The sequence below is a fragment of the Spinacia oleracea genome, chromosome 3, assembly GCF_020520425.1.
Source record: "Spinacia oleracea cultivar Varoflay chromosome 3, BTI_SOV_V1, whole genome shotgun sequence".
Lineage (NCBI taxonomy): Eukaryota > Viridiplantae > Streptophyta > Magnoliopsida > Caryophyllales > Amaranthaceae > Spinacia > Spinacia oleracea.
Genome location: NC_079489.1, coordinates 27,384,972 through 27,457,060, shown reverse-complemented (window position 1 = coordinate 27,457,060; position 72,089 = coordinate 27,384,972). Strand labels below are relative to the sequence as shown.

At 35.7% G+C, this 72,089-nt stretch overlaps 3 protein-coding genes across 5 annotated transcripts; 2 read left to right on the top strand and 1 right to left on the bottom strand.

Moving 5' to 3' along the window:
* Positions 1–32,371: 32,371 nt before the first annotated feature.
* LOC110796929 (imidazoleglycerol-phosphate dehydratase, chloroplastic) lies at positions 32,372–40,217 on the top strand. 2 transcript variants are annotated; one of them, XM_022002018.2, is made up of 8 exons: positions 32,372–32,642; positions 32,808–32,929; positions 33,029–33,133; positions 35,360–35,452; positions 37,530–37,604; positions 38,470–38,532; positions 39,018–39,127; positions 39,824–40,217. In XM_022002018.2, exons 1-8 carry the CDS (start codon positions 32,432–32,434, stop codon positions 39,849–39,851), a joined length of 807 nt encoding a protein of 268 aa, XP_021857710.1. In that variant the 5' UTR covers positions 32,372–32,431; the 3' UTR covers positions 39,852–40,217. The 2 variants fall into 2 exon arrangements, with proteins under 2 accessions (XP_021857710.1, XP_021857709.1); XM_022002017.2 differs by having other exon boundaries at positions 32,376–32,642; positions 32,805–32,929.
* A 5,367-nt stretch (positions 40,218–45,584) lies between these two features.
* Positions 45,585–47,183, top strand: LOC110796935 (glyoxylase I 4). Its single transcript, XM_022002024.2, has 4 exons — positions 45,585–45,819; positions 45,938–46,156; positions 46,700–46,775; positions 46,912–47,183. The coding sequence occupies exons 1-4, from the start codon at positions 45,736–45,738 to the stop codon at positions 46,938–46,940; spliced, it is 408 nt and encodes a 135-aa protein (XP_021857716.1). The 5' UTR covers positions 45,585–45,735; the 3' UTR covers positions 46,941–47,183.
* Positions 47,184–47,462: 279 nt separating this feature from the next.
* LOC110796928 (uncharacterized) lies at positions 47,463–65,322 on the bottom strand. Of its 2 annotated transcripts, none has more exons than XM_022002015.2 (8): positions 62,663–65,322; positions 61,641–61,773; positions 61,423–61,505; positions 59,507–59,745; positions 55,158–55,244; positions 52,689–52,788; positions 50,252–50,456; positions 47,463–50,180 (listed from the first exon to the last, which is right to left on the bottom strand). In XM_022002015.2, the coding sequence occupies exons 1-8, from the start codon at positions 64,820–64,822 to the stop codon at positions 47,959–47,961; spliced, it is 5,229 nt and encodes a 1,742-aa protein (XP_021857707.1). In that variant the 5' UTR covers positions 64,823–65,322; the 3' UTR covers positions 47,463–47,958. The 2 variants fall into 2 exon arrangements, with proteins under 2 accessions (XP_021857707.1, XP_021857708.1); XM_022002016.2 differs by having other exon boundaries at positions 47,463–50,174.
* Positions 65,323–72,089: the final 6,767 nt, after the last annotated feature.

Genomic DNA, 72,089 nt, shown 5'->3' with positions numbered 1-72,089 from the left:
CATCATTTTTTATGGTTTTGAGTTAGTCCTTACGGCTCAATTTTGCCACTACCTGGGTCCTTGATTAGGGGACTATGTATAGGTATCAACGGCGACCTTTGTCTTGAGGTCGTAAACCGGTTTATTTTTTATTTTTTGAGACATCCAAACACGGGACTTCGTATAGCGTAGTCTGGGAATATTGTTTTTAACTTTGTATACTTTTTTTTTTCTTTCGAGCCCCCAAGAATTCGTGCTTGGCGGTCATTTCTTGTTGAAGAGGTTCCTTGGGGATACGCATTTCGTAATGTCCTTGATTATGTTTGGGATTGCGCTCGTAAGTGCGAGCGATCTTTGTAGTGGCGTGCTACTTTTAACAAAGCCGTGAGGTGCGACTTTCGGCAATTTTAAAGTCGAATGAATATGGCAGGGCCCTATAGAAGTCAGAGCTGTTTTTTTTTGGGTCTGTGATCATTTTCGGCGCCCATGCCTGGGCGTTAAAGATTTCGGCGCCCAGCGCTGGGCACTGAAAATAATTTCTGGCGAGGTTTTTTTTTATGACAGTTGACCTCTTGTTCGTTCGTTTTCTTTCACTTGGAAGTTCTATGTATCCTCTTCTCTTGTGTTTTTTCTTTATTTTTAGAACGTGATGATTTTCTCGAGAAGACGTAGCCGATTGGTGGACTACGGTGCTTGTCGTTTTGGGGCGATTATTTTAAGGAACTGTTGCTCTTAAGGCGTACAGTTATTGCAATAGTTGGGCGAGTCTATTTGGCCCGAGGAACATACCTTGAGGTGTAAGACTCTGATCTCTCTTATATTTTTTGAACGTGTTCGTGAATGATGATATGTATGTGCGAACGAGCGTTCATAGAATGGCCGTTGTGTGCGGTCCATTAATCAGTTTGCTTGAATCATTTTTTTTTTTTTTTTTGAGCAATGACTGATTTTGAATAGTTTGCTTAGAAGCTTGATAGGGGTCAGGTCCATTCATGAAGTGGGCTCAAACATCGTGCCCTTTCGATTGTTCAAACATTTGCTTCGAGATTTTTTATTTTGTTATGGTTGTTTCGTAGCTTGGAGCTTCCAAGTATGCATGTTGGGATGCTTCCTTTTGGCGTACGATTTTTGTAGGTTCTTTCGAGAAAGATGCCTTGGAGTTCCGCTCGTGTAGGTGCGAGCTATCCCTTCCGTGGTAGGTAATATTTTGCTACCTTTAATCCTTAATGTAGAAGTCGTGTGGCTTGCATTTTGAATTTGGGCGATAAGTAGTCTTGGCCTCTTTTACACGTGCTCTTGGTCGTGCCTACATTAGTGCAACATGCCTTACTCTTCTTTTAGACTTGTACTGTGGGACGGTTGAACTTATGGTGCCACGTAGGCTTGTGTGGCCTAACGGCGTGTCTTAGAACATTCTTCCAGGTGTTGGGATATCATTTGCATTGGAGTATTTCATCATGCCTTGTTCAAGTGCTCGAATAAGTGTAGCACCTTCTGCGTGGGTTTGCACGGCTTATTACTTCGTTCGATTCGAGGATTCATAGGTGTTTCTTTCTTGTTTTTTATATCAGGGCAAGATTTAGCAAGCAGAGATATTCAGCGCCCAGGCTGGGGCGTTAAAGATATTGGCACCCAGCTCTGGGCGTTTAAAATGATTTCTGGGCAGAACTTTGACATTTTTTTTGATTTTTTTTTTCTTTCGCTTTTTCTTTGGAACGATGTAGACTGTGTAACGGACGCTTTATAGGGCGAGCGTTATGCGCAGTGGTTTGATCGGAGTTTTGGTGACTCGCGATTTTCAGTTACCCTTGTTAGTGGGGTGACTTTATATATTCTAAGTAGTTCTTTAGAATTTGGGAGGGGTTGTAGCCATTCTAAGGTTCGTTTTGCACGATTAAAGCTTAGGATTGAGCCCCTATGACATATGTATAGCATTAGCGTCGAGAATTTGCGATAAAATCGTCATTTCGAGCATTTTTAGAGTGTTCTTCTCAAGCCCCCAATTGTAGCTACGGGATTGGCTTGGTGCTATAATGCTTTGCATACGTTTTTATGCATTCATGGTGACACGGATCATGAATAGTTTGAACCAGACTCATTTAGTGCGAGGTATGTTCGAGTAGTGATTTTGCTACTGCTCTTGTAAATGTCGTATTGTGCGACATTGCCATGGTCAAGGTAGTCACATGTTGAAGTGTGCCTTGACCAAAAGCTAGGTGCCTTTCTTTACCCATAATCGTATTTAGAAATCTTTTGACTCACTTGCAACATTGAGATAAACGCATACTTAGCTTAAACCAATGACACTTTATTATGTTCGAAGAAGTCTTTGAAAATTATTTGAAATCCGAGTCCTACTATGTACAATCCGAGGTGTCCTAAGTAAGTTTGACTTATAGAAGGGTTCGTACAAGATTACATGAGTGAATCAAAATACTGTTACGATTTTTGGAATGCTGTCTAAGGATTTGCTGGAAGCCAGGGTGCAGGCGTCAAGACATACTTGTGCCCGTTTGGCATATGCTTTAGGCTTTTAGGGCCATCTTTTCCAAAATTGCGGGAATATAAACCGTTTTCAAATTGACTTAGATTTACTTGGTGTATGTCTGTATAAAAGGTCGAGGTATACTTAGTTCCTTCCCTATCTCTTTCATTTCAATTTTTAGCCCCCAGTTGCTGTTATGTCTTCCCATTAATGATGCTTTCAGATTTCGATTTTAGATGCCCGTGTCGTATTCCTGAGTAGGGTGAGCCTTGGTTAAGTGCCAAGTCCTATTGACAATGTCTGATTTTTTTTCCAAAGGGGATTCGCAAGCATTTGAATTACCATGAACGGGTGCCCTGAGTTCGAAGGAACGATGGGGCGATGCCGTAGAACAATCCTCTTTATTGCAAGCTTACTGCCCTTACTACTTGTTGGCGATCATGACTGTGTCTAGTGGTGAAAGAAGGTCTTTAAGCGAACGACTATGTCTAGTGGTGAAAGAAAGTCTTTAAGTGAGTTAGTTTGCTTTTAGGGAGGGTCAAGTTAAGTACTTTAGAGGTCATGGACTCTTGCGCTAGCCCCCATTCAATTGAGGCAAAGCGATCTTTTGAGTCTTGGCTAAGTGCCTAGGAGTGTGAGTGCTCCTTCTGGCAAGGGTACGTGCCCTTATTATTTTTCGATGTGTGCTCATTAATTTTGGCATCTTTATGACTTGTATTCTTCTTTTGACTTAAATCTTTCTTTCGACTTGGGTTGCAAGTAATTAAATTTCAATAAGGGACTCTATTTCTTATTCTTGTTATTTTATAGGCTTTAATATTTTTGCAAATTGGTTGGACCGAATCATGGATTGCCTACGTATCCGCCTTAAATAGATTTAATTTGGAATCAGGTCTTGCGTAGTTCTTAGCCTAGAAAATGGTTTCTTAGAATGCCGATTTTAAACAAGTACGTTCTGAGGTGGAAACATATTATTTGAAACAGTAGAATAAGTGAAGTTTATTATTATGTCCCTCTGCTGCTTTGCCGTAGGCCAAAATTTTGTTTATTTGTTTTATTTTTTGAGTACATGTATATTTTTTTGGTGGTACGTATATCTGAATACATGTTGTACCCCTCCAAGTGTTCGTTATTTTTCCGTGCATGTGCGGATAAAATGACGAGCACTTCTGGACAAAATTTAGCAAGCAGGGAGATTCAGCGCCCAGGCTGGGGCGCTAAAGATTTCGGCGCCCAGCGGTGGGCGCTGAAAATGTTTTCTGGGCGGATCTTTTTTGGTGCGCTAAATGCTTCTTTTTCTTTTTAGACTAACTTTAGAGGCGCTTTGCAAAGTTTGCTTTTTTATTATTTATTATTTTTTTTGTACTTTTCATTTGTCTTCCTTTTTTACTCGTGACTCAAGACGGTTTGAAAGATGGGTTTAATGAGATAAGATAATTTGTATAGGCATTGGTCAAGCATGAGGATTATATCTGCTAGGACTCACAATTTGTAACCTCAAGATAGTGTCACGAGTTTACATCAATCAAGGCCAATGAGTAGTATGGGGACGGCTCAAGGGTATATCAACAGGATGTATCCACACAAGTTATATGGTCATTATGCTAATGGTGGTATAAGAGCATGTTTTGGAAATAAGGGGTATGACGCACGTGTCAATGGCCGTGCGTGGTTTGCGGTTGACAACGAGTTCAAGAACAAGAGTTGAGGTAATGGTTTCTTGGGTCATGGCAATGAGAACATGGATAGGTTAAAATGAGCTGAACACGGACCCCAGAGCGAAGGCGTCTAAGAGCATAAGGATTGGAAAGGGTAGACATCGTAGAATTTTATGATTTGGATTTGTTGACTCAATTCTTTTCCTTCGTTTACTTGGGTAAATGTTGCACTACGGGATAAGTATTCCCTGGCTTGCTCTTTTCGCTCTCCCTTTTCTCTTTCTATTTTTTCTTTCTTTTTTCTTGGGATTCCTCCCCAACATAAATTCTTCAATTTTTAATTTGGGCTAAAAGGTAGATGTTTGTGGTCTTTGAGTCACGAGGCGAGACTGAGTGAGCCTCGTTTGGTAGGCCTATAGTGGACCTTTAACTTTAGTAGGCCTAGGGTGGACCTTTAATTTTGTCTTACTTTGCAAGCGTATTTAGTCGTTTCTTAAAATGTGTAAATAGCGTAGATTCAAAATGTTGTTTTTACCTTATTGAAATTTAACGAGAGAATTACATCGAAAATAATTTTTTTTTGTTTCTTTTCAGACTCCAGTTTCTGGGATTTAATTGGAAGTTGCAATTTAGACTCGAACTTTCATTAATCTTTCTGATTATAACCCGTGTATGAATACAAGGAGGTGGCCTAGACTCAAAATAATGACGTGGCGTAAGCCTATAATACTTGACCAAGCAACTCTCAGACTTAGGCTAATTGGACCATAACTTTCGTTGGTTGACACTTTAGATTTTAACCCTTGGGTGTTCATTTGTCATGCGCCATTTTGCTTAATGTTGGCAAGGTAGTTAGTTAGGGAGATCGAATTTTTATTTTTGCAAGACTAGAATCATTAGTGCGGCTTCTCTCTTAGTGTGTATTGCTTTACCCCAATGGTAGCCTTATGGTATGCCGATTTGAGTATTTTCATGGTTGGTCATGTTGCATTCATGGAAAATCTTTTAATCCGTACTTAGTAGTATTTCAAGGAGCGAGTGACTCGAGAGGACTATGATAGTCGTGACCCAATGTGATCATAAGCCTTGAGGCCCTTAATTTTTTGCCAATGGTATTGATACCTTAGGTTCACTCTGGGGGTTGTGCGACTATGGGGAAATGGTTTCCAGAATGTGACTGTTTCCATTTTGCAAATACTATAATATATTCTTTTTATTGGTGAGAGGGAGTATTGAGGCCGTAAATTCTTAGTAAGGGATGACAATTACATATGGGTGCTTTATTGATTTAAATGTTAGAAAGGGAGACTCAATATGGTTTAACCTTTTAACTTGCAGAACGACACCAAGCATTAGGACCGATTCTACGGATAAGACAACTAAGGCTTAGGATTTGGATTGTACTTTGGCAAAGCCTAGTCTAGACTCGGATTTATTTGAACATTTATTTTTTCTTGAAGACTTTATTCAAACATTATTTTTTGAATACTTTGCCCATGTGACATTCAAGGTTTAATTAGCATGCTCGGCTTTGGTGCCGAACATCGTCGTCGTAGGGGGCCTAACAACGACACAAAGAGTTATTTATTTTTTACGCGTCGCTTTTGAAATCGAGTGCTTTTCTTATGCCCTCGTAGCAATTTTTTCGAAAAGTCCTTTTTTTTTGCTACGTACATATTTTTTATGCGCGGGCACCGAGGCTGCTGTGCCTGACCAAAAGGCCAGGCAGCAACTTCGACGCCCAGAAGTGGGCGTGAGAAATTTTGGCACCCAGCCAGGGGCGCTGAAAATGCGTCCCTGACTGGTACTCGTTTTCAGTTTTCGTCTACTTTTGTTTTTGCGACTTTAATTTTGTGTGCTTGCCTTATAACGTCCTTTACGCGTTGTGCAGCGTTTGTGGGATTCGTTACAGGCCATCCCGAGCGTCGCTTATTTTTGTGGCGATCGTTCGGGCTTGCGGAACACGTATGTTGGTATAACTCTTTGGCCAATTGGTTCATGAATATTTGGGCAACTTTTAAGGTCGTTGGTTTTCTAGCATTACTTGTCTAGCATTATTCGTACGCACAATCATAACATAGTCACATAGTTCGCTACACATAACTACATTACAAACATGGATTTGAAAATTAAATATGCCACGTAGTTTATGATAGGCTTCTATGGGTAGTTTATTTGCGCCTGGCTTGGTACCGCTTCTATCGTAGATCCAACACATGCCCCGGTCGAGGTAGTGTCTTCAACAGACGAATTTCGCTCAAGAGGCCAACCCGCAAGTGCAAGCCAAGGGGGCATGCAGGCGAGAGGGACCTAATGGGCGAGCGATTGGGTTCGGGATAGGTGTACTACCTGCACAAGTACCGAGTGGGAAACATGCGCGGCGTATGCACCCCCCTATTGGCGAAAAAAGGTATCCTTAGTCCCAACTCCCGAGGGAGCCGAGATTCGTTATGATGTTCTGCCCGTTCACATTAATATGCTGATTTTCAGGTCGTCCCAACTTGATGGGGAAATAAGGGCGGGGTAGGATCGTTTCACCCTTCGGCTATTTTGATTACCTACAAGCACGATTATTTCCTTCACTATCCCTAGTGGAGTCGCCACTGTGAGGGGGTCGAAAAAGCGCGAGGCTAATGCGTGACCTTGTCCCTCGTGGGTGTGACGATTCTTTTTATTCAATCAAGTGTAATTGGATTTCCTGTGAGTATACACCCAATTGACTAGTAATATAGGAGTCGTCATTCAGTTTTTAACGACAATGAGAAAAACTGACAAAACCCGGTTATCGTGACATAAAGGGAGTGCAATTATGTTTGACCACGACGGTCGTAGGTTCCCTTGTGATCCTTGGTGTGGGGATCTCTCAATATACACCCGCAAGGTAGAGATTGAGGGTTCGGGGGACTGTAACTACCGAGAGGAGTAATTCGCTCGTCGATAACTCCAAAGGCATGATATCCTTACTAGCTCAGCATAAATAATTGAAGGGACATGCGTTAACTATTAAACTAATCTGAGTTGATTTTAGTAATATGCAACATATAATATTAATTCGATCGTGATTATCTGATTTAAATAGCATTAAGGGACCTAGCATGATAATCCGATTTCCCAAAAATATTATATTTGTTAGGCGTGATAGAACAATCAGATTAGGTTAGTTTAACAGTTCATAAAAAGGGCGAGGAAAGCAGTTAAATCATCGAAAAGGGACACATTACGACGCACCCTTGAGAGGTGCGTCACGGTTCTCAGAAAACTAACCACTTTGACTTTGCTATTTCTCCTTTTTATTTAACGAATCTCAATCATGGGACAGGATACGTTATGTTCGATTTATGGATCGATTGCGACAGAACGCGTGAACAATTTCGCAGCGAGAGGCTTAGGCTAAGGGTTGGAGTCAATACTCAGAATATAATTATGTGTTGTTGTGTGTTTTCACGTCGAATTTAGGGGCCTATTTATAGGGAAGAGTTCGTGGAAAGATAAAATTGCAGAGTTCTAATCCACAAAGAATTAGGAAAAAACACGTACCCAGGTATTTTCAGCGCCCAGGCCTGGGCGCCGAGGATTTCGGCGCCGAGAGCCAGGCGTTGAAAATAGGGTCTAGGCTGTTTTCTTTAGTCAGATTCGGATTCCTGAAATCCGTAGAGTTTGAGATTAATTCGAGTCTTTTAGCGCATATCAATTTTTTGACGGAATGCATCCGGGCCCGTTACGAACTCTAGGCTCGTTAGGATTTTAATTAATACGTAACTCTTATTTCCGAATCATATTAGGAATAGGATTCTCGCAGTTTTCTATCTCATTTAGGATTTATGTTGGAGCGCAACACCTAATTCTGACAGGTTTCTATCTTTTATGACTTGCCACTTTTAACAACTACCCATTACGGCAGTTACTATTTTTAGCAGGTTTCCATAAATAGCAGGTTTCGGGTGAAATGAAAAGGGGAATTGAGATTTGTTTATTTCATAGGAGATGCGTTGTCAAGTGGAGATTTTACGTCTTCATCATCGAACCTTTCCCTTTCGGGAATGGGGACAAAAGTAGGTGTCTACAATGGGTTATCGTTGGAGATTAAAGCACGGGGATGTGTTCGGGAAGATTGAATTCAGATCAAAGCGATTGATGGTGATTGTGAAATGAGATTCTTGGAGGTTAGGTGTGACAATTGAAGGTACACATTGTCCATCCACTTTTATAAAATTTATGACTTGTGTTTCCTAAATTTTAAGAATTATGTGAATTATATGATTTACATTTAAGAATAAGACTTTTGAATTAATTCCAAGTGTTATGTTATTATGATTTGAAAATTGTGATTTCGTAAAAATATGTGTGATTTTTATATTATTAGCATTTCAATGAACTCAATGATTTGTGTTTTGAATCGAAATATTTTTATTGATTTGAACATGAGACTTGTGACCATGCGGTTGTGAGATTTGTGAGTTTGATGGTGAGACTTGTGAAAGTTGGCCGTGTGTTTGGATATACGATTGATGTTAGATTTTGCTAAAAATAGTTATCCTTACTGGAAAAGGGATATAGGTTGTAGCAATTTCAGACTCTTACAACTTGGGAAAGTTTGTGCTAGTGTAATTATATTCGTTGGTATGTTTTGAGAAATAGTGTTACGGAATTTTCTAAGTATTCAAGCTATAGGTATGGCTTTTTGAAATAAGTTTTATGAATTGGGTAACCATAAAATTAAACTAATTAATCTTCTAAAAATCAAGTTTCGAGCAACTCAATATTTAATTTATTTTGATTTTCCGAATTATGATTTATGGCCTATATTTACCAAGTTATCTTTTATCGAGTTGTGAAGCTCGTCGTTTATTAAATTATTTCATTTGAGATCTTTATATGGTTTTCTGTAAATAGTATGTTTGAATTTGAAGGACCAAGATTATTCTTTGAATAAGATGAAATAATATATTTATATTTCAACACAATTAAGTTGTGGACTTATATATATTCGCTTTATACTTTAACCCTAATGAGAATTAGTTATAAGATCTATGTGATAGAGTTTGTACGTTACCATGTGCGATTGAGCATGAAGTTAAGTTTGATTAGTATGGATTGAGCTATTAGCTTGTTTGGGTATAGTATTTTATTGAGAAGTCAGATTCATTTAGGATTACTTATACGTGATCAGATTATGAAAATTACGCATTAAAAGGGTATGAGATTATTATGCTATTGTGATTATAAACTAATGGTTTGGAGGTGTGATCTTTGTGTTATAAGCCAAATTGAATGTGCAATAGTGTAATTGAGATTAAGGATTTCGATGGATTAATAGTGAGTTGAAAATTTGAACTGGAGAGTATGATTTGTGATAAGTTTAAGAAATATGATTTACCTTAAAATATAATTTATATTCGAGGGTTGTTAAGAATATTGGACTTTATATATATACCAAGTTCATTTTTTTTTCTCAAGAATTACGTATAAGAAATTTGTGGAAAGTTTTGAGTAATTCATTATGATATTTAAGCGAATATTTTGGACAAATTTATCACTTTGTATAAGTATGGTTTGTGCCAAGATTTTCAATTGTGTTTAAGATTTCAGATGAGGTTTTGTTGTGAAACCAGAATTTGAGTAAGTGTGAGAATATATTTTCTCAATTTATTGGATAAGTTTTCAAATGTGTTTTTAGTGGGGAAGAAGCCGTTAACAACGGTCATGAACAACACTTGTGTATTTGTGTGTGATTTGTGTAAATGCACAATTGTGCATCTGTGTAAATGTACATCTGTACATCTGTGTGGGGACATGTCCTAAAGTCTTGCAAGCATGTGTGAAAAGGTGGGTGACGACCCCTAAAAGTTTGGAGACTATGGTTATTCAACCCGTCTCTATTCGTGTTCTCTTCCCCCGATTAGTATATATGTTTGAAAAAATATAATGTGTCTAATTTTGCTAGAAGTAGCAATTGTGAAGCTTGTCAATGTGTGTGCGATTTGAAATGTAAATAATTTGCTAGAAAAATCAAATATCTCTTAAATCATTGATTTTGTGCAAGCTTTGAATTCTAAAGGATTTCTAAGAAATACATGTTGATATTATTATTTGATATTATTTCCAAAATAAATTATAGAGAGCAATCCGTATTTGAGTTCATTTTTTTCAAAAGGACTATATCTGTGCAAGCCTCAACATGAGATTTTGTTCATGTTGTATTAGGGAATGGAGAATTGGTCTTAGTTGAGTTGTGTTAGTTGCTTAAGCTCGGGTAGACTCTGAGATACAAGTTTGAGAATATGTGATGCATTCATTCTCAAAACAGATGAGATTAGTTATGCTAAAAAAATGGATTTGAAGACTTCTGAAAATATAAATCGTGCGATCCTTGAAAAAAACACCTGGTGACTGAGTGCAAAAAATTTCTTGATTTATTTATCAATTATAAACACCAAAGTTATGTTCAATGTTTCATGTGCTTTAAATTATTGCAATTTGATTACTGAGCTTAATTTGAATATGATTTGATCCGTACTGAATCGGTTTTATCTTTGAAATAAATAACTCACGAAATTATGTTTTAAGCCACTAAAATGATCGAGTTTCAGGTTGGGAAATGTGTACTCAGTTTTCCTGACTTTGTTCTTTGAACCTGTCCTGGTGGGGGCAGATTCCTATTCGTGATTTTGCAGGTTTAGTTAATGCTCGAAGTTGAATAAGAGATCGCGAATGCGAAAAGGGATATGCTAGCTGAATTACATATATAAGGTTGTAATAGTTTTTGTATGATTATTCTTTAGTTAAATATGAAGAGTTATTGAAGATTATGGATTAATTCCTTGTGGGTTAAGAGCTAAGTTTGATCAATGCTAATAAGTAATTCTAGTTAACAGCTCGTTAAGAATGGGCTGTTATACCCGTTCCCGCAAACGTAGCTACAAATCAAGATGAAAAGCATAAGATCAACAAAGTGCTAACTAATCGCAAAAAATAATCAAAAAACCTAAAAAAACAAAATCGCAACCTTAATTAAAACTAATCGAAACACTAAAAATCGCAATATCTAAAGCAACAATATGCATAACATTCAAATCATCACAACTTTATCGCAAACAATAAGTGAAAAAACATACTAGAAAACGTAAATCAAAACTAAAATTTCTAAACCTAAATAGCAAAATATTAAAGTACGATTTTTTTTTTTGAGAAAAACACACCAAAAAGAAGAAAAATAACCTTCATTATGGAGTGAAATCAATCTTGCGAAGAACAATTGATGAGAAAATTGCAGAAGAAATTGAGAAAAATCACAGAAGAAATCGGTAGAGGAGAGAGAAAGAGGGAATGGAACATAATACACGCTTCCCCTGCGAAACCGGGAAAAAAAAATCAAATGGACTCACACGTGTGAGTCTATTAGACTTATCTAAAATGGGCTTGGTGTACAGTAAATTACTGTACACCCTTTGTAAACAAGGTTTTGTGTAATTACACTATGACCGGCAAATAAATTTAGGAGAGTGATTTGAATTGATTAAAATAAGAAGAAAATGGGCTAATGGGTGAATTATTTATTGTAGTAGAAAAATGATACTCCTTAGTGAGTAAGTGTGGGGATCACAAGAAGACGAGAAATATTAATATAGTTGAAAGTGGGGACAATGACATGCCAAAAAATAAAACTGCATTTTTTAATTAAATACGGCTGATTAGAAATTGTATCTTTTAATTAAACACGACCGATTATAGAAGGTGTATCTTTTGATTAAATACGGAGGGAGTACTTCGAACTACTTTCGTATGTTGCTTCACACCTTAAATTGTAAGAGTGCGTTCTATTCTACTTATCTGAATTTATTGAAACTGATCAAATCTTATTAGACCTTATTGGAACTTATTATTAATAATAATAATAAATAATAATAATAATATAATAAGAATTAATAATAATAAATAATAATAAATAATAATAAATAATAATAAATAATATAAATCTAAATAATAATAATAATAATAATAATAATAATAATAATAATAATAATAATAATAATAATAATAATAATAATAATAATAATAATAATAATACTCCTTGTGTTACTAAATAAGTGTTTAATGCGCAGGGAATAAGAAAATGAGAAGTGTGTAAGAAAAACAATGATTGAGAGTGTGTAAGGAAAACAATGATTAAGAAAAATGAAAACTGTGGAAAAATGCTCTGTTCCTAAATAAGTGTCCTACGGAGTATATTGCAATTATCATGTTCAATAATCATTATGTCATCTTGGTACCCACTAATTTATTTAGAAGTTCATGCACCCAAAATTAAGAAACACCAGCTGTAGAAATTAAAAAGAATAAATAAATTAAATAGTAATATCACATTTTAAACCGGTTACCAGCAATGACTATGAAAGTTCGGATTTATTATATAAAAAAAATCATATGCGGGGATAATAAAAGCGAAATGGCCTATGTTGGATTATTAGAATTAATTTAACCTTTTAATTTAACTTTTAGAAATTTGGGTTCTGATTTTCCTACATTTGGTTCAGAATTAGGTTTAATTTTGCTAATTTAGGTTGAAGTCAACCTATGTTAGAGACCTGAAAATTTTAGTTTCCCCCTTCCCTGTTCGAATTATTGTCATCTTCCCCTTCTTTTATTCTAAAACTCTTTTTTATTAATTTAAATACATTTGTAACATTAATGAGTTACTTTTGTTTTAAGCGTTGCAAAACGGTCAATTGTATGATGTGGTGATTTTTTTATTATTAATTTTATACTCACCTTATGCAACTTTACTATCCGCAAATGAAATAAGTCACATAGTTAGATTTGACATAACATGCTCATTGCCATTGGGTAATGTACTAAAGTTGTAGAGTTATGAATGAATGAATGGCATCAACAAGTTGGGTTATTATGTCCTTTGAACTTGGATGTTAGTAAAATTTAGGTTTGATTGGTGTCATGTAACATTTTAAATGGATAGTCTTATAAGGGGAGTTTGTAATATTGGGGTTCTGATGTGTTGGATTCTCGAAATGGGAGTGATTAGTTTGTATCATGAATGGAAAAGTAATTATACTATTAAAAATGATCATTGGTTCACCCAATACTATGAGTATAGGATTTTGTATGGATTAGGATTCTGCAAGGATTAGGATAAGAGAGACAGGTCTCTTGAGTCCATGTCTTTGCATTAGATAATATGAGACAATTATTGTTGTAAGTGAGCTTTGGGATGGGATTACTTAATTACCATCAGCAAATACTCAACACTACTAGAAAATGTGTATTTAACGACAAAGTCAATGTCCGGTCGTTAAATGCATTAGCGCGTTACTTGATAATGACGAAGAAACACGGTCGTCCTTACCAGGTGAAAAGCAAAAATTGAAAATAAATTAAAATAGAGTTGTCCGTCGTTGTTTCCATTTCCGTAGCCGGACTTCTAATTTTTGAAGGCCGCCTCAAGTTCACTCAACACCAACCTAAGACCCTCACTTGTTCAACTCAAGTTAATTCTTTTCTTTCCCTCTCTTTATTTCACCAAAGATGTTATAGGTTTAGGGGTTTGTTTATGCTTTTGGTTTAATTGATTAATGAAGTTTGGTTCAGATCCGACTGTCATATTCTTGAATCACAATAGTAAAATTCTGGTAAGTTACATATTTTTTCTTCGATTTAAACAATTTATTTCAAAGCATATGTGAACTGAATTGCTAGTTTGAATCCCATTTTTTATTTTTGTTATTGCGGCTTAAAATTCTGTAATTTATCAACACTCAAGGAGAAAAGGGTTCTGTGTGCAATTTGGTTTCCTCGTATCCTATTTTGTTAATTCGCAGGTAAATCGTCAAATTCATGTCTCAAACCCTTTAAATTCCCCCTTTAAGAATGATTTTTTTCATTTAGGTTTTTGGTATTTTACTCCCTGTAATGGATTTAAACAAATTGGTGTATCAATTTCAGCAAAACCTTAAAAGTTGGTGACTTATCTCAGAAAAACCCAAAAAGTAGGTGTTGTTACTTGTATTATTTTATCGAATTTGACAGTCTCATGTGTATTGTACAACACAATGCTTCGTTATTTCTGTTAGATATTATGAAACTCCATGAATTGGAGTGTATTCCATTGATCAAATATATAGGGATTACAATATGAGTCCTAATAGGATTAGGAACACTAATATGAATAGAAGTCTAATATACATCAAATATCATAAGAGATTAAATCCTAGTAGATTTCTATCACTATCACACCCCCGCAGTCGTAGCGGGAGGAGGTCGTACGTTAAGACTGGATATGAAATCCAAAAATAGTTGTCGAGGAAGGCCCTTAGTGAATTTTTTTTGAAAACTGATACCGCGAAGGAACATGCAACACCCGTACCTGACTCAGCGCCACTTTCTCGCGAACAAAACCATCTCCATATGTTTGGCGCGCTGATGTTGGGCGGGATTGTTGGATAAATAATAGCACTGACATTATCATAATAAACAATGGTGGCCTGACGTAAAAGACAATGTAACTCTAGAAGAAGGTTATGCAGCCAACACGCCTCTACAACGACATTTGTGACGCCTCTATATTCTGCCTCTGCACTTGATTTAGAAAGAGTAGGTTGACGCTTAGAAGACCAAGAAATAATATTGTCACATAAGAAACAACAATATCCTGAAGTTAAACTTCATGTTAACATATAACAAAGATGTGTCACTTTTTGCATTAACGAAATCATCTATAATAAAAAAAATGTGCAAATCGTTGGTACCATGCACGGGGAGCCTGTTTCAGGCATAAAGTGCCTTACGGAGCAAGCAGACATAATAAGGATCCTGTTTGTCAACAAAACTTGGTGGTTGATGCATATAAACTGTCTCTTGGAGATCACCATGTAAGAAATCATTTTTAACATCAAGTTAGTGAATATACCAACGCCTTACCATAGCAAGGCGCCCCAGAACGTTGCAAATAGTTGTCGGCTTGACCACCGGGATAAATGTTTCATCACAATCTACTACCTTTTCCTGTGACCTGCCATTACAAACAAGTCTAGGTTTGTGCCGTAGAAGGTCACCTTTATCATTTTCTTTATGAGAAAAAATCCACATGCAATTAAAAATATTCACCCCCGTAGGTTTAGGAACCAATATAAATATAAATTCTTTAGTTTTTCACCTTTTTATATTTTTCCTCTTACTATCGTCAAATAATTGAATCCCTCGAAAATAATCATCTCAATAATCATTTACACCAAGTTGTAATTTTTTTTCTTTTTTATTGTAAAACTCCTGATTATACTTAAAATTCAGAAAATATAGCGTGTTATACGAATTATAGAGTAATTTCCAAAGGTATATATATATATATATATATATATATATACAAAAAATCAATATAATAAGGTTTGAACATCAAACCTCGAGTTTGGAAACTAACTCTCATTACCATCTTGACCAACCACTAGTTGTTGTTTATTTATGCATATTAACTTATAAATACATGTTAACATGAAATTTAAAATAACTAAATGTTATGTTAACTTTTATTTTCTATGGACTATACTGGAATAAAAATAATAATTAAAGCATTGATATCATAAGTCTCATAAGCATCAATTGTAAAAATGGCCTGCATATATCTAACTAGATTTTAGCCCGCGCGATGCACGGATTCTATTAAATTGTTAAGTTAAAATAAAACTCCTATATATACCAATTCTATATTTTATATATTACGTAGTAGATTATATTAGTTTTTGATTTTGAATCGAATTTCATTTTAGATTTATTTTTTAATTATTTGAGTGTTTGATTTTTAGATGAAATTGTATATGCGTAATATTAATAATTAATTAACAAAAATATCTACGTGGCACCTAATTATTTATCTACGTGGCACTCGATTTTTTTTAATTCAAAAATAATTTTAAAATAGTATTTTTCATTGGCCGAAACCATTAGATTTCCTACGTGGCGATCTAATATTGGATTAATGTTTGATTTTGGTTTGAATTTTATTTTAGATTATATAGTGTTTGATTTTGGATGATTTTATTTTAGATTTAGTTTTTAATTATTAGAGTGTTTGATTGGATGAAGTTGTATATATTAGTAATTAATTAATTAAAATATCTACGTGGCACCTAATTAATTATCTACGTGGCACTCGATTTTTTGAATTCAAAAATAAATTAAATATCTTATTTTTCATTGGCCGAAACCATTAGTAATCCTACCCGGCGCTCTAATAGTTCAGCAAATATGTCTCCTTATATATGTATATATATATATATATATATATATATATATATATATATATATATATATATATATATATATATATATATATATATATATATATATATATATATATATATATATATATATATATATATATATATATATATATATATATATATATATATATATATATATATATATATATAGGGGAGGGATCCGGTGAGAAGTGGTGTTAAGGTGAGAAACGTGAGAAGATTTCACAACCGTCCGATCAATACATTTAACGATCAAATTTTCTTTCGTGTTATTACTAATTGTGTGATGCGGTCAGCTGTCCCAGCCACGTGACAAGTATTTGTAATCTAATTTTTTCATTCCCTTTGAATAGTCTAACCACCCAGTGTTGTAATACGGAGTATTTTTTTCACTCCATTCTCTTCTCTTTCCTTTTCCTTTAAGCTTCTGTGCTAATTAAATCTTAAACCATAAAAAATCACATAAAAAATTAGGTAATCTCTGCAAATACATCAACAAAGCTTTATAAGTACATCGACTAAGACCTACAGATACATCAACTAAGAACTACAGATACATCAAAACATGAACCTCAATGGAAATTAATGTCATGTATGGTGCTGCAACCTTCACCAAATAAAATAAGAATACTCCAAACCCTAAATGCCAAATCCCCTTTTCATCTCCTCACCTCCAGTACAGAAGACACACAAATACACCAACAATATATCATAGATACATTACAGTTACATGGTAAATACATATAAAATACATTTGAGATACATCAAATTAAATTCGTTCTTTCATTATTCATTCAATTCCCAAATTAGTGCTAACACCCTACAAAAAAATTCGAAGTGGGTGAAAAATTAATTAGCAATTTAGAACAATATATATGCAAATAACTAAGCCTATAGATGGAAATTTACTAGAAGGAAGCGATTGATATATGTAAGACTAATAATCTTTGTTGCCCAGAAAAAGCTTATGGGATTAATTTGAATTTAATGGAGGATGAATTAAACAGAGAAAAAGCTCGGTTGTTGCCCAAAAGTCCTTGATTTTGGGTAAGCTAAGAGGAGAGAGAAAGTGGGAGAGGAGGGGGGATTTAAGTTGGGTAGTCAATTTTTTTTAAAAACCCAGTTAGACGCCATTAACAAGCTCAATAGAGCTATAAGATAACAGGGACGACCAGGCGAGAGGTGGGGGAGAGAAGTGACGACACGTGGACTCTGATTTCCGAAATTACGATATTGCATTAATTAGGTCGAAAAATCAGCTTCGTTGATTAACTCGATCAAAGGGTCTTAAACACTTCTCACCCTTCTCACCTAAATTGTTCTTCTCACGTGAGCCTAAACATATATATATATATATATATATATATATATATATATATATATATATATATATATATATATATATATATATATATATGTGTGTGTGTGTGTGTGTGTGTGTGTATATATATATATAATATAATAGATTAGGTCCCGTGCACGCACTGATATTTGAAAATTTTTATTTGACTATTTTTTTTATAAAAATTTTAATTGACTTATTTATCCCTTAAATCTATTTCGTAATTAATAATCTCGAATGTACTCATTTTATCATATTTTAACTTACTACGTATTATATGTTTTATATGTTTAATATATTGATCTGACTAAAATATTTGATATATTTAATATGCTAATTTGGCCAAAATATTGAGTAAGAATATATTTTCTATTATTGATATGACAGTTTGACTAAAATCTAATATACATATATAAAGGAGGCATATTTGCTGAAAGATTAGAGCGCCACCTAGGATTATTAATGGTTTCGGCCAATGAAAAATAAGATTTCTAATTTCTTTTTGAATTAAAAAAATCAAGTGCCACATAGATAATTAATTAGGTGCCATGTAGATATTTTAATTAATTAATTATTAATATATACAACTCCATCAAAAATCAAACACTCTAATAATTAAAAAATATTCGATTGCCACGTAGATAATTAATTAGGTGCCACATAGATATTTTAATTAATTAATTAATTACTAATATATACAACTCCATCTAAAATCAAACACTCTAATAATTAAAAAATAAATCTAAAATAAAATTCATCCAAAATCAAACAATAATCTAAAATAAAATAAATAAAATTCAAGTTAAAGTCAAACATTAATCCAATATTAGAGCGCCACGTAGAAAAATCTAATAGCTTCGGCCAAGGAATATTTGCTGAAATATTAGAGCGCCACCTAGGATTACTAATGGCTTCGGCCAATGAAAAATAATATTTCTAATTTCTTTTTGAATTTTAAAAATCAAGTGACACGTACATAATTAATTAGGTGCCACGTAGATATTTTAATTAATTAATCTAATATATATATATATATATATATATATATATATATATATATATATATATATATATATATATATATATATATATAAAGGAGGCATATTTGCTGAAATATTAGAGCGCCACCTAGGATTACTAATGGTTTCGGCCAATGAAAAATAAGATTTCTAATTTATTTCTGAATTAAAAAAATCGATTACCACGTAGATAATTAGGTGCCACGTATATATTTTAATTAATTAATTGTTAATATATAAAACTCCATCTAAAATCAAACACTCTAAAAATTAAAAAAAAATCTAAAATAAAAGTCATCCAAAATCAAATACTAATCTAAAATAAAATAAATAAAATTTAATTTAAAATCAAACATTAATCCAATACTAGAGCGCCACGTAGGAAATATAATGGTTTCCGCCAATGAAAAATAAGAATTCAAAATTAATTTTGAATTAAAAAATTTCGAGTGCCACATAGATAAATAATTAATTGTCACGTAGAAATTTTTATCAATTAATTATTCATATTACGTATATACAATTTCATCCAAAAACAAACACTCTCATAATTAAAAATAATAATCTAAAATTAAATTCAATGAAAAATAAAAAAACTAATCTAATATAATATATAAATTGGTATATATATATATATAGGAGTTTTATTTAAACCTAACAATTTAATAGAATCCGTGCATCGCACGGGCTAAAATCTAGTATTACCAAAATTTTAATAATGGCGCATTCCATAATCCTATATTTTTTCCATATATAAACCTTTATACAAAAGGAGAGAAAATAAAAAAAAGAAAAAAGTAAATATATATTTTCAGGAAAGAGTTTTTGGCGGGAAATTTTTACTAGGAAATGACACGTGTCATCCCTGGTGTCTCTTTTAGTATATAGATAGATAGATAGATAGATAGATAGATAGATAGATAGATAGATAGATAGATAGATTAGGAATTGTAAGATAATCGAATTAAAAAATTACCTGACATGATAAATGACAGTGTACTTATATAGAACTCAATAAATCTTTTCACTTGAACTGCATGTATTTTTATTATTCGTAATAGAGACAATGCCCAAGCTACACACTAGTTAATAACGTACCAAACCTACGTTGTTGTTTACTCCCTCCGTTCCTTTAAGTTCTTCCCATTTGGGAATGGGTGTGGAAAATAAGAAAACTGGAATCTTTGAATGTTTGGGTATTTGTGTAATGATTGGGTGTAAGAGTAATAATTGGGTGTAAGTGATTGGAATATAGAAGGAGAGAGAAAACAATAAACAAATGATTTAAAGTAAAGATATTTATTTCTTTATTAATAAATCAGAAAAATCTGTTTGATGTGGGGACCAATACATGTGCAAGTGGGGACTTTTCCTCCAAACAAATTCAGTTTACACGTGAATTCCTCCAAAAAATTTCATTTCCCTCCAAACTTTCCCAAAACAAAAAGTTTGGAGTTGAATTTTTTTCCCTCCAACTTTTCCTCCAAACTGAAAAGCTAAAACAGGGGAGTTGAAACCCTTTATAAATAGGGTCACTTTCCCACAAATTTTGTCTCATAAATGCAACCCACCAAAATAACAAAAAATCTGTTGTATGTGAACACAATAAATTCAGCCTCAATTCACTAGAGTTTACTTAAAATTAGACCTGATCAAATGGCGGGCCGGGCCGGGTTCCGGCCAGGCTTGAGCGTAAAAATTCAGCCCGCTTTGTCAGGCCGGGCCGGGTCGGGCCAAGATTCGGGCCAAAATTTTGTGCCCAAATTCGTTATTTTCGGGCCGGGCCTACCGGGCTTTTCGGGTCGGGCCAAATTTATAACTAAAAAGTGTATTTTTGTGTTTCCCAAACCCGCCCAAAAAAATAAAATTTTCGGGCCGGGCCCGGAAACTGGGCCGGAAAATTCTGCCCAAACCCGCAAAAATTTCGGCCGGGCCGGGCTCATCTTGATCAGGTCTACTTAAAATAGGGGACATTAATGGCTTCAGAACAAGAAGAGGATGATTTCCTCGGTTATTTTGATGATGAAGGAGATGACGCAAATACGGATCCGACTCGGATGATGATGGACCCACTGCTGTTGATGAAAATGGGGATTTTGATGAAGGTCAGGGTGTACCAGACCTTAATGAGGCACCACAGCAAGTGCCAGAGCTTAATGAGGAACCACAGCAAGTGCCAAATGATGAGGATGTGGCAGAACAACAAACTGAAGCAGTAAGTTCATCACATCTACAAGTGGTCCCTTATTTATTTGATTTGAACATGCCATCACATGAAGAATCAACATCATCTCAACATCAATCAGACACAACAGCACAAGTTCATCATAAGCCTAGAACACCAAGAATAAGTAATGAATTGAGGCTGGAAATATTGTTGTTCTTGCTTTGCAGAAAGAATGTAGGGAAAGAAACCCTTATTCATGGGGCAGTTGATTTGGAAGTTAAGGAGTATGGTTACACAAGGAGAACCATAGGTGGGATATGGAACAAGGCAAAGAAACAAAAGGCAGCAATGAACTCATATGTTGTGCAAAACAAATATCACAATTGTGGCAGAAAGAGAATTCAAGTGACATATGAACAAGTTGCATCAATAGGCATGGGGGATAGAACATGCATTAGAGATCTTGCACAGATGCTCAATTTGGGACCAACAACAGTTTGGAGGATGGTTAAGAGGAAGCTGATTAAACCTCACTCAAGCCCCTTGCATCCAGGAATTTCAGATGATTGCAAGATGGCAAGGGTGAGGTGGGTACTTAGACTGATAATGGATATCTCTATACCACATGAACCAACATATTACAGCATGTTTGATTTCATTCACATAGATGAGAAGTGGTTTTATCTAACACAGAAAAATCAAAGAGTGTATCTTGCAAACAATGAACCATTTCCACACAGAACAGCAAAGTCAAGAACAAAAATTCCAAAGTTCATGTTCATGGCAGCCGTAGCAAGACCAAGGTGGGGTGAAGATGGGAAGTGTGAGTTTGATGGAAAAATAGGCATTTTTCCATTCACAGATTCAATAGCAGCCAAGAGAACATCAAAAAATAGAGTAAAGGGGACAATTGAGACTAAACCAATCAAGTCAGTCAATCAAATTGCAACAAGGGGCATGCTCATCAACAACATAATCCAAGCAATCAAAGAAAAGTGGCCACCACATGTAGGAGAAATGGTCATCTACATAATTCAAGACAATGCTAAGTGTGAGGGGGTCGAAAAAGCGCGAGGCTAATGCGTGACCTTGTCCCTCGTGGGTGTGACGATTCTTTTTTATTCAATCAAGTGTAATTGGATTTCCTGTGAGTATACACCCAATTGACTAGTAATATTGGAGTCGCCATTCAGTTTTTAACGACAATGAGAAAAACTGACAAAACCCGGTTATCGTGACATAAAGGGAGTGCAATTATGTTTGACCACGACGGCCGTAGGTTCCCTTGTGATCCCTGGTGTGGGGATCTCTCAATATACACCCACAAGGTAGAGATTGAGGGTTCGGGGGATTGTAACTACCGAGAGGAGTAATTCGCTCGTCGATAACTCCAGAGGCAGGATATCCTTACTAGCTCAGCATAAATAATTGAAGGGACATACGTTAACTATTAAACTAATCTGAGTTGATTTTAGCAATATGCAACATATAATACTAATTCGATCGTGATTATCTGATTTAAATAACATTAAGGGACCTAGCATGATAATCCGATTTCCCAAAAATATTATATCTGTTAGGCGTGATAGAACAATCAAATTAGGTTAGTTTAACAGTTCATAAAAAGGGCGAGGAAAGCAGTTAAATAATCGAAAAGGGGCACATTACGACGCACCCTTGAGAGGTGCGTCACGGTTCTCAGAAAACTAACCACTTTGACTTTGCTATTTTTCCTTTTTATTTAACGAATCTCAATTATGGGACATGATACGTTCTGTTCGATTTATGGATCGATTGCGACAGAGCGCGTGAACAGTTTCGCAGCGAGAGGCTTAGGCTAAGGGGTTTAGAGTCAATACTCAGAATATATTATGTGTTGTTGTGTGTCGTTTCACGTCGAAACTAGGGGCCTATTTATAGGGAAGAGTTCGTGGAAAGATAGAATTGCAGAGTTCTAATCCATAAAGAATTAGGAAAAGAGACGTACCCAGGTATTTTCAGCGTCCAGGCCTGGGCGCCGAAGATTTCGGCGCCCAGAGCCAGGCGTTGAAAATAGGGTCTGGGCAGTTTTGTTTAGTCAGATTCGGATTCCTAAAATCCGTAGAGTTTGAGATTAATTCGAGTCTTTTAGCGCGTATCAATTTTGTGACGGAAAGCGTCTGGGCCCGTTACGAACTCTAGGCTCGTTAGGATTTTAATTAATACGTAACTCTTATTTCCGAATCCTATTAGGAATAGGATTCTCGCGATTTTCTATCTCATTTAGGATTTATGCTGGAGTGCAACACCTAATTCTGACATGTTTCTATCTTTTATGATTTGCCACTTTTAGACGCTACCTTTTACGGCAGTTACTATTTTTAGCAGGTTTCCATAAATAGCAGGTTTCGGGTGAAATGAAATGGGGAATCGAGATTCGTTTATTTTATAGGAGATGCGTTGTCAAGTGGAGTTTTTATGCTTTCATCATCGAACCTTTCCCTCGCGGGAACGGGGACAAAAGTAGGTGTCTACACTAAGGCACACATATTACAAGCTGATCCAGAATGGCAACAGCACTTTCAACAAGATGGGTTTACATTTGTATTGACTCAACAACCACCAAACAGTCTAGATTGCAACATATTGGACTTAGGATATTTCAGGTCAATTCAATCTCTTATGCACAAGAAAATGCCAAGAACAGTGGAAGACTTAAGTGGGGCAGTGATTGATTCTTTTAAAGAATTGCATCCTAAGACTTTGTCTAATGTTTGGATGATTCTACAATTTGTTTCTAATGAGATTCTAAAACATAAGGGAAACAATGACTACCAACTTCCACACAACAAGAAAAAGATACTAGAAGATGAAGGCAATCTGCCAGAGCAAGTCAAAGCACCAATATGGGCAGTGAATGAATGCATACAAGTGTATGATGAGTGGAAAGCAAACCATTGAAGTAAAGACAAAACAAGTAGATAACTTTTTGTGTTTTGGGGAAATGTATTGAAAGTAACAAGTATAGTTAAAATGTCACTTTTGTGGGCTTGAATGTAAGCATTACATGTAGGCAAAACATTTTGTAAGTGTCAATCATTTTGGAAAGTTCAATGAATGAAATCAATGTTATTAATGAGAATGTTGTTTTTTAATTTATAACATAACATAACCAAGGCAAGACAAGAAAAAGGCAGCAAGAACAAGGAAAAAGGCAACACAAATATCCTTGTTCTGACTTTTATAACAGAACATAACCAAGGCAACACAATATAACCAACATAACAAAAGCAACACATAACATAACTTTATAACATAACATAACCAAGGCAACACAAGAAAAAGGCAGCAAGAACAAGGGAAAAGGTAACAAGAAAAAGGCAGCAACAACAATGCACAGGGGACCAATTACAACATAAATTTATGTCATAACATAACCAAGGCAACACAAATATTCTTGTTCTGACTTATTTGGCATAACATAACCAAGAAAACACAAATATAACCAACATAAAAAAGGCAACACATAACATAACTTTATTTGTTCTCAGTTTGTAGTTGGTTTTCATCATTGAATCCTATACTTTAATATCCTGCTCCCAAATGGAGTAAATGACTAACACACATATACATGGGAAAGGAAATTAACTCCATTTGAGATAGGATACTAAAAGTTCAGGATACTCAGGACACACAACATCACTTCTCTAGACACATCGGCTTTTAAATGGAAAGAATGCATATCACATCATTTTTCAGATGGAAAATCTTCCCACTTAGAAACCGATGTGCCGAAAGACGTAATATTCGAGTTAGAAAATCAATTCATCATTGAACAACACAACAATAACAAGGCAGCAAGAACAAGGCAGCAAAAACAAGATACAACGATCTCAGAATGTCCCCAAGCATCACCGACACAAACCCCATCCACTAACACTTAGCTCCTGAAAAGCATCATTGATGCTAATGGCGCATGAGTGTTAATGGAAGAAAGGGTTTGAGTCTCAGCACATGATGACTCATCATAGATCAAACAAAACAAAGAACTAGGCAGCAATGAGTGAGTGTAGTTAAGTAGAATTGTTTCTCAGCATATAAAAGACTCATCATTGATCTAACGCAACAAAGGAACTAAAGGGGACAAATAGCAACTAAGTAAACAAGACATGAATTGCCTCTCCGGTCTAATGCCAGTTTATATGTCACGGATTCAATTTCATTGTTGCCCAAGACATTAAAACTGGCAAAAGATCGGAAAGCCAAAACAAATCATGTTATTTTGGGTCTCAGATGTCCCCAAGCTTCATAGAATCACACCATGATGCATGGATAGTTTCTCAGCAAACAGAAAGACTCATCACATGAACAAGGCAACATGAACAAGTCAGAAATGAACAAGGCAACATGAACAAGTCAGAAATGAACAAGGCAACAAGAACAAGGCAGCAATGAACAAGGCAGCATACTTCATGGCAGCAAGCACAAGGCAGCAATGAACATGGCAGCAAGCACAAGGCATCAAAGTATAAGGCAGCATGAACAAGTCAAAGGATGTGACTTTAATATTGGTGTTGTTCTCAGTTTTTAGTTGTTTATCATCATTGAATCCTTTGACTTTAATATCCTTCTACCAAATGGAGTAAGTGACTAACTCAAACAGAAATGGGAAAGGAAAATCACTCCATTTTGATAGAGGATACTTAAAGTTCAGGAAACTCAGGACATACAAAATCACAACTCTAAACACATCGGCATCCAAATGGGATGAATGCATATCACATCATTTTCAGATGAAAAATCATCCCATTTAGACGCCGATGCGTCAACAGAAGCAATATTCGATTTAGACAACCATTTCATCATTGAACATAAGCAATTTCTAAATGATTAATCACCTCATCACCAATTTACCAAAGGGGATACATGATCACTCAATCATGTGAAATGATCTCTATTCCCTTTGGGAAATGGTGATGAAGGACATGTTTAGAAACAAACAACACACAAAGATCTCAGAATGTCCCCAAGCATCCCTGACACAAACCCCAACCACTAACACTTAGCTCCTGAAAAGCATTATTGAAGCTAATGGCGCATGAGTGTTAATGGAATAAAGGGTTTGAGTCTCAGCAAATGATGACTCATCATTGATCACACAAAAGCAATAACAAGGCAGCAATGAACAAGGCACAACAATCTCAGGTAGGTTGATTTACACCACATTCAAACATGTTGTTTTAGTGTTATGGTGGTCCTTCCAAAGGGAATTGACAAATTGTGAACTGTCGCATTGGATAGTTTAAAAATCAGTCAATCCCCTTTGAAGGACCACCTAATTAACAAAAGTCAAACATGCAAGGGAATACACAAGATCATTTTCAATCTCAGTTAGGTTGAATTACATCAATGACCTTGTTTGTTTCTTAATTTTCAACCTCATCACCCTTTCACAAAAGGGAATACATGATCACTTTGTCTTATGAGTAATGAAAGTTGTCCCCTTTTGCAAAAGGGGACGAAGGAATGATTAAGAAACAAATATCTCAGATCATCAACACTTACATCATAGATCAAACAACAAATGCTGCATTCATGCAAGACAACAATATTCATCTCAGAATGTCCCCAAGCATCATTGAAACAAATTCAACCTACAAACACTTAGCGCCTGAGAAGCATCATAACTGATACTAATGGCAGCACGAGTGGGTGTAGGTAAATGAAAGTGTTTCTCAGCATATAAAAGACTCATCATCGATGTTACACAACAAAGGAACTTAAGGGGACAACTAACCTCTAAGTAAACAAGACATGAATTGCCTTTCCGGTCTAATGCCAGTTTATATGTGACGGAATCAATTTAATTGTTTCCAAAGACATTTAAACTGGCAAAAGATCAAAAAGCCAAAACAAATCATGCTCATTTTGGTCTCAGATGTCCCCAAGCTTCATTGAAGCAAACCATGTTCACAAACCATTAGCACACAAAAGCCTCAAACAGCCTAAGGCTGGATGCTAATGGCGCACTGTGGTTTATGATGCATGGATAGTTTCTCAGCAAACAGAAAGACTCATCACAGACTTCACACAAACACAAAGGCAATTTGACTTAAGGAACACACATAAACATTAAGCATCAATCATTCATCAGTAACAAACATTTAGAGGGGACTTTACATCATTGATCATTTTGTTTCAATTCTTTAATTCACAAAACCCATCCCCATATGATTTCACCCCTCTCATAGTCATCAAGGCAACAGACCATAGCATCAAGTAAACATTTTTTGCATTGCCGATATCACAACATCATCAACAAGGCAACATAAGAGATGAAATACAATCACATAATTTTATTTACCAATATGACAACATCATCCACAAGGAAACATTTATAAAGCACCATGGCAAAACAAGAGGACATGCATACACTTCATACCCTAAAACATGATCATCAAAACAACACCCCTGGCCAACAACAGATCACAGTTGTTGGCATCTCCACCTTATGTCTCCACAGCTAGCCATCATTTCATCAATAAAAAGCAAAATTAAATAGAGTTCAGGGGACACACTTATCTCTGCGCATCATGTTTTGCCTTTGATGATATTTCTTTCAGATCATCATCATTAGAGTTTGGGAACGAAGCTGAACATTGCCCATCAGACACCTCAGGAACATCATCTTTGTTCTCACACTCACCAACGTAGTAGAGTTCAACTGAATCAGATTGTTTGGATTCCTTGCAACCAACAGGGGACATCATAGGCGATTAGTATGATCAACCAAAACCATATCATATAAGAAAATGAAAAGGCAATATACAAAGGTCCAATAATTTTAGATCAAATCAACACAGACATTGATCATGTTTTCATCTCATATCAGATCATCACAAATGAGACATGCAAAAGACAAAGTCCATCTCTTTACAGATCATTACCAATCAGGCAAATGTTTTAAGAACACAACTAATCAAACATGCAAATCAACCAATTTCCCAATAACATCAAAAACCTTTTATGAACAAATAAAAAGCAATCCAATATTTTAATAACACAACTAATCAAACATGCAAAGCAACAAATACACCTAACTTTCCCCAACTTTTCAGATCAAAACAAGTCAGGCATGCAGTTGGAAAATAATATCAATATTTCACCATATTTATCAGATCATGTAAAATCAAACTTGCATGCAAAACATGATTTCTTCAGATTACTTGAAAAAACACAAATAATTGAAAAAACACAAGATTTCTTCAGATCGAACAAGGCATGCAAAACAGGAAAACAAAATCAGGCATCCCTAATATTCAGATCGTTTACAGAGCAGACATGCAAGTGAACAAACATTCGATAAAACACCAGATCTTTTCAGATCAAAACAAATAAGACATGCAATTGAAAAAAATCATCGATTTCACTCCCAAACTTCCAGATCAACAAAACGAATACATGCAAATGAAGATAAAATCACAAAAATCAAAATTTGCACAAAATATTATCCGAAAAACCACAAATCATCCGAAAAAATCACAAATCATCCGAAAAAATCACAAAAATTTACAAATAATTCCAAATAAATAAAATAAATTTAAAACCACAAAAAATATACCTCATCTTGTTCATCACCCCCAAAAAATCTCAGATCTGTAGCAGTGGGCAACCGATCGTCATACCTCGACTCCACCTCTTCACCAGGCTCCACTTCCCTCTTCTCCCACCAAGCTTTCAAATAATTTCGAGTACTAGTATTCTCTTTCTGGGCCAACCTCAGGTTATTCAAATACTCACCTGAATACGAGTGCTCGTTGTTGGGACAATGGCATTTGGACCCTCAATCACAATTAGGGTCAGGGATTCTTTGCCCAGAAGTACCCATCAGAGAGCCCGCAAGAGATTTGGAAGAAGAGGAACCCATGAAACCCTAAAAACTCACGGATTTTTTCCCAAATTTTTTCGAGAGAAAATCACCAAGAGACAACGTTGAGGGATGATTTTGGGGACAATATTATAGGGGATCTGACCGGAATTTAATTCCGTTTAGAGTTTGTGAGAAAAATTTGTGCAAAAAACCTCATATCTGATCGATCTTCAAGATAAATCGAAGAACAGAGGCAGACTTTTTTAGGGTTTTTAGAGAAACAGAGGGAAGTTGAAGAGAGAAAGAGGGAGACAGAGAGAAAATGTGAGGAGAGAGAAAGTAATCCGGAAAGGAGTGGTAGAAAATGAGGGGAGAGAGAGGTGAAAGGGATGGGTATAAGGCCCTGTTTGGTTCAATGTTAGTAAAGGAAAGGAAGGGAAGGGAAGGGAAAGGAAGGGAAGGGAAAAGAAAGGAAAGGAAATAAATTATATCTTCCCATGTTTGATTTGTTGAAAGGAATTGATAGGAATCCTTTATTTGGTACAATATTAGTAAAGGAAGGAAAGAAGAAGAAAGAAAAATAATAAAAAAAGAAAAAAAAAGCGCACATAGCCTTCAACCAGTGCTCTGCTTCCCACAATGTTTGCTAGCAGCTAGTTCATATAAGGTAACTTATGCTAACTTTATTTCCTTTCGTAAATACATCAAAACTAGTGATCAAATTTAAGAAAGCCAAATCTTGGAAATTTATGATGTCAGGTGAAGATTAGGATTTATTTAGTAAGCCTACAATCTTTATTTAATAAAAAAAGGAATACCAGAACTACTATAAAAAATTATGTAAATTATAGAAAATTATGTACTACCATGTTAGTTAAAGAAAGAGAAAACAATTAATAACAAAAACTATTCAGCTTAGTACTACATATTTCTATAACTTCAGTAGCCATTGAAGTTGTAGCTATGTTTGTGGTGTTGGCAACCAGAGACTCTCAGAATACTCCTTGCTCTTCTGATAGCACAGGAAATAGTGGCAAGAGGAAGAGGTCAATGCCATCTCCTAGTGGCATTCAGAGTAATGGAAACATAATTAGAATTTGGTTGTCAACTTCTCAAAAAAGAGAGGAACCTAGTACATCAGGAAGCAAAAGGAAAGAAGTTAGTCAGTTGCTGCAGACTAGAGAAGACCCTGTCATATTACACAGTCAAGTGCGGCCTTGTGTCAGCAGTGTAAGACCAGATACTATACATCTATCAGAGGAAAAGATGTCTCTGGATTGAAAGCGATTACAAGCTAATTCTATATACTCCAATAGGATGGCAATCACTTGTTGCATACATAACTTTTAAAGTTTTCCCATTTGAAGGAAACATTCAAAGTTTCAAACCATCATACATTTCCAGCAGATCTTTTATCACAATCAAGTTCATGAGCCATAGGTAAAGACAATCATGCATCTCCTTCCCATGTAAAGCTGACCATGGAAATTAGATGATTGGAGTTTGGTGTATGCGTTCAAATGCCGACTCAAAATCTAATTACCTTGAAGGGTATGCAATCTATCTTCTCTAGTTAATGCATCTTTTATTATCCTTGAATCAGACGTTGTTCCCTCCCATCCAGGTAATACATAAGTGAACTTCAAATCAAATGTACATGCAGCCAAGTCATTTTGGGTAGGCCAACTTTTTCTACCACGATACCTTGGTGCATTAGTATTAGAAACTTTGACACGAGCATGTGTTCCATCGATAGCACCAATACAATCCTGACATCAAATTGAACTTACACAAATTTATATCTCTAAACGTACACTTATAACCAAGAGTTACTGACTGGAATTATATTATTGTTTACCTTGAAATAAGGGTAAAATCTAGCATTGTTCAAAATCTCCAAAGGAACAGTTGAGCCGTCAGGTTGTATAAGAAATTGATCTTCTAATGAAATTATAGCTTCCATAACTTTATGAAAATATCGACTTATGGTCTCACCGGAACGACGAAATGCAACTTGCAAAACACAATTCCTTTCATTGTGGGATATGGCATAAATAAATATTGCAACTTGCTCTTCAACACTAGCATGACGTGCGTCATTCAATTGACCTCTTGTACGCAATAGTGTACATAAACGAGCAAAAGTTTCTGGTTGCATTCGTAAAAAATGGCGACTTCGTCCAGAATTTTTAAGAAAAGAGAAAAGGGTTCTCCTTGCGATCTCTCGTTCAATAGTCTCTTCTCTAGACGGCATGTGATTACAAATTAAAGACTTTTTCTGGATTAAGTATAATCCATAAGTTACCAAACAAATCATTTTAACAGTAGCAAATTGTCTCATTTTATCCCAAGTCGTTACCAAAGACTCAAACTCGCTATCCCCATCTTCTAAAATATATTCGTGGTCAATATGAGTAACGACTTCTTCCATCTATGAATGTATAATAATATCCAACAAAAATATATTAGTTAAACGTAGACAAACTTATTTCTGGTCAATACGATTAAACATAGAGAAAGCTACTGAAATGTCAAGGCGGTGGGCATGATTTTCCTACGGCTGATGTTAACTCTAGCTTCCTACAACTCTCTTTGTCCCTCTCTTAATTATTTACAGTAGGCAGGAATTAAAACGGCAATACATAAACGAATTGATCATAATTAATATCATCCAATATGATTATGTAACTAGAAACTTACATCATCATATTTTGTCTTTTGTGATAAGCAATCTTCTAATATGATTATATAAAATGAATTGGTCAAAATCAAGCAATATTTTTAATAAGAAAACCATGTTCACCGCAATTTATATCACAATACACAAATTGCTTCAAATTTTATACCATAAAACAAGCAATCTTCTAATAGGGAAAGCAATTTTATAATGAAACAAGCAACGTACTAGAAATCAGAGTATAAATCAAATTGCTCAATAAATTAATATTATCCAATATGATTCAATTGAAGCAATACAAATATCAACAAAGAAACTTACTTGAATGAAGAGTAACAAGGGTGCACTGCCGATCGAAGAGAGTAGTAGAGGAAGGTGCAGAGGTTGCAGAGATGAAACAGGGGTTGAAGAAGGAACGTGAGGGAGGGAGAAGTTGATATTTGTATATATACGTGGGAAATTGGGAGGTTTGGCGGAAGAAACGTGGGTTTTACCGCTCAATATTTTTGTTGATAGATTTTAGATTTTTCTTTCCTTCCAAATTCCTTCAATTTTGGGAGGAAAGGAAAGTGAAACATTTATTAAGTGGACTTTCCTTACAATTCCCTTCCTTTCTTTCCACTTCCTGTACAACTTTTAAAAGCAAACACAGGAAATATTATTTTTCCTTTCTTTTCCTTCCAATTCCTTCCAACCAAATAAGGCCTAAAAGGTGGTGGGGAAGTGGGTTTATGGGGAGTAGAAATTAATTAAATAAGGTGGTTGGGAAATTTAGGTGGAATTTTGGGTGGAATCTTTAGGTTATTTGGTAAATATAAGGGGAAATAAGGGTGAATTGGGATAAAAATTATGTCCAAAAAAGGAAATGGAAAGAACAAAAAGAAACGCCCAAAATAAAAACGGGAAGAACAAAAAGGAATAGAGGGAGTATTTTTCTTCGTAATCAAACCAAGTCTTTTTCTCCGTCGTACCCCGGTAGTTCTCATTTCATGGCGCTCTGTACACCCGGTGGTTGTCACCTCCTGACGCCCCAAATTAGGGTTTTCCCGTCTACTCTCTCTCCTCTCCCTGCTCAATTACCCCTCTTTCACAAGCCAAATTCCAAAATTCTTAAATTAACGAACTCAACCATTGCAACTCCTCGAGCTTCAATGGCGAACGACAATGGCTCTCCTTCCATTTCCGCCTCCCAATACACCGGTGATCATCTTAGCCCTTTTACTCACATTTTTTCATTTGTTTTACTGAAAAAGTCATTGTAGCATAGAACAATTTTGTGTTCAGATTTTAAATTGAATTTGATATTAATCAGGTTTTTATTTTTATTTTTTATTTTGAGCTCTTTTTGTTGGTTTTGATTAGTAGGTCGAATTGGGAAGGTGAAGAGAGTAACTAAAGAGACAAATGTGTTTGTGAAGATAAATTTGGATGGTAAGGGGGTTGCTGATAGCAGCACTTCAGTCCCTTTCCTGGATCATATGTTGGATGTCAGTAATTTCATATCCTATTTTCACAGTACATTTGCTCTCTGTTTTCGGAACTTGTTTGATGCGAAAAGAAATCTGATTATGGTTTTTTGTGTGTAGCAATTAGCTTCACATGGGCTATTTGATGTACATGTCAGAGCTACTGGTGATATTCATATCGATGATCATCACACTAATGAGGATATTGCCCTTGCCCTTGGAACGGTATGATAGGAATTCGTTCTTTTGTGTATTGTGTACTTATTATTATGTTCAGTTGCTTCAATAAAGCTGAATAAAAACATTCGTGGGTTGAACACTTTATAATGTTAGTGATGCTATTGTGTTAGTTTACAGCTATTCACTTGTGTTTCACTTTATTGGACTAGTCTTATATGCACGCGATGCATGCGAGATTATATAAAAAACTAAAAGTTGTGTTATTACAACTATTCATGCTAAATAATACTTCCTCCGTCTTTTAATACTCGGAACGTTTGTTAGTTTCACGCATGCCAATGCATAACTTTGATCATTTATATCTTAAATTCTCTTTATGCAAAAATTATAAAAAGTTGATATTTTGAAAATACACATTGACACGAATCTAACAAGATCCCACATGACTATGTTTTATCTTATATAAAAAGCACTAAGAATAGTCAAAGTAGATTATATGAATAGTGGAAAAAGTCCAAACGTTGCGAGTATTAAAAGACGGAGGAAGTATATATATTTCATATATATTTAAAAGCATCTAATAGTGAAACTATACTCATGCTCTTATAAGACAGATAAATCTAAATCAAAGTACCAAAATAAAGAAATTAAACATATAACGTGTTTCCTTTTTCTTTTTTTTCTTTTTTTTTTTTATTTATTATTCCTGCATATTAACTTGTCTAACCACATTTCGGCCCAATCAATTTGCAGCAATTATAAGAATATTTTGGATTAAAATTTTCGATTGTTGATGGAGGTAGCACCCACAAAAACTTTGTTTCCAAAGGTTGATAATGCATTTTCCATGCCCCGACTACGTCTATTAGACTGCATAAACGTAAATTTTTTAATTTTAAATACAACATGAGCTAATTATTATAACTTTTTATAATACGAACTATATAGACATCAGGAATGACACGTGTCACTTTCTGGTGCAAAATTTTCCCGCCAAAAAATGCTTCCTATAAAATATCTTCTTTACTTTATTTTGTTTTTATATGTTTTTTATTAAAAGAATTATATGCCACATAATAATTTGCTAAAAATAACTTTTGGTAATATTTTATTCAAACCGTTATACTAATAATCGAAAATATATTTACTTAATATTTTGATCAAATATATTAGTATATCGAATATTTTGGTCAAATCGGCTTATCAAACATTTAAAATATGTACTCCGTAATATTTAGTAGGACGAAAATTGTATTGGATGATTAAATGAAATATTAAAGATTTATTAATGATGCAATATTTTTAGGTAGAAAAATATTTCGGTCAAATAATTTAAGAATATCCATGTATACACGGAACCTAATCTAGTACTCAATATTACCCACACCCATTTTCACAATACTGGTTATAAGCTCGGTAACTCATCAGGAATTAATTCAAAGTACTCCGTATCAAAGCCTTAATTGCCCACTATAAAAAGTTAAAGGCCATTATAATTGCCTTAATTCTAACTCTTATCAAAACATCATCCACACTTTCTCGGATTACATAATGCGTTAATTGCCATAATGCGTTAATTACCATAATTGCCATAATGCGTTACATTTTTAGATTACAATGAATTTTATACATGTATGTAGAGGGTAGTTTAGTAATTTAAGGTGGACACCAAAAGCGTGATTACAAAAATAACCCTCCCATCTTGGCTTATATAATAGAGACTCGCCGCGCATCTATTACATTATACTAAAACAAACACAGACACCGGGAGACACGTGTGTCTCCTGGTGCAAAAAATTTCCTCCAATTTTTATTTCCCTAAAAAGTATACTTTTTTTTATTTTTTTATTTTCTATTTATATATGGAAATAACATATGCCACGTAATAATAACTTGCTAAAAATGATTTTTGTTAATATTTTAGTCAATATAAATAATGTAGAAAATATATTTACTCAATATTTAGTTCAAATCAGAATATTACTATAATATTTTTGTCAAATTAGCATATCAAGTATATAATATTATGTAATACTACGTACGTAGTAGGGGGGAAATTGCATACTATGTATTAGATTAGTAAATGAATATGTTCAAGATTTAATAATTATCTAGCAACTTTAGGGAGATAAAATTTTGTTCAAATAATTTTAGAATATCCGTGCATGCATGGGACCTATTCTAATTTATAATAAACTGAACATATGAATTTAGTTTGTTGTTATATTTCTGCTTGAATGTTTATGACATAAGTTTTTTGGTGTAATGTAGGCTTTGCTACAAGCTCTTGGTGACAGAAAGGGAATCAATAGATTTGGAGACTTTTCTGCTCCTCTAGATGAAGCTCTGATTCATGTCTCACTGGTATGTTGTCTTTACATGTAGACATGTAGTTATAGACTCACTGGTAAGTAAGTATTCAACTTCATTTGAGATTATTTGGTAGATCTGAAGCATGGTGAGCTTGTAAGCAAGCTTAAGCAGTTTGAGTTTTGATTGAACTATGGCCACTAGCAGATATTAGAGTATTGGATTTTTAATTATGTTGGACCAATGTGCCCTAATGCAATAATGAAGGGATTAAAGCTCCACAATACTCTTTTGAAGTATATACCTAACACAGTTTCCAGTCTGTGTATGTATAAAACTTATGAAACTTATATATGTCCCCCCTCCCCCCCTCCAAAAAAAAGTGTGAAGGGAGATTTCTAATGAAGTCAAAATTTCCTTGTCTGCTGATAGGATTCTAGGAAGGGAGGTAAGATTGGCGAGACCTTAAATGGACCCCAAGCCAGCCGAAAGATGCTGAGAGGGATATGAAAGTTTCAAATCTGTTTGTTAGATTTAAGGTTATGTTCATTGTTGCTATACCTGCAAGGCTGCGATGAATCCTAAAGATGGATTTTCTGCAGAGAAAAAATCTCTTCTTTAAATGTGTATACGGTAGAGGTTGGCTGGAGCTGATTGTTACGCAGCATTTAGAACCAGTCTTGAAGTGAATTAAATAAAAGAAATGAAGAAGTAAGAAAATGAGACAACAGTATTTTGAACTACAAAGTATACCATTCATGAGGTTTTTCCCGTTTTTCTCTGAAGTTGTTGCGAGATCCTTGGTTCTAGGTTTTGAAAAAGAGTTTAAGGTCATACCACTGGCTATCTGAGAATGAGACTTTGATATGAAATATATTTCAGATAACAATAACTTTGCATTTACTTATCTGACCATGATTGAACTGCTGGTGGTCTGGGAAAGACGAATAAAGGTGTGAAGGTTAGTATTAGGTGGAATAAAAGAACAAAGAACAGAAGCTATATAGCCACTCTGCAAAAATATACTGACCATGAAGGAAAAGAAGTTTCAATCTTGGAGATTCAAAATGAGAACTGAGTTATTAACACGTACACCACACCTTTGGAACTTTTTAATCAAAGAATCTAAAAATAAGCAAAAAGAAAAAAGACATATCTGTGCTTGTTTTCTTAGGCAAACAAGGCAGTATGTTTTCTTCAATGTTTGAAGGTATTCGTCATTACAAAAAAAAAGGCCAATTTCTCATGTTATCTAAATAAATGAATCAAAAAAATTATTGCATTGTCTCATATTCTGAGGGACGTAAGCATCAATGTCAAGGAACAATACCCTTTCAGAGGAGGAGGCAATTTGAAAAGCGGCTAGTGGTAACCTTTATGAATGAGCATGTTTGCAGAGGATTTGTCAATACTGGAGACCTTAAAAAAAAGTGTTGAGTTAAATGATAGGGAATGTTAAAAGGACTCAGCTATATGAAACAAAATTTGTGCTCTGAAATATGCATGTTCTGGATTGTTTGAGTCAGTCAGTATAATGATTTCTGCTTGCATTGTATGTCTGAACTTGGGGAAATCTGAAGACTTCAAGAAGAAAGCAAAGTTAAGGATCTGATTTTCTCAATTTTTTGTCTGAGAAAAAACAGGACTATAAACCAATAGAAACCGCTGTCCTTGTTCTATGCTGCCATTACGCTTTGGCTTGTTTGTTTTTTGAATTGATGTTTGGTGGTCCTTTAGTAAATGAAGATGGAAAATTGTTGCATTTGACTTTTCCGTGGACGTGCAAAGGGTTATTGATAGGTTTGAGCTGTCAGCTGTCACTCATTAATACTTGTGCTTCTCTTCTTTCTACCATGTGAGGAAAAGGGAAGATTCCTTCCTTGCATTGGTGTGGAAAGCCCTTAGCCTTTCAGCATGGTTTTATTGTTCATTATGGTGTCGCACTCTATGGGAAAAAAACAATTTTCTCATGGGAGATTCATTTTATTTTGGCAGAAGAATGAATAATGTCTAAATTCAACAAGTCAGTACGTATAATATCTATATTGTGTCTTCGTTGCAAAGCTGTAACTTCCCCTGAGCTACTTCTATAATTTTCTGAACTTCTCAGACGCACATGTTTCTTTTTCAGGATTTATCTGGAAGACCCCACTTGAGCTATGATCTACAATTCCCTACTGAAAGGGTTGGAACATATGATACACAGGTTACTTCGAAATATCTATGACTTGTTTATTCTCCAGTTAATTTTTATGAAGATATCAGCGATTCAACGTATAGTGTGAAAAGTTTAATACGTGTATTATGGAAATGTAGGTTGGGATTACCCTACCTTTTTCACGTTCTTAGGAAGCAAGCAAATATGCTTAGAGTTTCAACTCTGTTAAAACTTGTCTACTTTGTCTTATAATACTCCTCTGAGCACAGATTAACTAATTGCAGTCCTCACTTATTCTGAATCTCTCTTTATTCTGTTTATTCTGTTACTCCCTCTATCTCTTTAAACTTGCCCCACTTTCCTTTTTGGGTATTGGTTTTGAGTTTGCTTCATACTATAAATGACCATGAGGTCCTCCGGTTTACTCTCACATAGTCTGCTCCCAGCACTTTTCTCTTTCATTAACTCCACCCAACCAGTAGTATAAAAGTAACCACACCCCAGTGGACAAAGGGAGAAAACAGTCAACCCCGATTTGGAAGTTTGAAGCATGCTGGCCTTCTAATGGTCATTGTTGCAGTTAATTGACATGCTGATCTACTGGGGTAAATATGCTGTGTATTATGTATCGTGGGGTTTTAGTTCTTAACAAATCTATGCCTAGGACAGATCTTAATGGTTCTACTTAATGCAAGCTGTATCCAGAAAAGCACCTTTTATCCGGGCTAATTAAAGCATTATGCTAAGATGTATCAAATATGGCATTATGCCGTGTTTCTCACCATTGCATATTAAAACATTGGAAAACTATTCCATTTGGTTAGCTGTCCGATATTCATTTGTGATCTTTTCTATTTGTAAATTAGTATAAGACATACAAGTATGTAACTCACAATGGAGTCTCTGTTATTAGCTTGTGGAGCACTTTTTCCAGTCTTTGGTGAATACTTCTGGCATGACGCTTCACATTCGGCAGGTTAGCTCACTTTTCCCCCTTTACTCTAGCAGCTAATTAGATTATGAACTCAGAGGCGTTGGTGAATTCTGAAGCTTAATTTAGTGAATGATTATGATGTTGAAGCTTTTTAATGTTTTTATTCCCTTTATTATTTTTCAAGAATCATACCAAGCATTTGTTTTCCTTTTAGGTGTTGGATTGGTTATGGACAGGGTAATTGGGCAAGGTATGATAATTGCAGAGTTAGAGTGACAAAAGTCACAGTCAATATCCGTTAATGTATTAGTTGAATAGAAGAGAGTTGTAAAGAATATATTGAATTGTATAATTAACGCTCCTTGTAAAAGATCAAAATCTTTCATCTTTCATCCTTTTTGAGAAATTTAGAAAGGTTATGTTAGTCCTCATTCCAGAGTCTATTTAGTTTTGAATATTCATTTTACGAAGGAAAAATTAAAGAAGGGTTTTTGTTACTTTTTTTTAATATGTTTTTCTCAATGCAGCTTGCCGGGAAAAATTCTCACCACATTATTGAGGCAACTTTCAAGGCTTTTGCCAGGGCTCTCAGGCAGGCTACAGAATATGACCATCGCCGTGCAGGGACAGTGCCCAGGTTTGTGACTTTTGCACAAAATAAATATAGCTGATCATCATATTCGTCTGCCCACAAATTTGACAGCGGAGTCAGCAATTAAGAACTCGTTTTCTCTTTTGTGGTTGGACAATATGTTCTCCCCCCTTTTCGTCACAAATGATTGTGTTTAAGTGTTAAACTCACCTGTCACCCCCTGGATCAGCGATATTACAAATTTGATTACACGTCACCTTATGTCTCTGGTTGTTTGGTGAAGTATGCTGATAGCACTGACCATTTCACCCTGTAAGATAATTAGATAACTTGCATGATCTTAGTTTTGGTGTCATGCATCAATCTGTAGAGAAATTTTGGCAGTCTATATATGTATTACATTTTAACCAGTAGGCAGGCTTCAGAGTCTGAGAAACTTGTGAATGAGAGGAAGTCCTCAAGGTATTTTCAGGGTGTCGAAGTAATCAAAGGAAGAGTAGTTGCATGAAAAGAGTGAGAATTTGCAGGGGGGGTGAACAACAGAAAGGTTTTTGATATGCTCTTTATTGTATTATGCACTTTTGTTGGGGATAGTAGGGAATAATTTAAGTTTCTAATTCCGATCTCCATAAAAACACTTTATCTGGAAATAGTCAAATTCTTGGAAATACATTGTTGTCTGGAGATTTGCATCATAGATTTAATTTCCAGAATTCTAATGGTGGTTTTCTGTTTGACCAGTTCAAAAGGGGTCTTATCACGTGCTTGATGACAAGTTCATCCTAATAAGTATGCCTACGGCTAGTGTTCTATCCAAGTGTCGCCTGAATAAAATATTTGGTGGTTCAGACAGATCATATGTCGCTTGAGTTTAAAGTGTCCGGTAAGGATGCTGCATCTGTCAATAATGGCTGTTGGACTTCAAAGCAAAGGCCAGGATCCAGAATCTGAAGAGAACACTAGAGCTAATTCTTTTTATGTGACCTGTGCAACTTTCATAGAAGTTGATACTTAAAATCAGTACACATGTCTGTAGAATTGTATCTGAATTTATGCCCTCAAACTGAACTGGGCTTCATGTATTGTATCAGTATATAGCAAGCTGACCTCAGTTCATCTCTGTTTTGATTTATAATTTGTCTTTACTGATGCACTCAGTTTGACTGCAATATTATGCTTGCAAAAAGGGATGCCTGTTTATGCCCAAGTATAATCAAGTATATGACAATGGGTGGAAGACAAGAAATATGCAGGTATGTAGCAGAAAATTCACTGGAAAGCTTGAACCAGGTATCTATACAGGAAAAGTTTGGCCATGTACAAAAATTCTTCAACAGTTTCTAAATGGTGCAAGATTTGACATTTGACTTCATCACTGAGTGAAGCTGATACCTTTGCAAATACCTTTTCCAGCTCCATATAAGATTCCCGCGAGACTAAAACTTAAAGCTCTTAGCAGAAAGCTTAGTAGTACTATGTAATTCATCTTTATCTCCATTGCAAGCCTTGTGGAATGTAAGTAGTGTTTTACAATAAAAGGTAATGACAAAGAAGTGAACTTGCCTCTTAAATAATCTCGAATTGATTCTGAAACGTCTTCGGAACCTCCTTGGCTGACTTCAGGTAGGCTTTGCCGGAATTTGTTTTTTCATTGGGATCAAACAATGACTTAATCGGGTCCAATACACTGTCATCCTCTTGTTTATCATCTTATTTATACACAACCTTTACTGGTTCTGATAACCTTTACTGGTTCTAGTCCTTGTTCAAAAAAAAAAAAAAAAAAAAAAACCTTTACCGGTTCTGATAACATACCTTGCCGGAATTTCAGAAAGGCTACTAGTGAAGCAGCTGAACATAACTGTCTCCAGCTAAATTGGGTGTAAGAAGATGATGTAACAATGCTTATGCAAGCCTATTACTAGAAGAAGGTTTAATGTCAATATATGCTTTATCTATGGGGTGTCCTACCGGCATGCCGATAGGACTCCCATAAACAAATTTTCTTTAAGGGTTAAGCCGGTTATTTAAGACGATTATCATCTTTGTCGTCGAGCCGGCCTAATCATACTCACTTATGAGCTAAATAATGATAAGCCACGTCATTAGACCCCTCAAGGAAGCTTATGAACATGTAATCATACATTTAAAATCACCTAGCATGATTATAACATTGATCCAATTATATAATTCTCAAATTTGCAATTTTTAATTGGATTTTTTGTGATTTACCACCTAAAAAAATTCCAAAGTTTTTATTTACCACCTCAAAATCTCAAAGTTTTAAATTACCACCCAAAAAACAAAAAAAGTTATTTTCACCACCTATTAACAAAATACTTAAAGGAGGCGTGAAGTTAATTATATGGTCAATAAATAATGCACAAACCTGTCAAATAAATGGGCAGCTTCCTGTTGTCTATTCTTAGAACACGCCACAAACGTATGTAAATCTATAAATATACTTTGTATTGTGATTAATCTAGGTTTGTACATGAGATTCTATTATGGTGATTTGTTTCGCACTCGATTAGATCGTAGTAAATCACAACAGTGGTATCAAGAGCCTCTTGTACAAGTTTATTTTGATCATATTGAAATGTTTGTTAAATTAAAATCTGTAATTTTAGGGTGGAGAATTAGTTGGATTAATTTTGGAGTTTTTTTCGTTTAATTGGATTAAATCGTATACAAAACATAGCAGTATATATGTTTTGTATACATCATATTGATAACTCACATGTACGTTTTATTTTGTGTTGTCGATTTGATTAAACTCATAGCGTTGTCTATTTTTGCTAAGAGATTGTAGTTATATTTTTGGGAACTATGTTCCATCTTATTAACATCCAATTTTATGTCACTTGTATATGTCTTTCCTATGTATCATATTGGTAACTCATATGTATATCTTACTCGCAACTCATAATTTTGTCTATTATTACTGAGATTTCACAGTTATGTTTGTGGAAATCGTATTCCATCTTATTCATAGTCTATGATATGTGACTTGTATTTGTCTTTTGTATAGATTTCATTCTAACTCATGTATGTCTTAAAGTACTAAGTTTTTGTGGGTGTTTGGAATTATATGTTGCGTTATTAACATATTGCCAAATTGTTGCTACTCTACATAGATGAATCCTAATACGAAAACCTAACACGTTAAAGCCTAAAACTATAACCTTGATTAGATTAATTCTCCTTGAACATCAACGAACAATAGATTATCACGTCAAAGTTATACAGTCACATCATTTACTAACCACATAGCATATGTTAGGTTTTTATGACTTATAATACAATATTTTTTTTTGGTACGAATGAGCCACAAGGGCAATATAAATTACAAATGGGGGCGGGGGATTCGAACCTGAGACCTATTGTACACAGGCCCTCAGTCTTAACAATGCTGTAATTTTGCCACCATATTTCAAGTTTATATTTTTGTATTTTTTTTACCATCTATGTAAGTGTGAGCGATTTCCTTCAATATTGCATAAAGATCCAATAATTCCCTAAATACGTTACTTTTTAAGTTATTTCCCACCATACCGTCCACGTAAGCAAGGGAGAAAGAGAAGTAATTTTTTTTTTTCCGGTTCAGCATTGAACCGCCATATGAGATAGCGGTTTCGTTTTAAAGCAAACCGCCATCTCAGATGGCGGTTCAATGTTATAAACCGCTATCCCAGATAGCGGTTTGCATTAAAACAAAACCGCTATCTCAGATGGCGGTTTACTTAATTGTAAATTATTTTTAACATGAATTACAGTTTAAATAGAAATATAATTTAGAAGTAACCTCTTGTGACATCAATTGTGTCTGTAGCTCAGTGGATAGAGTGGGTTGTTTCTACGCAGGAGGTCATGGGCTCGAATTCTACCTGATGTGTTTATTTCTTTTTAACCATTTTTTAATATTAATTATAAACATTTCCAAATTCAACTTATCAACATTAGTGTTTGTAGCTCAGTGGATAGAGCGTTTGTTTCCTAAACAGAAGGTCGTGGGTTCGACCCCTAGCTGATGCGGTTATTTTTTTTACCATTTATAAATAGTACGTGATTATAAACCGCTATCTCAGATAGCGGTTGTCGCTTGGTTGAAAAAAAAAGAGACCGGTTTTAATGCTGACGTGGACGGTATGGTGGGAATTAAGTTAAAAAGTGGCGCATTTTGGGAATTTGACGTTCTTTACACAATATTGAAGGAAATCGCTCTGTAAGTGTAGAAGTTCAAATTCCTTTCTCTTATAAGTAGTGGCCCTTTCGAAAACAAGTACTCACTCCATTTCTTTTTGATGTATCCATTTGGAATCTGGTGTGGTTTTTAAAAAAATTGGAATATTGGTTTGTATGGGTATAAGTGTAATGATTGGGTGTAAGAGAATATAATAAATAAAGGAGTGAAAAAATAAGAAAGAAATAAGGTAAGAGAGAGGAGTGATAATGATGGGTGATAAAGGAGGTGAGAGAGTGGGTATATGGGGAAGGGAAAAAAATTAAATATTATGGGTGAGGAAAATTAGGTGGGAATATGGGAAGAATCTTTAGGTATTTTGGTAATTAGATAGAAATGTAAGGGTATTTTAGGATAAAATGTATGTCCAAAAATAGAATAGATTCTAAATGGATACAACAATATGAAACGCTTAAAATGAAAACGGATACAACAAAAAGAAACAGAGAGAGTACATTACTATATATATACACACAATTTATGACATAATATTAAATGGTCGTCTTGTTAGAACTATGTCATCTCAAAGTCATTTTTTATGGCACTAATGTCTTCTTCATCGGAATATAATCATGATTAGCCATTAATTGTGTAAATTAAATATGCATTACGTGGACAAAATATTGAATAGATCTATATAACCACCGGTTAGTATACATAACAAAATTACATTGGTACCGTTATATTATGGAGAGAGTATATATATAAAGTGTGTACTAAATATAAATAATCAACTCCAAATAACAAGAATTAAGATATGAGCACAAAAATTACGTCGTGATTTATTATAGTAATAAACTTTAGTATACAGACACGTGATATATAATATATGCTACATGCCATTGCTTAATTTAGTGTGCATAATGGGCAAGTAAATATAAATATGTTACATGTACTATTGTATTAATCAAATTACTTTTATTTTATTTTATTATTAAAGCAGTAATACCCTTAATTCTTGTTAATTATAATTACAATATGTGGTTTTGAAATGGACAAAAAGGTCTGTTCATTATCAACTCTTTATAAATCTCGTCTAATTTAATACAATTCTCCTCCATCTGTTTGAATGAGTATTTTACGTCAGCTACGTCAATGCCAGAGTTATCTTTTAAGCATCTTTACATAAAAGACAATGGATGAATAGTATTATACCAAATGGAAAAATGTTGGTTATGCACTCGGTACACAAGGTTAATTGTGCACCCTATTTTTAAATGAACATTTACTTCAAATATAAAGAACATATTGTTTATACCCAAAGAACATATAGTTAAAATCCAAAGAACATAAGTTAAAATATTACTTATACGCGTACGTTAAAATTATTATCCATATTCATTAGGTGTTCAATGAATGTTCATTAGGGTTCATAATCCAAATTACGGACATATGGTTGCATATGACGTTAGCAATTGAAATTGTTGCCAAATGATAAGAATTGTAGAAAGGACATGAAAGGGATTAATAAAAAAAGTTAGCACCGTAGAACTGCTTTTCGCTCAAACCTCCGACTCTCTTTTATAGTTTATATACTCCATATCAAAATAAATAAATTACACCTGTTATTTATAAGGACACCGATATAATATTTGACCATTAATATATCTAATTTTGTATTTAGAAAATTATAAAAATTTGATATTTTTTAAATATATACCAAGTGTCAAAAGACCAACTCAACCAAAAGCATGGTATCAGAGCCAACGTGACGCAAAGATCACGGGTTCGAATCTCATTTACCCCTCCTTTCAAAGTAGAATATTTCGCGCTGGGTATGAGGAGACCTATGCTGCATCCACACTTCAAGCCTAAAGGACTTTCATGTGAGGGGGCATAATAGAGTATAAAACTATCTTGGGGCTTCAACCATCCGTTCAAGCTTTTGATTGAGTTGGTCTTCTGACACCGAGTCTAATTTAACAAGAGTTTACACAATAATATTTTAATATATAATTATTTAGTCACGTTTGTCAATGCACGATTTCAAACATTAATATCTTCCATTATGCATAAGAAAAAATTATAAAAAGTTGATACTTAAAAAATATTTATTGAGACGAATCTAATAAGATCTCACACGACTATATTTTTACTTAAGTATAAACCACAAAAAGAAATTAAAGGAACTTTTATGAATAGTGTCCAAAACCCTATTATGTCATGTAAATAAGAATGGAGGAAGTACAATAGTAAAAATTTATGGTTCAAAAAGCATTAAAAAACTTTCAGATTGGGGAGAAATATAGAGTGATTATAAATTAAAAAATTGACAATTGCAAAATTGCGGTCCGGATTCCACAAAACTGCACGTGTACCTACTTTCCCATTCCTGGAGTTGCAACTGTTTCCATCCACCACCGTCCACCGTCCACCGTCCACCGCCCACCGGCAGAAATTGTAACAAAGAATGGCGCTTGCGAAAGGAGTATGCCTTAACCACATAGCCAGAGAATCAGCTGACGTCAAACGCCTCGCCGCTTTTTACCAACAGGTTTTCTCTCTATAACTTTACTCTCTTCAACTTCATTTTCATTTTCATTTTCATTTTCATTTTCATCTTCATTTTGAATCACAAACTTTACAAACAGAAATTGTATTATGTGTGGCAGGTACTAGGATTTGAGCAAATACAGAGTCCTAAATTCGGCGAATTTGAGGTGATCTGGCTGAAGCTTCCCCCATCTTTCTCTCTCCATCTCATCCAGAGGGATCCTTCAATTAAACTCCCTGAAGGTCCGTCTACTTTCAAAGATCCTAAGAACCTTCCTAGAGGACATCATCTCGCCTTCACTGTCTCCAATTTCGATCATGTTGTTCAATTTCTCAAGGTAATCATCCTATTTTACATTCTCACTTATCTGCTTTTTTATGATCATCCTGTTTATTTTATTTTTATTCAGAATTCCAATTAAGTATGGAACTACTTTTGTGCTAAACAATCTTTCATTTCCATATACTTATTCCCGAATAGGAGAATATTATACCTGGGATACATGATGCCAGTTGCACACCACGGGTAAACCCACAGGCACAGGCCTTAGGTTGCACGACTTGCACCAAGGGGACGGGTAAAAATCAAGTAAAAAAGTATATTTAACATGATAATAATTGCAGGTGAAGTAGGTTGTTACGACTTACGAGTAGTATTGTACGAGTATTGTCTATCAAGATATTGCATGATCATTATATTATCCTGCATTTAGAGAACCAAAATTAGAGGGGTTTAGTGAAAATTAAAACTGCATTTTATCATTTTATGACGTGGTTCAATTGTTGTCATCAAAATCATGAATTGAGGTGACTGATTTTAAAGTTCTTTTTTTTTTTGAGATGGTCTGATTTTAAAGTTCTTAATACTTACTAATTTACAGGAGAAGGGAATTGAGACATTTCAAAAGACTCAACCAGATGGAAAGACCAAACAGTTGTTTTTCTTTGATCCAGATGGTATGACTCTCTGTCTCTCTACAGCTAATATTTTTCCTTCGGAATTTGCATTAGCTAGATTGTATTAATCCTTCTTGCTTAAGGCTAGTTATAAGAAGTTTGATTTTGTTAGAATGTCTGTTTTTGTGATTCTCAGGTAATGGCTTAGAAGTCGTGAGCTGTTGAACTCTCCATCTCAGTAAAAGTGACTTTCTTTTCTACTGTAATTTTAGTTGTTAAATAAGATTTGTGTTATGGTAATACTTGAAGCAGACCTGCGTAAGAAAGTTATGAAACTCGAGATCTAAAGTTATGATCTTAGCTCTACCTTTGTTTGGATAGTCAACTGATTTCTTAAACTTGAGCTCTTGTATTCAAGACTGATCTCAACTTTGGAGACCTTGTAAATGTAGTTGAAATTGTTGTTTATCTTCTCTTTGTTGCCTGTTTTTATAAGGTATTCCAATGATTAATGAAAAATCACCTTTTTATAACTGAAAATAAGTTATATTAATTAAATGTCAATCTTAAAATAATAAAAATAAATTTCAGTAAATAAAAATCAACCTGAACTAATAAAAGCAAACAGATCTCTTGCTTCCAATATGGAAAAGGTTAATTTGAAATTGTGTTGGAAATGTTACTACTTACTTTCCAGAATAATGCATATATTGCGAGTCAAAAGGGGGAGGCAAATAGTCTGGAATATCAGAAAATTGGTAGGACAATCATGTTACCTAATTGATTTCATGAATTGATGATAATTCATATTCGAATTTAACGTTACGAATGAATTGCAGCAATTGCTGTCATTCAATGAACCGACACAAATTACACAAATTACATATGATACCCGCCCTTGATCTATAATTTATACACATTGACAAAGTTACATCGGCTTAACAGACAATATCTAGTGCAGAAAGCTCCATATCCAAAAATTTCTAGCACCGAATAAATAAACATCATCGGCACATTGAGAGTTGTTGAGCAGCATAGCCTTGTAATCAAGTGGACTAGGGATACAATACCAGTTCAGGGACAAACATCCCCAACCACATTGAAAATGATGGGAACATGTCAATTTCAAAACTTGTACCAAATCTTCATCCTCATTCAGTTGGAGCACACTAGCATCAGCATATGCACATTCTACAGTCATGTCTATCTTACCTCAACGTCATTCTAGCAGGAGCAACTCACATCAAATACCATGCTCATGCAACAAGCCCGTAACTCCAATGCCGCCATCATCAGAAACAGGAGTGTTTGCATCAACAACATTATCAGAAACTTCACATGAAAATTTATTCATTGATTGGACATTTCCATTGCCAACTTCCACATGCTGCACTTCACCATCTAAACTTGGCTGCTCATTAATTCCACCAAATGAATTAAGCTGAGGCTTCTCTGTTGAAACATGACTTGTGTTTTGTGGAGATTTGCATGCCTTGTCATCAACAGGAAATGCTTTTATGATCTCAGAACACTCCATAACATGGATCTTTGGTCCATGCTCTGCGTCTTGATTGGTATTTTCAGATACACACAAGGATTGTGAACCAGAACAAATATCAATTTCAGCTGGGACAACTTGAGCATCATCTACTTCAACTTCTGGAGAATTACGACCATTATCTACAGCTGAAGGTTCTACAGTAGGTTTTTCCATTACAACGTCAACATTAGATGCTTCTGATGAAGGGTGATCTTTCCCATAAGAAGCAGCATTTCCAGAAACATGGATCTTTGGTTCATGAGCTGCATCTAGATCAGCATTGTCAGAAACATGCAAGGATTCTGAACCAGAACAAATATCAGTTTCAGCTGAGACTATATGAGCATCAATCGCCTGAACTTCTGGAGGATGCCAAATATTATCTTCAGCTGTAGGTTCTACAACAGGTTTCTCCATTACAGCATCGACATGAGATGCTTCTGATAAAGACTGATATTTCTCATAAGCAGCAGCATTTCCACAAACATGGATCTTTGGTTCGTGACCTGCATCTCGATCAGTATTGTCAAAAACATGCAAGGGTTTTGGGCCAGAACAATAATCAGTTTCAGCTGGGACTATATGAGCATCAATCGCCTGAACTTCTGGAGGATGCCAAATATTATCTTCAGCTGTAGGTTCTACAATAGGTTTTTCCATTACAACATCAACATGAGATGCTTCTGATGAAGGGTGATCTTTCCCATAAGAAGCAGGATTTCCAGAAACATGGATCTTTGGTTCATAAGCTGCATCTAGATCAGCATTGTCGGAAACATGCAAGGATTCTGAACCAGAACAAATATCAGTTTCAGCTGGGGTTGTATAAGTATCATCTGCTTGAACTTCAGGAGTGTGAGAAATATTGTTTTCAGCTGTGGGATCTATCATAGGTTTATCCGTTACAACAAAAATATGAGATGTTTCAAATAAAGAGTGATCTTTCCCAAAAGCAGCAGATTCAGTTTCAGAATATAAAATCCCATCTCTCTGGGTTTCATTATCACTCCTAGCGAACCCATTTAACAGACCATTAAGAGAAGTATCACCTAACGTACAATCTGCAGATGGTGACCCTGATTCAGCAAAATCCACGTTGCGTCCTTGTGTCGATTTACAGTCAGCAGATTCCCCAACATTTTGTCTTGAAGCAGAGCTATCAAAGAAACTTCCCTCACTTGCCTCTGCAAAAATGTGATCTTTTACTTTTACATCACCAGCAGATTCGAAGAACTTGGTGTCCAACTGCAGTTCAGCTGCTGTAAAGCCAAGACTTCCCTCATCTGAAACTAGTGGCTTAACTTCATCGGACACAGGCACAGCTACAGAAGCATTTTGCAAAGAAGGCATATTGTCATTGTAAGCTGCACTTGCATCGGCAAGAAAGTGATCCTTCACATCACCAGCAGACTCAATGAACTCAGTGTCCAACTGCAGTTCAGAGCTTGTAGTCTCAATGACACCTTCATTTGAAACTAGTGGCTTAACTTCAATGGAAACAGCTGCAGAAGCAGCATACAAAGAAGGCTTTTTTCCAATGGAATCATGCGGAGAAGATGTAGGCAAAGAAGGCTTAACTTCTCCACCACAATCTAGAGAAGCACTATGCAAAGAATTTTCGTCTACAATCATTTCTTGAGAACCAAAATCAGTAACAGAAGTTTCTTTCATCTCCTCTCTCTCAGTAGGTAAAGAAGCCTTGGCTTCTTCACAGAATTCTGCAGGAGCACTGTGAAGTGAATTATCATCTGTGCAAACTGTATCTTGAGAACAAACCTCAGTAACAGGTTTTCCTTTCATCTCCTCATTCTCTGGTTCTGGAGCAACACTGCGATTCCCAGGAGGGACGTCAATATCAGATTTCTTTCTCAAACCAAGCATGACTGAGGCCTCCTGATCGGTTTCAAATGAATCAGCACCTGTCACTACAAAAAATATGCATCAATTGTTAAAACAGGGTATTAGACTTTTCAAATACTTTCAAACCACTGCTTACCTGATAAGTCTCTATTAATGCTGTCTTGATTCAATAGCTTCTTTTGGAGCATATCAGTTCCTGGAAACACCAACACGTTTCCTAGCTTCATGTCTTGCTTATCCAACTCCTCAAGAGAACTGAAGCCAAAAATAGTAGTCCAGGTATCCATCAACTCCGAGATGGCGGGAATTACAAGTTTCTCAACTTTAAGCGAGCGGAGAGCCTGAGACACGGAAGAAAACACCTTACCATCACAGTTCTATATAGCAGTACCACAGTAATAATGTTGCGCCTATAGCCTATAAGTCTGACTGGAATCCTGGAGAACGTGAACCAATAAATCTCAAAATTGAAGTAAACAGGCATTAGCTAAAGGTCCATAAAAATTACTCATAACGACAAGAGTGAATATTTCATAAAAAAATGAGTCCATCGCGTCACTAAAGAAAGTTACTGGACTGCATTATGCAATGTAGAGTTTAACAATGAAAACAGCACACCACAAAATATCCACACTCATTGATAGGAACTAAATGAACAACAATCATCGTGTCTGTAAATTATAGAATTCGTCGCTCAAACTGATATAAGGTTCCCACCAGCTACTGGTGGGCAGCAAACAACATGCATGTGATAGACCCTACAGAGTTACTCCGGTATAAACTTTGAAGAAGAAGCAAGCTCAGCACTATCACATTAGATTCCAGTCTATGTCACATTAAAATACAAATAGATAGGGTGTAAACAAAAGTGCCTCATGTCAAAATTGGGAAATCCTATTTCTCAGACCTTTAAAATTCTCTTGTTTGCTACCTGTGTCTACAAAATCCAAATTCCCTTTGCAACCGAGTCACAGTCACAGTAGCTTTTAAAAGAAAACTTCACGGAAAATCAGGGGTACTAAAGGTCACCAACAATAGCCATTTCCTAGGACTTGATTCATCAAATTCTTATACAACTTTTGGAAAACAAAGATCTTTATTTTTGGGTTCTTTATTAGTTTATTATAAATCAAAGTTTTAGCCAACAATTCAAAGAAGTAACTTCTTCAAACCAGACCTACTGCCAGATGCATGGCCATTGTGTTGCACCAGTACAATCACAACTAACAACAAAAGCCATCCAGAATTATTTAAAGATTCAATTGCTTATCTTGACGTTCAATTTTTACCCTCAGGTTTTTCTCAAAATCTATAGATAGGAATCTGCAATACTTTGGAGTTTATTATTTCACCTCTGCCTGCTCCATGGTTAGAACCCTCCCGGGAGGGGGGGTATTGTCATCACTTATAGAAAACTCATCTTATGCAATATTTTGTTGGTTTTATATGACTTCTCACACTTGTTGGTTATGATTGCTCACACTTCTTATCTAAGATCAGCAAGAGGGTCTTATAAACAATTTATTGGTGCTTCCCCAGCCGTTTTGTGCATTACCATCTTAACATACAGAGAACTGGTCATATATTGCAAAATCTATAATCCAGAATTCCTCTTATGTTGACACTTGGTTTCCTCCTTGAATACGTGTAACCTCTTTTCTTTTTTAATAATAATGACGATAAGTAAATAAAGGAGATAAATAATACTTCCTCCGTTAGTTTTTACTCGCAACGCTGGTCACTTTCACGCATGTCAATGCACAACTTTGATCATTAATATCTTTAATTCTCTTTTAGCAAAAATTATAAAAAGTTGATATTTTGAAAATACACACTGAGATGAATTTAACAAGATCTCACATGACTATGTTTACATATAAATCACCAACAATATCCAAGAATATGTGAATAGTGTAAAAGACGGAGGAAGTACCATGTGAGAGATTTAAATACAAAATTTTAAAGTTGTAAGACAATTTTTTTTATTAAATGTAATTGTAAAAATAGACTTGGAAAACAAGAGTAAGTACAACAAAAACTTCTTCATTTTTATTTTTTGTTCTTCCCACTTGCTTCTGGGGAGATACCAAAATGTTAACCGTATTATTTTATACCGTAAATTGGAACATTGGAGAGCAAAAGAAAAAACATCAGGTTATCATGTACTTATGTAACGTCCACTTGTCCAGTGCTTAACGCTTAACATGATACATTAGTTACCAAAAGATAGCAATATACTTATGAAATGTTCAGTTGTTTGCATTCTATACTTAACCAATGAAAATATACTAATTGAATGTGAAATTATTGCTCTCTCATTCTCTCTAATAACAATGAAAGATAGTATTGTTAGAAAGCCAAATGTTACTCCACAAAAATTGAACAGTTATATTGGGCGATCTTTAAAGGAATAAAAAGACAATGTCACAGGGAAGACACAATCATTTCATGAACATTCATGTACCGCTCTCTGGCCTTATTATCTTATACCCTTGGTAGGTACATGCGGGATTTTCCATTTAAAACATAAATTTTAAAAAAAAACACAAATAGAGGAATTGTTGCAATCATACCGCTTCAATGGCTGAGAAAAGTCGACGGCACATCCCTTGACGCCTATAGATGTGACGAGTTCCAATGAATGGCATCTCTGCAAACTGTGTACTGCGTATTCTGAGCAAAGAAAACCTAGAAATGTCAATCTCAAGCAGAAAGACTTATCAAATTCATTATATTAAGTGTAATATGAATAATCGAAGGAGTCTAAATGAGAAGACAGACAGAATGCTATTTAGCTATGACATTAGCATACAGAGTCAGGCATGCAAAAAGGTGTCATCGTGCAGAAGCTAATAACAGTAAAATGCCAACAGAACAGGCAGACAACTTCATGTAGAATAACAGGCGATAATGAGGACTCTAACTTCATGCATCAACAAGTTGGATGCTTGGTAGTTGACCTAAGCTTTCTACATATTTGTGTTCACAAACTACTCAGGAATTCCATACTCAACCAAGGGCGGGAACTCAGATTTTAATCCATATAATGGACAATTTGGTCCCAATTCGCAAACTTGAACCTCTTTCAAAGAGGCGACTTTTACATGTTTAAAATGAAGTGTTATGGATTTTGATGACACTGGAGCAAAAGAAAGAGGTCTTGTAGATTTTGACGACACTGGAGAAAAATAACAGAGACCTTAAGTAAATTCACTGGAGCAAAAGAAAGAGGTCTTGTGGATTTTGATGACACTGGAGAAAAGTAAAAGATACCTCAAGTAAATGAAACTAGAATGATCAAAGAGGCTCAACCCTTTACCAATTCAGACTCATGAGTAAGGATGATAATAAAATTAGATAAGCTCAAGCTTGTTGAGCCTCAAACCTCAAGACTAGCTCGGCCAGTAACCTAAGGTTGAGCTGAAGTAATGAGTTATAACATTAGAGTATTAGAGTTTCCTTCTATTATTTTTTAATAATACTTTGAGGCATCGTTTGTATAAATTTGTACTAGTTTGATAGGACATAGCTCCCTTATTCTACTGGAACCAAATCATGAGCTTTCCTTATATCAGTTCATTCAAGTCTCTAGTCAAGACAAGATCACAAGTAAGGTAAACTAACTATAACTTCTGGTCAAAATTAAAAACATCAATCTCAAAAGAATAAAAGCTCTCAAAACTCTAATATGGATAAAACAAGTCATTACCCATTATCATTTATCTATGCATAAAAAATTTATAAAAAACCACTGAACATACTACAGGAGATGAACATACTACATAGTCGTTAGAAAGGCTACATTCAGTGAGAAGAAAATCCTTAGACTTATTCAGCCTAATCTTAACCATTGTAAGTTGATCTAGTGGCCTAGACTACAGAAGATTTGTGAGTAGAGTAGACTAAGGAAAACATGGAGTACTAATGCCTCAAAACATGCCTATACCATATAAGTTAAGAATATGCCAAGTCGGGTTTCCTACTCTGATTAGTGAATCAGATGTCAGTCGTGAGTCTCGTGACACCACACTGCGGCCACATGGTAAGGTTGTTGAGTTTACCACAACTGCACTAGGCTGCTATAGCCACAGAGCATGTGCATTGCCCGCCAAAAGATGTTTCACGGATATTACCGCGTATATCAAGATTCCACATCAAATTGTCACATGGTGTATCTCTCCACCTCAAAAGTGAAATAATGCATGTGAGTATATGTCAAAAATTTCAGGGCCCTAACTTTATTGAAATCTTCTTTTCAACATGAGTATGTTCTAACTTCTGATAAACATTTATTATAATAACTTATGAAGAGTTCTGTTCTTCACCGATCCTGGAAGGTGGGAGTCTCACAAACACTGAAGACGTTCAAAGAGTAAATTAGTGCTTAGTGTGTCTGCTCTGCTGAGGTTAATGTATTTGGATGTTTGCCATCCCTTGGTAACTAATAAAAAAAAGTTAGTTCCCAAAAGAAAAAAGACTTTTACATAGAGGTCCAGCAGAAGACATAGTGATACCTTTGCATCTGCACATTGTTAGACGAAAGAAATATTTTTATGCTCAAATTAGTCGTCCCATGACCAAACTAAGCCCAATAACCCTACTGAGTAAATTTAAGCTCCCTAGATCACACCACGTCATACTACGTAACTTTGATCCATATAAATCAATGCCAGCCATAGTCATGTTGCCCTCAAGGGGATCTCATCCTCTAATTCTTTCATATTTCAATATTGCCTCCAAGCTTATCAGATGTGTTAAAATTCATAGTGCGGTCTGATTTTTGTGGGGAGGGGTAACAGCCTAACAGGTGATAAAAAGCAGCGTGGAAATCATATCCTATCCACCTACAGTATACAATAAAAGAAAAAAAAAAAGTAAAACAGCAGAGTACTACCACTATAAGATTAATGATAAGCATTAAGGCTCATACATCAGGTACAAGGATTTTTAAACTACCATCATGGGATCAAAAAAAATCTATGAACATAAATTAACAGCAAACAACAAACAGACTACCACCAAAAAGTTCTGTAACATTATACCTGATACAAGCTGCAGCTATAATTTCATCACCCTTCTCCAGTATAGCAGTGTAAAAGCCACTGTAATCAAGTCTAGCAATATTTGACCTGCACAGCGGAAAAAACAAAAGTAGCCTCAATACTCAATATCTTCCAACCAAACTTATCTGAAGCTCCAACAAACCATAACACACTATTGTATATTTGTACCTAGACATCACAAATGATCCAGCAAAGAAAATCAACGACTTCCCATGATATTAGCAAAGCAAATAAACATTGAGAAAGCCAAAAAAAGACGTAGTACAGAATTTGATCCAAAGTTTCACTGTCCCAGTGCAGAAAGAAGACATTAGAACTAGAGACAGATTGCAGTGTAAGTAGATGGGGACAAAAGGATTTATTACATCCCTACTGTCAACTTCCCACCTACCTTACTGGGGAAATGGGAATCCAATATCCTCCACTACCGTCAATTGGATGGGTGTGCTTGCCTATCAAGACATCAGATGGTAATAAAGTGATGTTGTGAGTTGTGTAAGAACCAAAAATGTCACCATATCAATCGACAAAAATATGAGGTTCTCTTCCAGAAGCAACTCCAGCAAAAAAACTAGGCATGCACAATAATTTTCACGCAGAAAAGGGCTTGAAGGGAACCAGGACGGTTAATTATTCTTCATACAGTTTGATTTAATCCTAACATCGTTCTGTAACACTTCTCACTCAGTGCACATTTTTGGTGCCTACAAATGTTTTCCTTGCACTAGCTATTCTCAGATTTGAGAATAGTACAATACTAGTTTGAGGTATTAACAAATCGGTAATGGCTTCTACCAGTGTACCAGTAATGCCACTTTAGGTTGCTGTTACATGTTACGGCCATATTTTCACCAAGGATAAACCAAATTTGCTTATACCTTCTTCAAGCCCAAGAACGGAACCATTGAAGCACAATTATTAACTACCATTGCTTCTTCCACAAAGGTTGTGAAATAGTCCTTTTTGAACCATTGCATGCTGTGGATCTTGACCCATTTTCTGCAGAATTCAAGATTTAGCACCCTTATCCTTTACCTTTGGTTGGCTCTACTTCATGAAGCCACCAATCTTTTGTGCATCTTTGAATGATAGATCAAGACTCAATGATACACTGTTCTATATATGGGCATCTCGCAGGGGTATGTTTTTTTTTTGAAGAACGGCCCGCAATGATCACTAGTACTTATGTTCTTGTGGCTTTACATATGAAACAGTCCTTATCACTAACGAGCACGGAGATGATGCTGAACCAGAGAAACAACTAAATAATATCGAGATTATCCGTCCCTCTCTGAACATCCAAGACATCTCGAGAAGTCTTATCTCATGCAATGAAGCTAATGATCCATACTGACGAATAATCAATCACCTTCCGCTGCTTATACCATGCATCAAACTTCACAACATCAAATCTTAGATGAGGTCCTTGAGCTAGTAATGTTCCCATTTCCACATCAATTATAAATGATTCCTACTCCTCTTTCACAGTTACAAGTATGCATTTAGAGAATTATGCAGCAAGGACACTGAGGAAATTGATTGGTTAATACAAGTATAAAATATACTTAGGGCATTAAACAAGTAACAAGACTAATAACATGCTCTAAGATTTTCAGGTTATGTCCGACTGTGATGCCCCCATACTAGCTACTATGTTTCAGTCTTGACTCTTGAGGTGGGATTTGCTTCTTTACCAAACCACAAACAATAAAAGGCACACTTTGTAACGGCCAGAAGAAGAAGGAAAAGAGAAGGGAAAACAAAATCGTTTATCTACACTAGATTATGATACAAACCACCATGGGAACAAAAAGTTCCTGGCAAAACACTTAACAAAATTCACTTCAGTAAACAGTGGCGTGAGTTTATTTTCAGTGGTACAATTCAGTGGTAAAACAGTTGAGTTTTTTTTCACCCTTAAGGCCCTAAAAACCTTGTGATTCTACAGAAGCAACTTCAAGCTTAATGTCAAATATATTTTAATACTCCCTCCGGCCACAAATCCGGTTTGCTTCTTTGAGATCTGATAGAAAATTTTGGCCTCAGGTCCCAGTAGAAGAACATTGAAGGAGAGATTGCCATACCCTCCCTCCGATCCTCAAGGTGCCTTGCTGTTGTCAGTCCTGTGACAGGCCGGATTATATCTTGATCTTGTAGATTTGTTTCAATGTGTAATTTCAATATATCATACATTACTTCCTCTCTTAATTTTTGGTGGCAACGTTTTGACTTTTAAACTACGGTTTTTTCATGAAAGGCCCCCGAGGTTTCGCGTAATGCACCAAATACCCACTAAGTTTCCAAGAGCATCAATATACCCCTATTTTTTCCAAAAATTCACCAAATGCCCCTGATAACGTAATTAGCTCAATTTTACCTTAATTAACCCTAATTTAATATTAACCAAACCTAATAAACCCTACTTCATACTTAACCACCCACAGCCACCCATCCACCACCACTCACCTAACTTCTACCCACCGCAACGCCTTGCTTGCGCTCGTCGGCACCACCGGCGCCCTTGCCTACACATGTCGGCGCCGTTGGCTCCCTCTCCAGAACCCGCCTCGCCTCCCCCATTCTCTTTCTTTCTCTTTACACACACCCACCGCCACCCAACCATGCACCACCATTGATACCCCAATTTTCTCTCTCTTCTTCCTCTATCCTTCCCTTCTTCCTCTTTCTCTCTCTCCTCTGGTGAAACAACCACCATGGATGTCCCTCCTGCCACCCTTCCCACAAAAAAAAGAAAATTAATTGAAGAAAGTATTGAAGTATAAACTCGAATAACACGGGAAAGAAGATGCGAAGGAGAGAGAACCAAGAGATTCACCGGAAGTTTGATTGAATTTGGGGCAGATTTCGAACCTGGATTTTTCGAGAAGATTGATTGAATTCGGGGCAAATTTAGAACCAAAATTCTTAGAATTTATGCATAAATGTAAGTCTTGGATATTATTATATGTCAAATTCAACTTATTTGACAATTTAATTCAGCATATGAAATATAATACAAATCCAAATCAAATTGGGGAAAATTTAAGGTTTATATTTTGAATGTAAAAAAAATGTTCTAAATTATGGACGAAATCGAGTTTGTTTATTTATGAATCAACTCGAATTAATCCATGTATAAATTCAGCAATTCGAATTTATGGATGAGTTATATGGATCAATTTATGAAGGTCAGGAGATAGGAGAAGCAGTAGTGACTAGTGGCACTATGGCAGTGGATGGTTGGGGGCAGCGGTGGGCTCAAAGAGGAGAACGGAGGCGGAGGAGGAGAGCGGTGGGTGGCAGTTAGGTGAGTGGTGGTGGACGGGTGGCAATGGTAGTTAAGTATGACTTAGGGTTTATTAGGTAATATAAATTAGGGTTAATTAAGGTTAACTTTGAGCTAATTATGCTATAAGGGGCATTTGGTGAATTTCTGGAAAAAAATAGGGGCATTTGGTGAATTAAGTTTGATGCTTTTGGAAACTAGTGGGTATTTGGTGCATTATGCGAAACCTTTAGGGCATTTCATGAAAAAACCGTTTAAACTACTCACATGTTATACTTTGACCGTGTTTGTTGATTTATACTCGAGAAAAAACATAGTCATGTGAGATCTTGTTTGATTTGTCCCACTGTATACTTTCAAAATATCAACTTTTTATGATTTTTACTTTTTAATACTCCCTCCGTATTTATTTAAGAGATACACTTGGTCGGGCACGGGTATTAAGAAAAGGAATTGAATGAAATAAAGTAATAAACCAAGTGGGGTTGGGTACATATTTTAACAAGTAAAACAAGTGGGGACCATGTCATTTTAGGGGATGGAGGGTGGGGGTGGGGTGTAAATAGATTATTTAATTAGATGGTGGGGTTGATAAGTTACTAAAAATGGCAAGTGTATCTCTTAAATAAATACGGCCGGAAAAGGCAAGTGTATCTCTTAAATAAATACAGAGGGAGTAATTAAAGAAAACATATTAATGGTTGAACTAATGCATTTGCAAGCGTGAAAATAAAAACATTGCAACTAAAAACAAACGGAGGAAGTATATGATTGTATTAATACTACGTAATGAAAGTTGCGGACAACAAAAATCGTGTATTGGAGACCGTAAAAAAAACAATCCAGGTGTTGATTTGTGGACAGAAGGTGTACTACTTTCGCAATTCATTCCAACAAGATAGCTTAATTAAACAGCGAGGTTAAACTTGCCAACTCTTTGGCATTCGTACAAGGATAACTAGCACGAAGGCACCTAACTTAAAAGACAAAGACAAATACGAAATAATAGACACAGCTACATCTCAAGCACAATGATTCTTACCCACTATTGTAGAGAACACTTTGAATCATATTGATCCCACTTCTCCTGTCAGCTATGGGCATAAAACATTCATCCATAACATTCAGTGCAACAGCCAGCTTCGAGTTCCATTCCACCCTTTGTGGGTAGCCTCGAACAGAAGTGTCAGAATCTAGATCTGTCCGGTGAATAAGAGACCAAAACAATCCTGCCTCCATTTCATGTTTGACCCCAAGAAGCTTCTGAAAGTGCTCAGACAGCTACACACAATTGACAAAGATCCAAAACTATGTTAATAATTTAAATGCACGTTAGCAGATCTGAAAGAATAAACGCATGACACTTTTGATATAGCAAACCAATTAATAAGCTTTTGAACTCGTGTCCTCATAGGGAAGAAAGCGAGTATCCTTCCGTACAGGATAGCGCTGCACCAAGTCTTTTTTTACTCAACAGCTCTATTACTGAGCACAAATATTAAAGACACAGTATGCAATTTCTCAAATGGTGTTCTTAGCTCTGTTCTTCTCAGCTTAATTTGCTGAAGTTAACTTATTATTTCTGAAGAAAAAATATTGAAAGGAAGGTTGCTGGAAAAAAAATTAATTTTTGCTGAACTTTTTTTAACTTCACTGAAATGAACTTATTTTTGTTGAAATTTACTTTAATAAGCTGAGGACAGAGCCTTAATCTCCCAGAAAATGTATACTTCCTCTGTTCTAAATTTATTGCAAGTTGATAGTCTGGCACAAAGTTAAAGCAAATGGGGACTGAAAGACCATGTGATTAGAATTGAGAAATGCAGATAAACAAGTGGGTTGGTTAAGGGTAAACTTGTAACTTATAATGTGAACATAGTCCCAGACTCCCAGTGTATGAAAAAGCGCGCTTAATTAGTCCTAGGCGAAGCGCTTTGGAAGAAGCACATCGAAGCGTGCTTTTCTGCGGTTTATTGAAATTCTTTTGCTGTTTTTATTTCATGTTGGAATCTTCTCTTTTTATGTAGTTACTAGACCACACCCTATCAATCCTTAACAATAGAAAGTGGGCCAAAAGTCCAAAAGAAAAGGAAAAAGAAGAAAAGAAGAAGACAACAACCAGCGATGTTTATAGCTGGCGGATAGCGCATGGTAAGCACTATGTTATATTCTTTAATTTTTGTTGAAGCACAAGGAAATCTGATATTCATATATTTTTGTGGTTTAAATACTTTATTTTAGTCAGTAATATATGCATAATAGTAAAGAAACCTTTAATTTTTTTTAAGTGCACTTCACTTCGAGGCCCGCGCCTTACGCTTACGCTTTGCGCTTACACTCTAGGACTCTTATCGCTTTAGTGCGCCTAGCGCTTTTTTATACACTGGAACACACCGAACACTTCCCAAAACAGAATTGTTGCAATAACAGTGAAACTTCTAAAAATATAAGTATTGAAATAAATAAACAAAGTATATTAGGATTGTAAGTATGTCTGTATTATATGTATTATTTTGCATAGTTCGTTATTAGGCCCGTACGTACTATGTGGAGTTGGGCTTAACCTTTAGGTGTGAATATCTAGTGTAATGACGAACATGAAATGAGAAAAAGGCAAGGAAATTATTTTCCCTAAAACTTATCAAAGTATGATAATTCCTCACGTAATCTAATTAAGAATTGGATTGTTTTCCTTCCTTTGGACCACATGATAGGAATACATCACGCCAAATCACAAAGAAAGAAGCAGGCACAAAATATCACCCCTGTTAACCAGCCAGAAAATAGCACTTAAGTCTGCATAAGGCAAATCATATTATCATAGAACAACATAAGTTCCAACATCTTCTTAAAATTCTCCTTGAGGTACAAAAATAAAGGGATAATTGTTTGTACAATCTCATGAGAAGACATACACCAGCACAGGCACAAAAAGACAGAACCAAAATAACTAAATACCTCTTGACATGTCTTCCCACAAAAAGGAGGGCTGTTCAAGTTAATAAGAGTACCATCCATCCCCTCCACACAAGAGCAATGATCTAGAGAATACCAAAAAAAACAAAGTTATATTAGAAAATTAACATGGAAGTGCTGGCCACTTGGCCTGGAGCCAGGGGCTTATAGGAAAAACATTTGGATGCACTATCAGAGCTACACAACAGAAGGAAATTTACATTTTCCCTCACAGAAACTGCAAGTGAGCACTGGGTCCTGTCTTTTGTTATTTTCCCCGGTGACACTCATGTCTGCAAGACCGCAGAATTTACATGAACAATGTGGGCAGTGCCAGTCGCCAGGGGGAAGCTTCTGCAAGAAAATTGCACACTCATAAGAGCTGAAGAGCTTATTTGATTAACCATGCAGATATCATGATACTGTCTCAAGAAAAAATCACCCACACAGATATCGTCTCATAAATTAGAACATTTACTTCCTCCATTCTTTTTTACTTGCACCATTTGGAGTTTCACCTTTACTAATGCTGACTGTTGACCGTCGATATCTTTAAGTAGCTCATTGTAAAAAATATAGAGACAGATCTAAGATCCCACATGACTATATTTTCCCTTATGTAAGTTACAACATATGGTCAAAAGAGAGCATGTGAATAGTATAAAGGTCCAAATGGTGCAAGTATTAAACAACAGAGGAAGTATATAAAAAAACGCTTGTTTAGATAAGAAACAAAAGCATTTGGCTCAGAAGCAAATGAAGTCCTTAGTTGAACAAAAATATCAATCTACGAAGACCTGAGAAAGGTCCAATCCCTCAAAACCAAACCTACCCCCCCCCCCCCCATACTCGATGAAAATAAAGGGGGCACGGCTGCCATCTTCCAAGTTTCAAAACCTTGCCTGGCCTGCCCCCACCTCAATTCCTGAATTATTTTCTCCCTCTGACGTTAAACCTTCCCCTATAAACAATTTGACGCAGAACTTAGTCTGTAAAAGCCACTTAGAGCACAAGATAGTGTTGAGCGCAGATTGTGCACTCACACAGTATACATATAAAATAGTAAAATACAGAAGAAACATCCTTCAAATTTGACTATCATAAATACCTAATTGATCATGCAGTTTAACATCAATTAGGAGAAGTGAGTCAACAATATTATATAGGAGCCTAACAAAAAATGTGTCCATAATTAAGTACTTTATCCTGAATAATGTTGAGCATTAAGAAATGCAGATGTTACCTCAATGCCTAAGCAGCTTTGATGAAATGTTGATGGACAGCTGTCACAACAAATCAAATTCCCACCATCACAACATATTGCACAGGTGTCATCATTAGGATCATCCCCATTAATATTTATTTTATTGTAGCCATTACGTAGAGAATCCTTTTGTCTGTTCCACGCATCTACCTGGCACTGCATCAAGGAAGCCCCGGAGCTCAAATATATGTTTTGGTATGGTTGACGGAGTTTGCTTCCTGCATGAATCTCAAACTTCGAAACAGTGAGAATTTTACTACAACAGCCACAATGAATTCCTTCCCTTGTGATCCAACCCTCAAGCATGACTCTTGTGCATCTACGGTTCATGTAATGCACTTTCTCACTCAGATTCACAGTTCCAGAGTCAATCAACCAGGACAGCAAATTGCGTTTCCCTGTGTATGGAATGAAGCCGTCACTCTCAGAACTCAGCCCCTTCCCAGAGTTACGAACCAGCAACGTACACCTGCCAATCTTTTTACTTTTCCTTGCATGAATGAACTTAGAATTGGACATGGAGGATGACTTTTCACCCCTTTCCTGCATTTTACTGTTTGAATTACTTCTATCCCTGCAGGATTCTTTTGATGCACCTTTTAAGGATTTGCCACTGCGTTTCATGAATGAACTCAACTTGTCATCTTGTCTTCCACTGCCTCCACTGTCAGTATCTGACTCATCCTCTTCAAAGCTGCCACTGGTGAATTCTTTCTTTCTTTTACCCCCTGCTTCCTCCCTTTTCTTCCTTTTCAGTTCCTTCTCCATCTTCTTTCGGGTTTGCCTCGTCAATTTACTCAGTACATTCTCTGATATTGGAGCAAATGAAGGGCAGTCATCACCAACTTTTATGCTGTTCCCTTCTTCCTCAAGTTGCTTTTGTAAAGCATCATAAGCTTTTATAATTGACCAGTAAGCTGTGCCTGTAGGATTAACATAAACTGCATCAGAGTAGTCTCGGCCCCGCCTAGGTCTATAATCTATTGTCCAGCCTGCAGTAAGAAGCATGTTCCTTATTTTCTCACGTAACAACTGCTTTTCCGTGCCACTGCCACGCTTGACTTTCCCTTCCTTCAGCTTGATTGGCTGGGCACTTTGAGGCGACTCTGTACTTCCTCCACTCCTCCCTCTTTTCATGGACCGATGAACTTGAACACAGTCAGTTTGCAACTTTGGAGATGAGTCACTATCGTTGGCTTCTTCATCACTCTCCTCACTGCTCTCAGGTGGTTTCCGCTTTTTCCGTTGAGTTTTGTCTAACCTATCAACTGCAATTGGCTTTTTGGACACATTCTTTTCTGAATATGGTGAAGGACGGGCGACAATGTTCTTTGAAGCTGGTTCTTGGGACCTAAGAGCTACATTATTTCCTTTGACATGCACGTACTTTTTTGAGAATTGTTCACTGATCTCCTCCTTGTGCTTGACCCTCACTTTAAGAACACCGTTCTTGCCCTGTAGTCTAATAGCTTCATCAGACCCACCAAGTTTCTCTTTCCCCATGGAAACAGGAAGCTCACTGCTCATCTCAAACCTTCTCTTACCAGAATATAAATCACCCCCATTAATCTTTTTACTACTGGAACCCCCATGGAACGAATTCCTTCTCGTGTAAATAATATCACCCTTACTTGGACCACTTTCGAAATCTAACCCACTACCATTATTCATCCCTGGCATCGCCCTTATAAACCTTCTCTCCTCGCCCCCAATCCCTTGGTCATGATAATGCCTCATTCTCATCATTTCAGCATCACTTAAATCATCATACTCATCAAAATCATAAACATCAAGTTTGCTACGCTTTGGCCCTGCCTCCCTCATCAACCCATTCCTACCAAAACTCACATCCTCAAAATCGTTACTCTCATAACCAAATGAAGCACCACCACTTACTTGATTCATTCCTGACACACCACGCCTTGGATAGAATTCCAGAAGCTCTTCATCACTCGACACTGACTCACTGGCATTCAACCTAGACCTTTTCTTCTCTTTTGATTCAGGGAGCTTTCGACCTTTCGAAGATCCCACCCCACTACCCCCATCAGCCTTTTTCTTTATAATCAAACAACCTGATGATCCCCTATTCTTCACCACACCACCTGAATGACTCCCACTACGATTTCTTCCCTCCATTTCATCAACAAACCATCACCTGAACCCCACAAAAATCCCAATTTTCACATCGAAATTCCAATCATATTCACCAACAAGCCCAAATTTACGCTCCAGAGAGCCGAAATTGGAGCCTTACAAACTAATTCAACAAGCATGAAACCTTAGATCTATACCTAATTGCACCCATAAACCCTAATTTTTTTGCAGAAATGAAGAAATTCGTACCTTAGTTAAAACTGCAAAAATCGAAGAGGAAATCAATTGGCAAGTAACAATCGATTTTCCGACGAAGCGATCGAACCAAAAGGCAGATGGAGGAGGAGAGAGAGGGGGAAAAACACGAACAAGCTTCTATGGTGCGTAAAAAGAGAGTGCTTTTTGCAGTTTTTTTTGGAAATTTTGGATTGTATTTGTGTTGGTATTTTTTACAGAAACAAATACAAAAAGGTGCCAAACCAAGGGTAAGGCTACGTTGTGTAATTGTTTATGCCATTGTTATCGTGTTCAAAATTTCTCCTGGGGAAAATTCCTAAATAATGTTCAATTAAGTATATTGAGTGTCATCTTCATACACATGTCGAAAATAATATACAACTAGTAGTTAGGTTCAGGTAATGTCACGGGTTACTACATTAATAGCATTCACATTTTAGTGGTAAAAGGTTTACACAAATTCTTATTTACAATGGGTGTACAATAAATATTGTATATCGGAGTTAAAGTTAACTCAAAATGCTTAAAAGTTAAGCATATATAGGTAAAAGTTATCTATTTTCCAGTGATAAATTTTTTCATTTTAGTAAAATTTATTTCTTCAAAATAACTAATAAGGTATAAAATTAATCATTTAACCCTTTAAAATATTTATCTATCAAATTTGTTTTACTAATATAAAAGTTAATCAAAACTAGGTTAAAGTTACAAAAAAAAAGGTTAAAGTTATCTTGGTGTACAATAAATTTATTGTACACCTTGTGCGCACAAGACCTTTTGAAAGATTTATTGTTTAAACTCAAAGGTCATAGGTTCAAACCTTACGTAAACCATGTTTGAAAAAAAAAAAAATCATGTGTATGAAGATTACATGGAACGAACAACCATAAGCAGAGGTCACGTGTCACGTATACTTTCTTATAGACGTTAGTATACTTATAGACGTCTTTTAATATATAGTATAGATGTCAAATATATTTTAATAAATATAATCAGACTGTATATTTTGACAATGTATTTATGAATATGTCACCGATATACTTCCCTCGTTAATCTTGAAAATTAACTGAGAAGCCCTCCCTTTTAAAGTTTGAGTTATTTTAACCTTTTTCAAAATGTAAAAAAATACTCCCTCCGTCCCAAATTAGTTGTTACACTTTCCTTTTTCGTTTATCCCAGATTATTTGTTACACTCCTAAATTAAGAATGACCTTATAATTATTATATTGTCTCTCTCTTCCCACTATTTTTTTTTGTCCCCACGCTCTCTCTCACTCAATTAAAAAAAATACTACACTAACTCCTATCACATCTACTTTTTCAATAAAATAACAATTGATAACCAAACAACCACTTATCACCTAAAACTTTGTGCAAAGGTAAGTGTAACGACTAAATTGGGACGGGGGAAGTAGTTTTTCTCGACCACATTTTTTTTACATCGATAAATTTTACAGGAAGCAATAAAGAAAATAAAAGTAAACTAATAAAGAAACTAAGGGCTCGTTTGGTGTCACTGTTGTTTTTCATTTTTTGGTTTCAAAAGTCATATGTTTTAGATTGAATCATAAACTAAAGATTCATACATATAATAGACATACGTAGTACGGAGTATTAATTTTGAAAATAGGAAACTACTTTTTTATGTTTTTTATATTTTGGTTTTGTAGACATAAAACTAGAAACAAAAAACGATACCGAATGGACCCTAAACTAATGCGCTTCAAGGGATGTTGTGTCTGGTGAATCCCTAGTTGAATAGCGAATTGTGCCAAGTTATAAGCATGTAAAGCTTGGTTTCGATCAACCTTGTAGATTACGCATATGTTAAAACTTGTACATTTTCGGTGAATACTTGAGAGCGTCTGCTCCTGTTGAATTTTTGGGTCCCTTGGTTCTTCAAATTAGTAGCAAGAGTAGCAAGTGTGTGAATCCTGGTAAACAAGCTTTCTCCTATGCATGCGCCGCTGAACTAGCCATTCCCCAAGCATTGCCTTCCCTTTCTCCATTCACCACTTCTATAGAAAACAAACAAACAATAAAAACCAGCCCACACCAGTACGATGATTCCCTTTTGTCCACGTCGCATCCACTCGTAGTTGGTAGACCATATATAACACCATCTTTAGCGTTACCAATATCAACTCTAAGAAAGCCTGGAGGAAAAGTTGAACATCGTTGTTGGGCTCTAGATAAATCCACATTGTTAGGCTTGGAAGACAAGAAAGATGGCCCAAAGCGAAGTTTTATCTGAACTTTGATTAAAGTTTTGTATTGCGCCATTGCATCATTCACATGAGATAACACTGTAAGAACTGTAGCGTATGAAAATGTCCTTGCTCCAAATATGAATTTAATTCATTTATACGAAATCTAATAAATGTGTTAATTAACGAGTTAATTATTCAGTGAGATCAATTGATCGGAATGTCTAGGTGGTGGTCGCTTCCGATAAGTGGAATTCATCCTTAATTAATTACTCCCTCTGTTCTTGAATGTTAGTGCCCTTTCTGAATTGAGTTGTTCTTTTTTATTATTCCATTTTGGAATCTTTTCTTATATTCTTTTAATATCTTACAAATATCCCAAAGGCCCACTTGTTTGCTCTCAAGTAAACTTTTATCCCCATTAAACCCCCCCCTCCAATTATTTCTCTCTCTTACCTATATGAGTTATATTCTATTGAAATTCATGTGACAATTGTACTTTTGTTGGATTGTCTTAGATTTTCAAAGGGACTAACATTCAAGAACGGAGGGAGTACATAACTTACCCTTGACTTAACCCGTGGGGTCATACAATAGTATGTTAACGGATCAAAAATTTAGGCGAATAAAAATTATCCAGTAAAATATTCTAGGGATCATATACGGTCGGAAAAGACGGATGTTGGTTTCAATGGGAGCGAACAATCGTCAAAAGGAAAATTCGGAAATATTATCGGAATCGGAAATACTATCAGAAACGAAAATATTATCGAAATCATAAATGTTATTGGAATCGAAAATCAAATCGGATAGACGAGGCCCAATCCGTGAGCCTGGAGCACGGACCGAAGGCCGCATAGCACAACTGCTAGGATACAGTCGTATCACCTTATCAACTATAAACCAAAGTTCACTAACTAAATAGCAAGGGAAATCAAGATCGAATCCACAAGGAAACCATATTTCTTTATTACTACCAATCAACAGATTTAGACTACAAGTATCCAGTAAATTCGGGTGTTGAATTATTAAACTAAGGCGATAATTAAATCAAGAAATATCAATAATGAAAAGGTCTAGGGTAGTGATGTGTCTGTTATATATAGAGTTTATCCCCGTCCCTCGTTGATTATTGGTCTTAATTGCACTATTCGGAGCCATTTTTAGTACTAATGTGCTCCTTGTAGTATGTTTGTAGTTTCAGGTTTATCATTATAGGCATTAGCATATTTGAATGAATTTTATACTCATTTGAACCACTACAAGAGGTGATGTACTTTTGAGATGACGAACATTGAGTTTGAAGAGTTTTGAAGCAAAGCGAATAATGAAAGAAGTAGAAAAATAACCGCCGCCCACTATTTTAATCATAACTCAAGTTATACAAATCCAAATGCAGTTATTTCAATTGGGTTGGATTCTAAACTTCAAGATCTTTCCAACGAGTGGTCACTCGCTTAATTTAGACGAATAACAAAGGAGATATAGAATTTTGAAGATAGGGAATCGTGCAGTTGCACGCGCGCCGATCGGCCTGATAGCGGCCCGATCGGGCGGATGAGGTTTTCGCTGTTGTCTTGTTTTACGAGCAAGATTCCCGATCGGGCGGCTGATTGCCCGATCGGGCGACGACAACTGACCCGAGTTCTATTGAGTTTAATGTTACGTTTTTTCCTTAAGTTTTAGCATGAATATAAATAATATTTTTCGAGGCCTTAGAAACCATCTAATTTTCAGCACATTTAAATTTACTTGGCTTTATTTTACTCTCAAGAAAAACCGTTGTTCAATTACTTTGGAAAATTCAATTCAAGTTTCAATCTTTCAGTTCATCCTTCATTCTTCAATTCGGCATTGATTTATTTCCTTTCCCATTATACAATTTCGTTTATGTATTTATTAATTATGATTGCTTTGTTTAGTTTTAATATGAGTGAGTAATTCTAGGGTTTAAGAGATCCATGAATGTATGATCGGGATTGGATTGGTTTTGATGTTTGATTATTGATCGTAATTTCTATAGCCTGTTTGATTTGTTCGTCAATTCTGTTCGGCCTGACTATTTTGATTAAGTTTGATTAACCTTAGATTATGCGTGGAGAGGTATAAAGTAGATGTTTGTGATATGTGGCTATTAGATAGGATTATTTCTAGTAAATTGCGAGAGCTGCTAGTTGTTTTGCCTAAGAAATTCATAAGATTCGAGAGATACATGTTTTCCTAGTTGTGGTTATTAATTAATTTTTATTGTCCATCGTCCACTCCTAGTCTGCATTTGTGGTGAACCGTTGCCCTAGATTCCTTTAATATTGTTATCATCGTTATTTAATTATTGTCATAGTCTTAATTATTCAAACCAACCTTTTTACCTGTTACCAATATTCCAGACATGTTAATTAATAGTAAAAGAACGTTGTTTTCCCGTGGATTCGACCCCGACGTCCCTTGCTATGTATTTAGTGAATTTAGTTTTATCTTTGATTAGGTGATATGACTTTAGCCTATCAAATTTTGGTGCCGTTGCCGGGGAAACAATTTTATTTTCTACTATTGGTTTTGTTTTAGATTATTTTTCTCTTTTATCTCAAGGGACACTTGTTCCTTGAGATTGCATCTCACAAGTGTTTGTAGGTTTAGTTGTTTATGCGCAGAACCACATGTACTAAGGATCTTATTTCATACGATACCTAACCCGAAAAAAGCTTTCGTAGACGAAGAAACATCATCAAACATCTAGGAGATCCATCTGACTCTGAATCTGATCATCTGGAAGGAAATCTTTCTACTACAAATTCAGAGATGGGTGACCAACAAGAGCCAAGGCTTACGAACTACTCCAAGCCTACCAAAGGCAATCATGCCTAACATTGATGCTGAGAATTTTAAAATTGTGCCTGCCTTGATCAACATGATTGAGAGACATCGGTTTGGTGGGGAAAGGGTGAGGACCCCAATCTCCATATTCAGTCTTTTCTTCAATACCGCTCAACGATCAAGCATAAGGGTGTTAATGCAGAGTAAACCATGGAGATGCTTTTCCCATTCTCTCTGAGTGGAAAGGCAAAGCTATTGATCAATGGGCTTAATAGAGCGGCTATGGAGATTAATGATTGGGAGTCATTGGCCCTTGCATTTTATGTGAAGTACTTCCCACCTAAGAAGACTGTCCGTCTGAGGGGCCATATTATTTATATTTCCCAACATTACCGAAGAGAGATTGCATGAGGTTTGGGAAAGATTTAAAGATTTGCAACAGGAGTGCCCTCACCATGGTTTGCAACCATGGGTGTTTATTCAACAGTTCTGGGCAATGACTCTAGATTGATTCTTGATTCTGCTGCAAATGGGAGGTTCATGCAACTCCCAGTGTCTAGAGTTTTGGAGGTGATTGAGGAGATGACCATTCACAGTGTCCACTATAGGAATCCAAATGGCCTGCCTAACAAAGGTGGTAAGCATGAGATTAATTCAATTGAATTACTTACTGCCCAATTAACCGCTTTACACCACAAGTTCGATAACATGCAAGCGACATCATCTCAAAATGGCCAACTAGTTAGTGTAGTTGCAACGAATGCTCAAGAATAAATGTCTGTGACAATTGTGGGTGTCTGGTCACTATGCACAAGAGTGTAGAACCTCCATTGAGCAATGTAACACATTTCATGCCTACAAGCAAAACAACTCCAATTTATATAATGAGGGGTATAAAAATCATCCCTATTTATCATATAAGAGTACCAATGTTCAAAACCCTCACCATATTCAACAGACTCCACCACCCCAGCAACCATATCAACCAAGGAGTAATTATCAACAACAACAACAGTCTGGTGGACCACCTTAGTTCCCTAGACCATCTTGTACTCCTCAACAAGCACATACTCCACCACCTCATTCTCAGGCTCCACAACCTGATCCTATGTTAGTGGAGATGCGGAATATGATGCTCACCAAGCAAAAATATCTTTTGTCCAAGGATGCTGAGGTCGATGCTCTTGTTTCCCATAATAAGATCCTTGATAACCAGATGGCCTAGAGGACTACTAGTCTTGGGGGGAAGACTCAAGGTCAACTCCCTTCACAACCAGAAAACATAGAGACTGCCAACCAGTCACCATTCAGAGTGATTATGAGTACGATGGGCCACCTATGTCTATTGAGGGTGGAGTTGGAGCATCTGCTAGTGGCAAGGTTGAAAAATAAGCCGAGAAGGTAGTCTTGGAAAAGGTAGTAGTTGAGAAAGTAGCCAATTAAGGAGAAGGAGGCTAACACTGAGTCAGAGAAGAAAGTTCCTCACCGTCTGATCAAGAACAAGCTAGACAAACAGTTTGGTAAGTTGTTAGAAGTGGTCAAGAATCTGCAAGTAAAGGTTCCTTTCACTGAATTAATTACTCAAGTACCTGACTAAGAAAAGAGCATTTAGTGAGGTGGAAACTGTTGCATTTACTGAAGAGTGCAGTTCCTTACTACAGAATAAGTCTCCACCCAAGTTGAAGTACCCCGGGAATATCTTTATCCCATGTAACATTGACAACCTATAAGGTTCGAACACTAGACCACGAGTTTGGAAAATGACTATCATCACCATCTTAACCAACAAATAATTGTTGTTTATCAATGCACATTAATTTATAAGTACACGTTAACATGAAATCTAAAACAACTAAATCTTTATGTAATTTCCTACGGACTATCGGAATAAAAAAAAAAAAAAAGCTAAAGCATTAGGAAGATCAATGAATTAAACATGTTGTCATAAGTCTCACAACCATCAACTATAGAAATGTCATGTATATATCTTATTTGGTGTTTATTAATTCGCAGCACTTAGTTTCATTAGAAAGTAAATTAAATAAATTAAA

Bases quoted from the DNA above. Each gene is read 5' to 3' on its own strand.
- LOC110796929 (XM_022002017.2), top strand. From the start codon at position 32,432: ATGGCGCTCTGTACACCCGGTGGTTGTCACCTCCTGACGCCCCAAATT. The intron at 32,930-33,028 runs GTCAGTAATTTC...TTTTGTGTGTAG, and splicing joins TCCTGGATCATATGTTGGAT to CAATTAGCTTCACATGGGCT. The intron at 33,134-35,359 runs GTATGATAGGAA...GGTGTAATGTAG, and splicing joins TTGCCCTTGCCCTTGGAACG to GCTTTGCTACAAGCTCTTGG.
- LOC110796928 (XM_022002015.2), bottom strand. From the start codon at position 64,822: ATGGAGGGAAGAAATCGTAGTGGGAGTCATTCAGGTGGTGTGGTGAAG. The intron at 61,774-62,662 runs GTAACATCTGCA...ATTTTCTTGCAG, and splicing joins AAAGCTGCTTAGGCATTGAG to AAGCTTCCCCCTGGCGACTG. The intron at 61,506-61,640 runs GTAAATTTCCTT...GGTATTCTCTAG, and splicing joins CAGTTTCTGTGAGGGAAAAT to ATCATTGCTCTTGTGTGGAG.
- LOC110796935 (XM_022002024.2), top strand. From the start codon at position 45,736: ATGGCGCTTGCGAAAGGAGTATGCCTTAACCACATAGCCAGAGAATCA. The intron at 45,820-45,937 runs GTTTTCTCTCTA...TATGTGTGGCAG, and splicing joins TCGCCGCTTTTTACCAACAG to GTACTAGGATTTGAGCAAAT. The intron at 46,157-46,699 runs GTAATCATCCTA...ACTAATTTACAG, and splicing joins ATGTTGTTCAATTTCTCAAG to GAGAAGGGAATTGAGACATT.